Below are 71,618 nucleotides of genomic sequence, written 5' to 3'. Positions count from 1 at the left end.
TGATGGAGGAAATTGAGCTTACTGTTCAAACAAATCTGTCTGCTCGAAGCAGGTATTTGCGCGATTAAGGCTCCAATGGGCTCCATAAAGCCACTTAGTGCAAGAGCAAATATGGCCAGGCGGGGGGCTCCCCCCCACCGAAAGTGTGTGCAGGATCCTGACTGGGGAGGACCCTAATAAGGTGTATGCAGGGCCCATCCAGGGACCCCACCCGCCCCCTCTGTTGACACATTGTTCCATTGTCAGACAGAGATGTGACAGCGAAACTAGGGGAGCAAAGTCGTGGGAAAGTTAAATAACTTTTCCTGAGAGGCGGCCGTGCCAGGCTGAACAGACTGCAGGCAGGCATGTGCAAACTGTGCACCTGCACAGGGCCGCCAAACCCCAGGGGCCGCCACGACGAGGATCCGTTCGTGGCACTGGCCGCCCCCTCTCTCTCCATCTCTCAGCACGTGTTGTTGTTTTGGGGGGGGTGTGGGGGGGGCAGTCTCCAGTAGATTAAGGGGGCCCCTCAGCTGAGCTCTCCGGTAGAGAGCTGTCTCTCTCCCTCTCTCTCTAAAGCAGCTGCTGCTGTCTGCAGCCTGCTCCTCGCTCCTTGCTGCTGATCTTTGACTGAAGAGAAACAAAGTATCAACTTCCATTGTTTCTCTTCAGTCAAAGCCACGAGCCAGGCCCGGAAGGAGGAGGGGGTGGGGGCCCTAGGATGGTGAATTCTCCTCAGGGCACTATTCCTTTGAGAAGGGAGGAGGCCAGGGCTGTGAGGGGTAGGGGATGGGGGGGGGGTATGTCAGGGTTTGGGGGCCTACATGGGCTGGGGACCTCTTAATGTGATTGTGGCACCCTTAAAAAAACTGCTTCCCTGCCTCCCCTACAAGTTATCTAAAGACACAATTACAATGCTGAAGCTGGCTCTGTGTTTCCACATCAGCATTTTAAAAGCATGCTTACATTTTCTGGATGATTTCAGCCGGCTCGACTACGCATGTCTAACTTGCGAAAGTGAAAGCGATTTGCACACCCCTCTTGAGTGGGCCTCGGTAAATGTGGAGAGCTGGCATGCTGGCATGTGGCGAAGACGCAGTGTTTTGCTATGTGCTTGTGCACAGGTTGGCCCATGGTGAATTATAATTATTAGAAAGAACGCTCCAGATGCAGAAGCACTTCCTCAGCCACCAAGTTTGGGACAAGGAACGAGACAGTGAGTAAGTTTATTTTTATTGTTGAAAGGTGAAACAGAGGTCTCGGTGGAATGGGATAACGGGCCTGCAAGTAAGGGAAGATTATCTGTTCTCTGTTCAGCCTGTAGGTCCTTTCTCCAACATACGTGCCTGTGTAATATAGTTTGTAATCACTGTGACATTTTTAGGAACTTTTATACATAATAGAAACTATGTTTTCCGACAAGTCATGGTTCTTTTAAACAAAATACAATTTTAATTGCTTTCTTTATCGTAGTCCGTTTCACGCTCACCCTAACATCTGTTTAAGTCCTCCGAGTCATTTGTTATTCTCTCGGTGTACCAAGTCAACCTTCCCTCTGAGTTCGGTAAGCTGAGTTACAGTGACAATCGTTATGCACAGCACATAGAGGTGTCAAAATGGCATTTGTACAAACATTAATTTTATTGTGAGAGAAAAGCATCCTCATTAAAACATGAATGCATGTGAGGGTGATGTGCTCTCTGCCCACCCTTGTTTGGCCGATATATTGTTGGTAGTTCTTGGTATTTAGTGTGTATCCTTGGCTTGGGATGGTGGCACTTTCCTTGTATAGCCAGAGTACATATGGATACTGGATGAAAACTGCAAACTGATAGTAGAGCACCTGCCATGCATTTACTAAAAATAAAAAGCTTGTCTATTAGGTCAAAATTATTTTGTTTGAAGAAAGTGATCAGCTTACATTTTGGAGTCCAGGCGGAGGGGGAGAAGGGTGCAAGGCAGAGGGGAGAAGGGTGCAAGGCAGAGGGGAGAAGGGCGGAAGGCAGAGAGGAGAAGGGCGCAAGGCAGAGAGGAGAAGGGCGCAAGGCAGAGAGGAGAAGGGTGCACGGCAGAGAGGAGAAGGGTGCAAGGCAGAGGGGAGAAAGGTGGAAGGCAGAGAGGAGAAGGATGCAAGGTAGAGAAGGGTGCAAAGTAGAGAAGGGAGCAAGGCGGAGGGGAGAAGGGTGCAAGGCAGAGGGGAGAAGGGTGCAAGGCAGAGAGTAGAAAGGGTGCACGGTAGAGAAGGGTGCAAGGCAGAGGGGAGAAGGTTGCAAGGCAGAGGGTAGAAGGTTGCAAGGCAGAGAGGAGAAGGGTGCAAGGCAGAGGGGAGTAGGATGCAAGGCAGAGAGGAGAAGGGTGCAAGGCGGAGGGGAGAAGGGTGCAAGGCAGAGGGGAGAAGGGTGCAAGGCAGAGAGGAGAAGGGTGCAAGGCAGAGGGGAGAAGGCGCAAGGCAGAGGGGAGAAGGGTGCAAGGCAGAGAGGAGAAGGGTGCAAGGCAGAGGGGAGAAGGGTGCAAGGAAGAGGGGAGAATGGTGCAACGGGGAGGGGGAGAAGGGTGCAAGGCGGAGGGGAGAAGGGTGCAAGGTGGAGGGGAGAAGGGTGCAAGGCAGAGGGGAGAAGGGTGCAAGGCACAGAGGAGAAGGGTGCAAGGCAGAGGGGAGAAGGGTGTAAGGCAGAGAGGAGAAGGGTGCAAGGCAGAGGGGAGAAGGGTGCAAGGCAGAGAGGAGAAGGGTGCAAGGCAGAGGGGAGAAGGGTGCAAGGCAGAGGGGAGAAGGGTGCAAGGCAGAGAGGAGAAGGGTGCAAGGTGGAGAGGAGAAGGGTGCCACAGGGAGGGGAGAAGGGTGCAAGGCAGAGAGGAGAAGGGTGCAAGGCAGAAAGGAGAAGGGTGCACGGTAGAGAAGGCTGCAAGGCAGAGAGGAGAAGGGTGCAAGGCAGAGGGGAGAAGGGTGCAAGGCAGAGGGGAGAAGGGTGCAAGGCAGAGAGGAGAAGGGTGCAAGGCAGAGGGGAGAAGGGTGCAAGGCAGAGGGGAGAAGGGTGCAAGGCAGATGGGAGAAGGGTGCAAGGCAGAGGGGAGAAGGGTGCAAGGCAGAGAGGAGAAGGGTGCAAGGCAGAGGGGAGAAGGGTGCAAGGCAGAGGGGAGAATGGTGCAAGGTAGAAAAGGGTGCAAGGCGGAGGTGGAGAAGGGTGCAAGGGGGAGGGGGAGAAGGGTGCAAGGGGAGGGCGAGAAGGGTGCTGCAAGGCAGAGGGGAGAAGGGTGCAAGGCAGAGGGGAGAAGGGTGCAAGGCAGAGAGGAAAAGGGTGCAAGGCAGAGGGGAGAAGGGTGCAAGGCAGAGGGGAGAATGGTGCAAGGTAGAAAAGGGTGCAAGGCGGAGGTGGAGAAGGGTGCAAGGGGGAGGGGGAGAAGGGTGCAAGGGGGAGGGCGAGAAGGGTGCTGCAAGGCAGAGGGGAGAAGGGTGCAAGGGGGATGGAGATGAAGTTAAAAATGTGCACCCTCCCCCCCCCCCCCGGAAACATTTCTGCGGATGCCCATGGAACGCACACTACTTTGTTAGAGAGAGTGGGAGAGAGTGGAGAGAGAGAGAGTGGAGAGAGAGAGTGGAGAGAGAGAGTGGAGAGAGAGAGTGGAGAGAGAGTGTGGAGAGAGAGAGTAGAGAGCGAGAGTAGAGAGCGAGAGTAGAGAGCGAGAGTAGAGAGAGAGAGTGGAGAGAGAGTGAGGGTGGAGAGAGAGGGTGGAGAGAGAGAGTGGAGAAAGAGTGGAGTGAGGCAGTGGAGAGAGAGTATAGAGAGAGTGGAGAGAGAGAGTAGCGAGAGAGTAGAGAGAGAGAGTCAGTGGAGAGAGAGTGGAGAGAGAGTAGAGAGAGTGGAGAGAAAGACAGTGGAGAGAGAGTAAAGAGAGAGTGGAGAGAGAGAGTGGAGAGAGAGAATGGAGAGAGAGTAGAGAGAGAGAGTGGAGGGAGAGAGGGTGGAGAGAGAGAGTGGAGAGAGAGCGTGGAGAGAGAGTAGAGAGAGAGATTGGAGAGAGAGTAGAGAGAGAGAGAGTGGAGAGGGAGTGGAGCTAGACAGTGGAGAGAGAGAGAGTGGAGAGAGGATGGAGACAGTGGAGAGAGTGAGCAAGAGAGTGGAGAGAGAGAGAGTGGAGGGAGACAGTGGAGAGAGAGTGGAGAGAGAGTGGAGAGAAAGACAGTGGAGAGAGAGTAGAGAGAGTGGAGAGAGAGTAGAGAGATAGAGAGTGGAGGGAGAGAGAGTGGAGGGAGAGAGAGTGGAGGGAGAGAGAGTGGAGGGAGAGAGAGAGTGGAGAGAGAGAGTGGAGAGAGAGTAGAGAGAGAGAGTGGAGAAAGAGTAGAGAGAGAGAGTGGAGAGAAAGTGGAGCTAGACAGTGGATAGAGAGTGGAGAGAGAGAGAGAAAGTGGTGAGAGAGACAGTGAAGAGAGAGAGAGTGGAGAGAGAGAGAGAGAGGAGGGAGTGGGTCTAGACAGTGGAGAGAGAGAGAGAAAGTGGAGAGAGAGACAGTGGAGAGAGAGAGTGGAGAGTGGAGAGAGAGAGTGGAGAGAGAGAGTGGAGAGAGAGAGTGGAGAGAGAGAGTGGAGAGAGAGAGTGGAGAGAGAGAGCGGAGAGAGAGAGAGAGAGTGGAGAGAGAGAGAGAGAAGAGAGAGAGAGAGGAGAGAGAGAGAGTGGAGAGAGAGGAGATAGAGAGTGGAGAGAGAGTGGAGAGACAGTGGAGAGAGAGTGGAGGGAGACAGTGGAGGAGACAGTGGAGAGAGAGATAGAAGAGAGAGAGTGGAGAGAGAGAGTGGGGAGTGGAGAGAGAGAGAAGAGAGAGAGAGGAGAGAGAGTGGAGAGAGAGTGGAGGGAGGGAGTGGAGGGAGACAGTGGAGGAGACAGTGCAGAGAGAGAGTGTGGAGAGAGTGGAGAGAGAGTGGAGAGGGAGTGGAGAGAGAGTAGAAAGAGGGTGGAGAGAGTAGATAGAGGGTGGAAAGAGAGTGAGACAGAGAGTGAGAGAGAGTGAGAGAGTGGAGTGAGAGAGTGGAGAGAGAGAGGGAGAGAGAGAGCGGAGAGAAAGAGAGAGTTGAGAGAAAGTAGAGAGAGAGTGAAGGGAGAGAGGGTGGAGAGAGTGGAGAGAGAGAGTGGGGAGAGAGTGGGGGAGAGTGGAGAGAGAGTAGAGAGAGTGGAGGGAGACAGTGGAGGGAGATAGTGGAGAGAGAGTGGAGAGAGAGTAGAGAGAGAGAAAGTGGAGAGAGAGACAGTGGAGAGAGAGTGGAGAGACAGTGGAGATGGAGTGGACAGAGTTGAGAGAGAGAATGGAGAGAGAGAGCGTTGAGAGAGAGAGAGATTGACTGACTGACTGACTCAGAGACTGAATACTGACTGACTGAGTGACTGACTGGCTAGGAAACTGACAGAGAGAGAGAGCAAGATTGGCTGACTAAGAGAGTGACTGACTGACTAACAGAGAGAGAGAGACTGATTGAGAGTGAGACTGACTGGCAGAGAGAGAGACTGACTAGGGTAGAGAGATACTGACTGACTGAGGTAGAGAGATACTGACTGACAGAGAGAGAGACAGAGAGAGAGGCAGAGACTGACTGACTGAGAGAGATAGACTGATTGACTGCGAGAGAGACTGAATGACTGAGAGAGACTGACTGACTGAGAGAGACTGACAGAGAGAGAGAGAGACTGACTGAGAGGGGGACTGACAGGGAGAGAGAGAGAGAGACTGACTGAGGTAGAGAGAGAATGACTGACTGAGAGAGACTGACTGACTGGGAGAGAGAGAGACTGACTGGGAGAGAGCGAGACTGGCTGACAGAGAGAGAGACTAAGAGAGAGAGAGAGAGACTGGGAGACTTACTGGCTGAGAGAGAGACTGTCAGAGAGAGATAGACTGACAGAGAGAGAGACTGACTGAGAGAGAGATTGACTGACAGAGACTGACAGAGAGAGAGAGACTGACTGACAGAGAGATCAGAAACTAAAGAGGGCCCATGGAGCTTTGTTTACTTTTCTGTTGTCTCCATTTCTTGCTCTTTCCATAACACCTCAAGCAGTAAATAAGAGGCTGTCGAAAGTCCATATCTCGTTACCTTATCTCGTTACCTATGTCCGCTGTATACCGTTATGTTTTCAACACTAGAGAAACATTTGCCTGGTGAATTCTGAATTTCTTTTTCACGAAGGCTGATCAGCCTCAGATGTGCAATCTAATGAGGTAAAAAATGGAGTTATTCCACTTCTTGTAAAAACTGCTGCACTCCTCAGGGATCGTATTTCATTTCGACCGCGGGATCACGGAAGGAAGAAGGGGAACACCTCGGACTCTTTGGGACCTTACAGATGGCAAGCCAATTGGACTTCCGGTCGGGCCCTTCTGAAAACTTCGTTGAACTCAAAGCGGCAAAAAAGCAGAACTATTATTTGAGAGTGTAGACACTTGATTCACCTGTTCTGCTCGGCGCGTTGAAAATGCGTGTATCTGACAGGAGTGTAGATATTTTGATTACGAAAATAAATATTGCGTTATTTTACCTACCATGATGCCATTAAAACTCACAGGACGACAGCGCAGATTACATTACTCTGTGCATATTTTCGAATAAATGTACCAGCATGTTTGCTACCCGATGGTATTTGAGAAGAGAAAGAAATATTTATTTTGACCAGAATGGTTTTAAACAGCTTTTTTTTCATTGAAAGGAAATACAAATAACATTTAAAAAAGGTTCTCCTTGTGCAAATTCCCCCGATAGAAACCTAACTATTATCATCTACACAGATCTAAGATCCATAAAATGCAGGGGAAATAATAGGGTTTTAAGCAATGAGTACTAAACAGCCTGGAGGAAACTCCGGTTTATTAAAAAAAAAAAGCCAGAGCGCCCCCAGCACTGCTTGTGTAGCAAAATGAAAGCGAATAGCACTATTGATTAAGCGCATTACTGGGGAGAAAAGCAATGTCCAGAAAGAGCTCGGGGCACGTCTCGGAAGCGCGCGCACACCAAGATGAATATTTGGGATACGGAGAGACGTCCGGCTCTGACCCTCGGCTCTGACCCCCGTTTATTCCGTGAGATGTTTGCTTTCCAGATGCCTTTTTCTCCGGCTTCTCCTGCGTGCTCTCCCTCCGTTCCTCCTCTCGTCTTCGTCCCTCCGCGCCACTAATCTCAGACAGCAGTCAGGCCCTTCAGTTTATGGTTGCGTTCATTTCATCATATTGTGGCAGGCGTGACGGAAAGTGTCACTGAACTACGTTTTACAGCAACTATCCGCATTTAAAATATACCCCCTTTTGCTAATAACATGCTTGTTGCCTTTCAGTTTAGAACTCGGCAGCAACTTGCAAAGGGTGTGGATAGTGAGTACAGCCTACTCTCCATGCACATTCCCACAAATTCCGTATACCAGCAAATTTCTATTAACTTGCAAAGGGTGTGGATAGTGAGTACAGCCTACTCTCCATGCACATTCCCACAAATTCCGTATTTCTCACCCACTACAGTCTTTAAACCTAGCCTAATCAGGGATTGAAAGTAGGTACTGCCAGCTGGACACAGCCAACGGGAGCTACTATACACAAAATAAAAATGTATTTTACCTTTAACAAATATTCTCTAGGCTTCCCATCTTCTATGCATTTACAAGCTTCAATTATTCCCCGTTATCAGGCTAAGACCCCCAGTACTCTGTTTCATTGCAGCAGTAATGGTAAAATCCCACTTCCTGATGGGCCACCATCAGTGCTTAATTTGTAAAAGATTGAGTGCCGGTGCCCAAAGGTCTGCTCGGAAGCCCGCAGCCGCTGCTGCTTTAAACAGCTGTTTGCACACTTTGTCTGGACTCCTGAGCACTCTGTTTACTGGCAGTGCACCACCCAAAATCAGGTTCACCTGTAGCAAAGTGCCTGTCTCTGAAGTGCTTGAGGTTTGCAGGCCTGCAGTGTGCGCTGCACTGTGCAGCAGGAAGCAAGCCAGGCTCAAAGCTTTGAAGACTTCTAAGAGCATTATGGCGTCATCCAACCACATGCAGCCAGCGCTTATTTTGTAAAAGAATCAGTGCGGGCTCCCAAAGCTCTGCTCGGATGTCTGTGGCCTGCGCTATTAAATGTGGTACACCAATCACCAAGGCTTCGTAGTGTTAAATCCAGCTCATGCCTCTCTAATCCACCACGTGGCACTCCCGCCCCCTGTATCTTAGTCAGTATTTGTAAAGTGCAACTCTTGCAGGTTCCTGCTTTATCCCTTTGCAATGTTTTTCTTTCTTTCTTTCTCTTCCTCCTTCTTTCCTTTTTGTGTATTTTCCCCTCTCTTGCTCTCAGTAAATGTCTGATGCAAGAAAATAAGTGCCGGTCTGCAAAAATGAGAGCCTGTGGGCCCCACCGTCAACCACTGGTTCAAATTAAGCATTGCATGCAGCAGAAACATAAATGACAAAATACATAAATGGTGCCCTGCAACCAGTAATTGAACGGCTTCTCCCCAGAACCGCAGAAGTGAATCGACTTCAATGGGGAACACCCACTCCTTAGCTCCAAGCAGTCAGTTTAACCTTAAAAGGAACCTTGTTAGACAAATACCGACATCTTTTAAAGAATCTCATCATTCATGAAGAGGGGCAAGAGATTAAGCTATTGCCATTGTAAATAACAATGCCATTTATTTATGTTTACAAAAAACATAAATAAAAATAATGTCAAGAGCAATGCCAATAGCTCTAACTTTAACAAAGGCAAAACCATTGCATTGTAAATGCTTGTTTTCCTTTATTTTCTCTCCCGGCCTTGTAAATATGCCCCCTCCCCCATGCACTAAATTGCACTTTTCTTTTGATCCACATACTTGTTATCCTATGAGAGTGGAGGCAGATGTGGCAGGACATTAATCTTCCACTTACTGGCACTGGTTGTCTTGGTGTGGAACTGCGGTTGTGTGTGCCCACTGTATCTAGGGAAATCACAACAGGCTTGATCACGAATATCGAAAAACCACCGGCTCGAATTAAGCACTGCCGGGCAGACACCACGGCTAGTCTCTGTGCATATCACTTATTGTACTCCATGTAAACCGCACTTGTGCGCCAAGCATGCAGGAAACCTTCTTGTTTTTAACCTAACAAAGCCAGACTTTGATGTGACGTCACCAAACTAAAGACTAATCCAGTGGGGTGTCTGAAACCTGTATCCCAAGAGACCCGGTTGCAGAATGTATTTATTGTTGTTGCTTTTTACAGGTTTCTAGCATCTCAAGGTGGTCTGGAAGGTTCAGCCCCGCCTGCGCGTAGCCGTAGATGCAGTTTTTGATCCCAATAATAAAATCAGATGTCCTCTTTCGGAGGGCGCAGCTGGAGCGCTGAGGTCATCAGAGGTATATTTCTACCGCAAACACGCTCTGTTCCTCTTGCGCTTGCAGTGAAACGGAGCCCCTCTCCAGACACGTTTCTCAGCAGCGCTCCTCTGTCTCAGATGAATGCAGAGGAACATTCGGCGCACAGCTGTTGTTTTCATTCCCTCGCTGGTGTGGGTTTAACAGGCGCCATGGTGGGATGGGCGCACAGACCGAGTCTGCGCAGGCGCAGGACGGAGCTGTGCGCTCTTTCAAACAATTCAAAATTTGCAAACATTCGTGACAAGAATTTTCAATTCTATTAAGGACTAGGAGGCGAGGATTATGCTAGTCTCATTTCTTTATTGAAATGCTCAGCAGCCAAGTAAAAAACCACATTACCCAGAAACACTTGGGTAATAACCATAGAGTCTTGTAGTATAAATAGGTGTACAGACAATCCCACTTCCTCTTTCTTTGGTGAGGAGAATCCAGGAAACAGTAAACAATCCAAAAGTCAATGCAACAGCAAAGATCAGTCCATGGAAGGCAACGAAGGGAGACATCCCAAACAGCCGAAGGCAGAAAACAGAAAACTTCTTCAGAGAAGATAACAGGCACTCCTACAAGGAACCGGAGGCGCATCACTTGGGATCAGAACCTGAAAAGAGACACAAAGCCGTAATATCTATCCCAACAAAATCAGGAATATCCCGAAGTAAGGGTGGGAAAAAGAAGACAATGCAATATATACTGTTGTAACAGAATAATGCAAAACAATTGTCAGTAACATAATGTACAATCTATGGGTGGGATAATCCTCGCCTCCTAGTCCTTAATAGAATTGAAAATTCTTGTCACGAATGTTTTCAAATTTTGAATTCTATTGCAGGACAGGAGGCTCCGATTATGCTTGTTCAAAGCTCATCCAACACCACAGATGCAACCGTAGGTACAGGTTTAAAGTAAAAAGTCTTAAACACTGAATCTGATGACCAATCAGCAGCTTTCATAAGATCCCCCAAGGTGACTCCCAATGAAAAGGCCTTAGAGGCCATGGCTCCACGAGCTGAATGAGCCCCGAAAACAGAAACATCAATCCCTGCCTCTCCCATAAGCCACCGTACCCAGCGAGCCAATGTAGCTGGAGTAACGGGACGGAAAGGCTTCAGCAATGCAATCAACAGTTGACCATGCATATCAGAACGAATAAGAGAAGTACTCACCTCATAAGCTTTCAGGCATTGGACCACACAAAGGTTGGGACGAGCTGGAAAAGAAGGGTAAGAGACAATCTCAGTATCAGTCTTGGTACGCCGGGAAAGGCGAAATGTAACCCCTTCAGGAGTAAAACTCCGACCAGCAAGATCCAATGCGTGAACGTCAGAAATCCGCTTGCAAGAAAGCAAACATAGCAACATGGTAAGCTTGGCCGAAAGTTGTTTGCGTGAAAGCAAGGAATTGACCGGCCAGGCTTCTAAAAATCGCAAAACAACCGAAACGTCCCATAAGGCCACACATTTGGGACGCGGAGGAACAGCCATACGAACGCCCTTAAGGACCTTGGACACTAAAGGATGCTCCCCTACAGGTTTACCATCAATCGGAAAATGGCCTGCCGAAATAGCAGAGCGGAAATTATTGATAGTACGGTACGCCAAACCAGAAGCCGAATACAAGGAGGCCAAAAAATTGACAATTAAAGAAACATCCGCTGATGTTGGATCAACTTGCCGTTGAGCACACCAATCACTCCAACGTTTCCAGGAACCCCTGTAACGCTTGTGGGTATTTGGTGCCCAGGCGTTGCTGAGGAGTCTGGTAGCGTCCGATGAAAGGCCTGACACAGCCCACCGTTCCCCGAAATCCGCCACGCCAGGAGAAGGAGAGAGCCTGACTGAACCAGGGGATGCGGATTCTGAAGCGGATCTAACAGGAGATTCCGCTTCTGAGGCAGAAGAAATGGCAATGCGCAAGTCATTTCCAGGAGAACAGGGAACCAAGGTTGAGCCCGCCACAGAGGAGTGATCAGAATCAGCTCCGCCTGAAAACGCGTCACATAGGCCAGAACCCTGGGGATCATCATAAACGGGGGAAATGCATAACACAGGGAGGTCGGCCACGGTTGAAGGAAGGCATCCGTTGCCAGAGCCTCCGGGTCCGGCCTCCAGCTGAAGAACCAGGGAAGTTGGGCATTGAGCCGGGACCCAAAGAGGTCGATCTGACAAGGGCCCCAAATCCGTAGAAGTTGCCGAAACACACGCGGATGGGGTCTCCAGTCGCTGAAATCCCTCAGGTACCTGGAGTTCCAATCCGCCACCACATTGCGACAACCCGGAAGGTACTCCGCAATAACTGTGATCCCGTTGTGTAGACAGTAATGCCAAAACTCCTTGGCGATCTCCGCCAATAACCTCGAACGAGTCCCCCCGAGCTTGTTGATATAACGGACTGCTGATACATTGTCCATTCGGAGAAGTATACAGCAGCGGGACTGAAGTGGAGACAGACACTTGATCGCGAACGATCCCGCTAGCAACTCCAAACAATTGATGTGGAGATAGCGCTCTTGGGGTGACCATCGTCCCCCTGTCGTGACTGAACCGCAGCGGGCTCACCAGCCCCATTGACTGGCATCCGACTCGATCACAATCTCCGGAGAAGATCCGAAGAGGGCTCTGCCGTTCCAGGCCTCCATGTGATTCAACCACCACGTCATCTCCGACTTCGCCTCCTCCGACAGAGGGACGCGGTCGGAATAGCGAAGGCCCCTCTGAAGATGCTGAATCTTCAAACGCTGCAACGCACGGTAATGCAGCGGAGCCGGAAATATCGCCTGCAGAGAAGACGCTAAAAGACCGACAACTCGAGCTAATGATCTCAACGACACCGTCGGACTCGAGACAACAGACTTCAATTCCCGTTTGATGTAACGAACTTTCTGACGAGGTAGCAGAAGTTGACAAGAGAGGGAATTGATTTGAAACCCCAAGAAATCTATCACCTGTGTAGACTGCAGTACAGATTTGGGAACATTCACCAAAAACCCCAGAGACTGGAGCAGGTCTACGGTCCACGTCAGGTGAGTCATAAGCTTTATCGGACAATCCGCTAACAGGAGGATGTCGTCCAAATAGATGATCAAGCGAACTCCGCGACTGCGGAGAGATTCCACGACCGGACGTAACAGTTTCGTGAAGCACCACGGTGCTGACGAAAGGCCGAATGGAAGAACCTGATATTGATACCATATCCCCAGCCACTGGAATTGAAGAAAACGGCAATGGGGCGGAAAAATCGGAACCGAGAGGTATGCATCCTTGAGGTCTAGACGGACCATCCAATCCCGTTCCCTCAGGAGATCCCTCAACAGATGGATTCCCTCCATCTTGAAGTGGCGGTAAACCACCCCCGCATTGAAGTCCTTCAGGTTGAGGACCAACCTCGATCCCCCTCCCTTCTTCTCCACAAGGAAGATTGAGCTGGCAAAGCCCTGAGGATGGCGCACCGTCGGCACAATCGCCCCCTTGGCCTCCAGAGACCTGAGTTCCTCTGTGATGAACTCTCGACTTTGGCTTGAGAAATGGAGAGGAAAGGGAAGACGGGACTGACGAACAGGATGATAAAACTCTAGCTTGAAGCCCTGAACTGTCTCCAGCACCCATGCATCGCTGGAGATTGATCGCCAGTTCTCTAGGAAAAGGCGAATCCTGCCCCGCAGAACAACACTGCATGCAGGAAGAATGCTCACCTGAAGTGGCGGAATCGTGGTAGCCGCCGGCGGATCCACCAGCACGTCCTTTTTTGAACTGGCCACGTCCTTTTCTTGAGGGATAGAAGTTCGAACGTGGGGTATATCCCGAATCCTGCTGACCTCCCCGCTGGGACTGGTACCCCTTCTGGGAGGGCTGCTGCTGACCACGGCCGGAGGAACGCCCCCTACTTCTTCCGGCCCTGTTGAAAACCGGACGAAGGGTCCGGCGGAGAGACGCTTGAGCCTTATCCAGGCCGCTGAAGGTATTTACAAAGTTGGTCAGCTCCTTCAAAAATGGTTGTCCAAAAAGAAGACACTGAGCCGCAGGACCCGACTCGGAAGTGGCCAATTCTTGCAGTTTAGGGTCCAATTTTAGCAAAATGGACCGGCGCCTCTCAGCAGAGAGCGCACAGTTGGCATTACCCAACTGGCAAATGGCGCGTTGAGCCCAATTAATTAGCTCATCCGGATCCACCATCCGGTTAGTACTCTTTGCCAGAAAACCAAGGTCCAACATTTTGGTGAGGGGCCCCAGGAGATCCAAAACCTTGTCCTGGCAAGCCCGCCAGGACCTATCCAGACCCTTTTTGGGGTCTTTCGCAAATTTGCGGAGGTACGTCGGCATAGTGGGATCCACCTCAGGGGTCTCCGCCAGATGATCAGCTAAGTCTGGTCGCGGGCACTCAGACCAGAGACGGGCACGTACCTCCTTCTCAAAGGGCTGACGTATGTGTTGCTGGACGTACTCCGTCACAGCCTGGGAAGGAAGCCAAGCCGTGGACTGGGGGTGGACAATGTCCGCCGGCTCAAACGTAAGGACAGGTGGATGCGACGACGCATCAACAAAATGCTCCTTGCATTTCTTTTTCTTGGGAGGGGGAGGAGCGGAATCCGAGGAAGAGGAGGACTGCAGTTCATCGCTCTCATCTTCCTCAACAACAGCGGCAGGTTTTGCAGAGGACAAGGACAGCGCCAATTTCTTGAAGACTGAAGAATGTGGATTAGCAGGTGAAGATGAAGACTTCTTAGCCGCAGGGACCCAACCCTGCTGTTCAGCATATTTAGTCAAGTGTCTTATTCATTGAGTGTTGGACTCCACGGTCCAAAGCCTCCACCAGATGTTGCTCCATGGAGTCTGGAGCCTCCTCATCGTACTCTTCCTCCTCCTCATAGAAATAGTCACTCATGATTCACAAGTAGTGTGAAAATATATGCCCACAAATGAGGAATGTAAGGTATAAATAAGCCAAAGGCTCAAGTAAAGGGGGGTGAAAAAACCCTCACAGTAAGCCAAAACTGTAGAGACTGCAGGTCAAAATATGTAGAGAGTGGAGGGAGGGCTTACTGACACCAAAACGTCACCCTAGGCAAAGCCTATGCCAAATTTTACAACCAGAGTCTTGTTCCAGAGACTGGCGTCGACAGGGTCAATCCTGGAGGCTTGTGGGCGTTAACGCCGCAGGGGACGTCCTTCAGAAGAGCTCCGGTGAAGAAACAACACGGAGCGCCGGAAATAGCAAAACGCGCATGCGCGTTGAACCGGCCGCCTACCAGGAAGGAGAGCAGCTCGCGCGAACAGCGCGAGGCTGCCCTGACCCCAAAATCCACTCCACAGCAACCAGAGAACCCAGGCACAAAGCGCCCGATCTCAGGGTAGAGATGCCTCGCACCCAGCCGCGCCGCCACCGAAACGGAACCCGAACGGAATGGCGAAGGCAAGCGCAAGCAGCGCGATAAGCGCGGAAACAAAGCGGCAAGAAATATTAAACATAAGCCGCGCAAGCAATACAAAGTGCAAGGCAAACAACAATAGTAAGGTAAGAAGCACTTAACTGGCTGCGGAGCAGCAAAGAAAGAGGAAGTGGGATTGTCTGTACACCTATTTATACTACAAGACTCTATGGTTATTACCCAAGTGTTTCTGGGTAATGTGGTTTTTTACTTGGCTGCTGAGCATTTCAATAAAGAAATGAGACTAGCATAATCGGAGCCTCCTGTCCTGCAATAGAATTAAGTTACTTCTGTTAACTCAGCAGAGGGGTAGCGCAGCACTCAAATCAAATGACAGGTTTTCGAATACCTTGCGCCAGCAAAGAGTCATGCAAAGTAACGCCTCCTTGAAGCAGGCGCTAATCTGGAGAAATGTTTTTATTTCTCAAACAATCTCGTGGAATTTATGTGCACATCTTCATAGAGCACACATCCAATGTGTGAAATGGATTACGCTTTGGAGTGGAAGATTATGCTTCCAGTACAAATCCTTTACTAGACATCACACACTCAAAAGCAAAGGTTGTGCGTGATGCTTGGCAGCCTGTTAGTGCACCAGGCACAGGGGGTGACAGCAGCAGCAGAGCATTTTGAATAAAAATGGCTTGACATGGCTCCCCTTGTGCAGTGCTAGAACTTTCTTGTTGCACTGTGTTGCGCTAAACATTAATAAACTTGCCATGCAGAGCCAGTCTTGACTGTTGAACAGACGCACCTCCCCAGTCTGCATCTATCATTCTATCTTCTCAAGTAATTTTTCTGGAGAACAACTCTCATTCATTGTACTACTGAATGTAATCTAATTTTTTATACAGGTCAACATCTGCCTATATGACATATTGGCCAAAGCCAGAAATTACGCCACGTCTGTTGTTAGAGGATGGTGACATCTTGCTACCTGGATTCGATCTTTAAACTCTCTGGGATCAGTTCTCTAAACCTTTACTCTGCACAAATGGGTTTGCCACTGGTGGTGATGTGATTTTTATTTTAAAAATGTGGGTCATTTACAAAAAATATTTTTGGATGCGCATTTGAACCTAAACTGTGCATGTGATGTGTCCCAGTGGTACACCTCCATTTCCTCAGTACCATTACATGGATCATTTAATCAACTGTGAGAATGACCCGTACTTGCCATTACCTTAAAGTAACTTTAACTCCCAAATTGTTTAGAACTAGAATTAGTATTGTAAATTGGCCAAGGTACAGCAATGGTACGTCATGGCCAGGTAAAGGCCATGGTCTGATATAGTGGAAGTCATTAAAAAGGAGTGTGAGGTTGTGGCATACACTTGTGTCCTACTAGAAGCAAATCTCTGATTTAAAAGTGTACAGTCTACCTATGCAGCTCCAAGATCTGATTTTCTGTGTTCTGTCTACTGATCGACTGAAGATCAAGCAGACATCTCACCGGTGTCAATCTTGTCCTCTGAGTGATAGCAGAGCTCAAGGTCAGCATGATCACTATTGCACAATACTTTTTTTGTACCTTGTAAAGGGTTAGCAATAAATATTTTAAAATATTGATGATGGATCTTCAAAGTGCCAGCTTCATGTCTTTGGGCATCACCGGGCTGAAGATAGGGGCATACTCTAGACTTCAGCAGACCATTATCCTTGCGCGTTTTCTGCTGTGAAGGAGCATAAATGCACCGGATTTACTGCACGACCATTAAGGGACCACTGACACTCTGGACAGCTATACCCTCAAAATTTGGTTACTACGCATTTGCACACGTTGGCCACATTTTGCATATTTACCCCCATGATCTCTTTGGCATTGGCATTTTTAGGTCTCAGCTACTAGACAGTGCACGCACTGTAGCTTACAGTGGCCTTACAGCCCACCCATTACTTACAATTGGTAGGCTTCATTGTCACTTTCATTTGCTTGCTTCTTATTTGTTAGCATGTGTGGGCTTTTCTTATGTTTGTACAATTCCCCTGAGCATGGGCGTAGTATTTGTGTCTTTCAACTGTTTCTTTTTAGGCACTGCTTTTTACTATTTGTTTACTTTCTCACGAGACTGTGTGTATTTTTCAGCATCTCCGTCGTGTACTTCTCCCTTTGCACCGTGCTCGCTCATGTTGCTATTTTGCTGCCTCTGTTTACCTCCACTGCCATCCTCCTTGATGCCCTTGTGTGATTATACCATGCTTTGCGTTTTCACCCATGTACGTCTCCTTCCAGCTTCAAGTTGAGCTTGCTGGTCCATTTGCACCCCCACCTTCCTCTGTCTCCATTTTCTTCCTTCACCCACACCCTCCGTATTCCCTCGTATCGCTTTTTCGTTTTTAGCTTTCTGTTTCCAACAAGGGTAGGCAAACAAACATTTTTTTCAAAACACATGTCATTTCGGACGCTTGCGCATGCTTGGTGCGTACACCTAGTCAATGATGTGACCAGCCATGTTATAGGATTTGTTTTCCTTTTTTGATCTCGCCTACAACTGTGCATGTGCTCTCACTCACGAGAGAAAGTGTTTTCTACTAGGGGCTTGGAGCGCACCCAATGCTTACACTTTGTGGGCGTCATAGTCTCTCTGATTTGCTGCCTGCCATCATCCCCTTTGGTATTGCCTTCCAATTGGACAGCACGTGCAGGATTCACTTCCTCTTCTTTCTTTTGGAGAACAGACCAAGTACTGATTGCTCCATTGTGTACTATTTTTCATACATTCATTGTTGTTGCTTCTTCACCCCCATTCCTCACGCCTCTCGTGTCCGTTTTGCTTCTCCCAGGGCGCAACTTCTAAAAAAAAAAGTGGGGGGACGCTGACGTCACAACAGCAAGTGACATTACAAAAGGTGGCGTGCACCATCAGACTCATTGCCTCCCCTCGCTCACCCCTTAGATGCGATTGCATCAGAGAAGCCAGCACATGAGCAGCATTCTGAATGAGCTCTGATCTCGACCCAGAGAGGCCAAAGAGTGAATGTGTGGCTCCATTTGCTCCAGTAATTGAGCTCCTGGTAAAATAAGTGGGGGGACGCCGTCCACTCACGTGGTACCCCGACTCGAGCCCTGGCTTCTCCCCCCACATACCCCCTCCCTGCTGTCCTTGTTGCTTGTTGCTTCCCACCCCATTCCCTCCCGTTGTCCGTGTTGCCTCTTCCCTCGCATGCCCCACCCTCCAATTATCCGTGCTGTCTCCTTCTCGTTGTCTGAGTTGCCCCCGACCCACCCAGTATTAATTATTTACAAAATTAAAAGCCATTATTTGTAATATCAATACATCTAAGTCACGTAAATACAACACACATTGCATTACAAATGCTATAGGTGTCACATTTGCGAAAGTTAAAACTATTGACATTGTAACTGACAAAGCTATTAATTTAGCTATTTTCAAAACCAACACATAAATAAAACAAGCACTGGCATTGCCAATAGGTCTCGCAGTAGGAAAGTTGGAGCTATTGGTTTTGTAAATGACAAAGCCCTTTATGTTTTTAAAATGAAAACAAAAATAAAAGGCATTGTTATTTGCAATTGTAATAGCTCCAACTTTCCTACTGCGAGACCTATTGGCAACGCCAGTGCTTGTTTTTAATTAGCTTCAAGTACAGCAACACTAAAAAGTCTTAGTGTGTACAATACCTATAAGCAGTGGTCTTCAAACTGTTTAATGCTGTCCCTGTGAAAAAAATCATTAGGCCCTCCCTCTCAATTTTTTTTTACAATTATTCTATTAAACTGGCAATGTTTAAATTTGTCTAGACTTATTTAAACATTGCAGTTAAGTTCTGTAACAGTTTAAAAAATGCAATCAAATACATGATTGCCAAACATACTCTTCTAGTCAGACAGGCCAAATTCAGCAGGGAGGGGCGCATCCTTGGACAAACACTGCTTGGTACTAACCACATTAGGACCCATTGTCATATGGACACCTGCCTAGTGAACAATATGTTGTAGCATGCAACTTCTTCAATAAATCCAATCCCATCAAAATTTCTTCGCAATTGGATGTCAGTAAAAATGGTGAATCAACAGTAAAAGGACCAATAGTCAGTGCAAGAGGTTTGGATATGGGGCTCACAACCAGCACACCAGAAAAGCCTGCTGAAATATTATTATGGCCAGACAGGGCTGCCCCGGGGACCAGTGAATGAGAAACAGAGCAGTTCATTGTGCCTGTTGCCACCAATAATTCCTTAGCTGAGCCCTGCAAGTCAGCAGTAAGATATGGTCCGCACTGATCCACAGGTATCTGAACTGGTCTCTCGCGCTGTCCTAACTGTGGGACAACTCCATCACTTCGTCCAAATCATAGTCCTCATGATAATACTGTCACCCTCGAGGGTCATCAAAATAGTTCTGATCAGACGACCCTGCAATGTCTCATCTTCCTGAACCCAGTCATCACCACCTGCCCCACAACCCCGTCCACGAGAATCCTGTCCCCCAGGGGCCGCAACTTTCTGCAACAACGCCAGGTACTCACTACAACAGTGCCCCTCCTCCTTGCAATATGCACACTGATTCGCCCATAAGGTGCAGCATTTCAGCTAGTGCTGGGCAACTGTCGGGCCAGACCAGTGCCACGTCCTCTTCCATTCCCCCAAGATGCATGCTGCATCAACACCTTCGTCGTTAACTCTTTATTTTTATTTTCCACCTTCTCCTCCTTCTTGTTCTCTCTATGCTCATAATATTGTGCCATACTCAATATCACTGAGGGGGAGGAGGTAGTCCAAGTGCTCTCCGATGCCTGTAACCGAGTCTCGATCACGAGAAGCAGGTTCGTAACAAATCTGTTAACGAACAATCGGACACCTCCTTCCATTGACAAATCCTGTCCACTGAAATCCAAGAATACACCTTCAAACCGAGTAAAAAAGCTGATACACTTTCATCTTTGTTATGACGACATGCTGTTAACTTGTCTAAAACTACTCTTCTTGGTGGAATTAGAGAGTGCATGTAAGTAATAATTCAGCCTGGTAAAGCTAGTATCTCTGCCTTAGGTTTCTCACCAGGCTACCTCTCCTTATCCCATGCTCTGATCTCATCCCAGGTGCCACCCAATTCCACAACGTGATCTTGTGTATGCACCTGCCGCCAAATATCAACTGATACCAACAAACCAAAGAGCATGTCAATGTCTGCCAGCATCATTACTGTCGACAATGCAGCCTCTGTCAATTCTTTATAATATGCAGTAGAATTTTTCCTAGGGTAGGGTAACTGACTCTTGAGAGACAAAACCTCACTTTTCTTCCATGGGGTATAAATACAGTGCTCCTGGAAACAGCCTTCAACTCGATGCCGCATAACAACATCTTGTGCATCCCTTACCTCTGGTATTTCGGGTGATACAAGGGGTGGACTCATCGGAAACAGGAGTATCTTTGGACTTTTCTGAATCAACCTACCTTGATAACCGAGTAACACCGCAACATTGCCAATAACCTGATCAGGTGCCATGTTAGCTGCATATACATTGTCCCTAATATCATAAACAAGGCTACCGGTTTTCCGTTTACACTGATTTTTACATATAAATAGAGACAGAAAACATTTTGTTTTGTCTGTATTTATATATAGAAACGGGAAAATACTGACAAAACAAATGCTCCTGCTGCCTCTGTGCTCCTCTATAAAATCTGTGTCAGAGGGGCACAGGGGCTGCAAAAGAAATCTGAAACTACTGCCGCTCTGGAGAGGGTGAACAAGTGCAGCTGGGAACGCTGTGTCTGCAGAGACCCTCAGCACTCCTCATTGTGGTGCTCATGCAAGGTAAATTGTTGGAGCAGCCGATGTCCATTAAGAGGTGTGAAATCACCACAGGACATCGCTGCAGCCCCAGTAACCTTTTGTTGTCTGAGATGGGGAAGGAGTTTGGCGACAGAAGTATAACAGCATGCGTTAGCGCCACGTTACTGAGATTGGCCAGAGGCAGGCTATGTAGTGGGTTGTGGGCTGCTTTGACTCCCTGTGTTGTTGAGATGCCAGTGAAATGGGACAGCCTTGGCACGGTCTCTCCTTCCAGGTCCTTTTTTTGATGAGCTTGCTGTCTTTATCCTTGTAAAAAGTAAATGAGGAAAGAGGACCATGGTAAAATGTGCCCAATGCCATGAGCAGTGTTGTTGCCCTGGTAGACAAATTATGCCTTCACACAGTGCAAGATTACACCGTTGTAGAAAAAGATTAATATACCACGCATAAAAGTAAACAAATTATGATCTCTGTACACACAAAAAAAACGGCATGACCATGTGTCTTAAATGCTTTACATGTTGTTATTGATGAAATGTTTCCTAAAGACAATGGACATTATTCTTGCTTTGTCAATATTAGCAAGCAGTAGTTCTATGAAGGTACGAAGCTGTGGTATTTGCCATTCATAGCCAGCATCTCCTGTATCTTATCCTTTATCCCTGTTTCTGACTGAGATATTACTATTAAGTGTCTTGACTAGGAAGGAAAGACACCTGGGATTGTCAACTATATTCCAGGGGTTGAACATACCCTTCAAAAAACTGACAGTTTGCCAGGCTGCTTATTCTTTCTCACCATGGACTCAACCGACAAAGTATGCATGTCACTTAAAATAAATGTTGAAAAATACTAGCTGCAGCGTCTTTTTTAGCTTGCAACAAAAATAAATGTGGATAAAAACAGATAAAATGACCAAAAAATAAATATGGATAAATACAGACGGAAATGTTAAAAATAAATACCATCAAACAGGGAGTCCTAATCATAAATTATCTGAGGAGCAACTCCACCAAAACACTGTTCCCATAACCCAATCAGGGTAGCAGACATATGTTTGAGAGCATGTTGTTGCACAAATGGCTCATAATCTTTTAGCACACTCCATACATCCTCCATGCAGTAAATGGGTTACGAGCCCACTGGGCGGCTTGATTGGCTACCATTTTCTTCTCCTTCTCTCCCACATCAGATCATATCAATACCCGTCCCAATCGTTCCTTAGCAGCTCCCAAGTCCCCACTTCCAAATGCACGCACTGGCATTCCAATACTCAAGGATGTAGGGGTATTGGAAAAAGGGGAGGCAGTAGCAACGGAAGGATCCAGTACTAAAGTTATCAGATGCTGTGAAGTAGATGCGTGAGAAGGGGAAAGAGATGCCAAGGCAACAGGCGTAGCAGGAAGACTGGTAGCCGTAGTAACCGCAGGGAGAGAAGCTGAAAGAGGGGTCGAAGAGGCAATGACCAAAGCAGCCTGGTCGCTAGCAGAAGAAGCAGGAGCAACAGAGACAGGAGGAGCACATGGCTGGGGTTGAGGAATAGCAGATTATATTCTCTGTGGTGCGTATGGAGGCAGCGGTCGAGTCTCCAACAATTCCTCCACGAACGGATCATCTTCCTCCCTAGAGACATAGGACTTGTCACATTGTAATCGAAACTTCCTATCCGCGCACTCTATTCCTTTTTAGGTTTTGCCTGGGGCACGGAGCTTTAGCTACGCCCCCAGGAGAAATCTTTAGTTTTCAGTATGGGTGCCTTGAATACGCCCTCTGTTCCATTGGCTAGCTCCATAAATGGAGGCTAGCCATTGGAACAGAGATCTGTCCGTCAAGGCCGGACCAGATTCGGGGGCGTTCCCGAGATTTTTTCCCTCTCCACCCTTTTTGCCTCGTCATCGGGCGGTGGGCGTGTTTATTTTTTTCTTCTTTCTGCAGCATCCTTCCTCACACCAGCTGGACGGCTCTCCATGTGAGGACGCAGACCTGACCGGCTCTCTACTCCGAGCCGACACAATGGAAGGTGATTTGTTGCCAGTTTTTCTCGTGCAGCTCACAGGGCTCTCGGTACGAGGCCGTGCTGTCCCCCTTGTTTACGTAGAGACCTTGCCGTTATCGTTTATTTTCACCTCGAGGGAGCCCACCCCTCGGTGAATTCACTCCCCGCCTGCAGAGGCTGAGACGGGCCGCCGCGCTGCCCGCGACGACCCGGAAGCTGAGGGGGCGACCCGGAAGTCCCGCCCCCCCAGCGCGGACAAGGAGAAGCAGCTGCACCCACCGGCAGGGCTCCATGGTGGAAGAGGAGCCCCGTCGCCGCCCGTGAGAGCACCCAGCCTCAAGAAGCGGGACCGGGTGAGGAAGAGCTGCAGCGTCCAAGTACCGGTGAGTGCGGCCGCAGAGAAGGGAGGGGCGCCGCCGAAAGGGGGCCTGCACACTGTCCCGCACTGCCTGGCTCCTGCAGCACTCTCAGCCACAAGAGGACCCCGCATCCGGCTCGATCCCTCCAGCGCCATCCAACCCCCACAAGGCGCTACACCCCCAGCACTCCGTGCATCGTCGGCACATCCTGGAGCCTCCAGTGACCCCCTCTTGCCCTGCACATCTCCCCCCCCCTTGCAGCCCACCCCAGACCCGCAGCCCTCTGCCCTCACCTCACACTCTGGAGCCGCCACTCTTCTCCTGACAAAAATTCCCCGGACAGAAAGATGCCAGAGACACACGGACATAGAATTAAATAAATAAATACACACAGACACATCGGTGAGAAAGGTTGCTTTTATTTAAAGTTACAATTTGTGTCTCCCTGTTTCCAGCTTGTGCCTCCGTTTTCGTGTCTCCCTGTTGCCTGCTTGTGCCTCCGTTTTCGTGTCTCCCTGTTGCCTGCTTGTGCCTCCGTTTTCGTGCCGTGACTCTGTTGCCTGCTTGGGCCCCTGTTGCCTGCTTGTGCCTCCATTTTCGTGCCTGTGAGACTGAGTGCAGGCTGTGAGTGCAGGCTGTGAGTGCAGGCTGTGAGTGTAGGCTGTGAGTGCAGACTGACGGACTGTGCGTACCTGTGTATGTGTGCAGCTATGTGTACAAGAGCTAAGTGATGCTGTGTATGTGTGTGTGATGCTATATGTGTATTATGCTATGTGTATGTGTGGGTCTGTAGCTGTGTATGTGTGCAGATGTGTCCAGGAGCTGAGTGATGCTGTCTGTGTGTAATGCTATGTATGTGTGATGCTATGTATGTATAATACTGTGTGTGTGTGTGTGTGTAACTGTGCATGTCTGTAGCTGTGTGTGTATGTAGCTGTGTATACAAAGCCTGTCAATGTGTGTAGAGGAGGAGCTCTGTGTGTGTGTATAGCTCTGTGTACATATACCTATGTGTGTATAAGTGCAAATGCAATAGGTCTCACATTTCGTAACCATAAAGCTATTTACTAGTAAACGACAAAGCCATTTGTTTATCTGTTTTACAAAAAAAAACATAGGTGAAAATGTTGACATTTACAATGCCAATAGCTCTAATTTTGTCAAAGGCAAAACCATTGCATTGTAAATGCTTGTTCTATTTTCTGTCTATCATACTCTACAGCTTTCTTAGTCACTTTCTGCGTCTTCCTCTTCTGAGCCTCTTTTTCTGCCCTCAACCGCCTCCTCAGCCTTTTTCTGCCAAGTTTGGAGTGAATCAAACATTGACTGCCTACTTCTTTTTGCGAATAGCTTATCCTGCAAGAAATTCAATTTGTGTTAATCAAAAGTGCCAGTCAACGGTCACTGCAACTCGACATTGTCCCTTGTATATTTGTGCCATAATGTACTAAACATAACAGGGCCAATGCCATGCTTCACGTACATTTTGAAATTTAGCCTGCCTTCCGGAGGCGCAAGCTGACTCTCTTCCAATCAAGCATCAGTAGAACGAGAAAGACATCCCACACAACACAACTTGCTCAGACAAAGCATTCTCTCAAACAGACACACATTCACTATGTATACCGGACAAATATTTGCAAATACCGTCACCAAAGTTGGGCTGCAGACCCCATAAAATGTAATTCACAAATGGTACCATGTTCAAAAGGAACTCAAACAAAGTCAAGCGATTGTCCAAAAACGACCCGTAGACCTTGTCCAATTCAAACCAATGTAAACCAATGTTGCGCCACAATCACAAAGAACAAAAGCAAACACCCACGGTGCACACAGGTCAAACGAATGTATTCTCCGCTGCCGACTCTTTTGGCCAAATGGTTAGATCCAAGGGTTTCCCCTTTCAGGACCCCAGCCGTGATGAGCACTAGGCGAGGCACCGCCCGTTCAGACAGGCGGGCAGCTGTGATTACTAAGCTCTCTCGTGCAGGGATCCCCGGTCCGCCCATCCGACCCGATGTAGCCCCGTTCTCCTCACCTGTCCGCGGGCAAAGATGGGTCACTCGCTCGATGGGGTTCCTGTTCAGACCCAACTGAAGGAAGTGACCCGATTTGGGTCACCAGGGTCACTCGCGACCATCGCTCAGCCTTCCAAACAAATGAAGAGTTGGTCAGACAGTAGAGGATACAAACCAAGTTATTTATTAGTATTTCGCTCGAGCGGAGTCTGGTCTGACTAGCCTCCTAAGATGCTACTGAGGGGACTGACTCCCCCCAACATTACATCAACTGTTCTACATTTCCAATACTCAGCAAACCTCCCCCCAAACTGGAAATTTCCAGTTGGAGCAGGTTAACAAAGGAAACACAGAAGATGAGCTACATTCCTGGGATCGGGTACATGCTAACTTGGCCTCAAGGTTATTCTGCCCATGCCCATCACTGTAAGCATGAGAACAAGCCTATCTAACAGGAAAGGTATGCAAAGGCACGTTTTATGTATTCATTAGGACAACAAAGCTCAGCCTTGAAGAAAATAAAAAAAAAATGTGAAGCTGCTTTCTGCTGAGGCAGGCAAAGTGAGGCAGATGTTAGTTTCGATCATCACACAAAATGGCGACTAGATGCAAAATGGTGCTGCAAATGCTAACTTAAGCATAATGCTTATAGGAGGCGTCAACTGTAAGTACTTTCCAGTCCAACAGCAGTTCCCTTGTGGCATAATTCATTTGCATGCTCCTGGGCTGGGGAAGATGCTACATTTATGATGGCATTCAATGCGTTGGCCACTCTAATGACAAAGTAACTAGACAACTTTTTGACGATGACGAACTTAAGGTTTGCAGGGTGAATGTTCTCACAAAAGTCTATGCTTTGGTATGCTATGTTAAACATTAGCCTTAATGGGAGGAGAAAAATGATTTTAAGATGGGTAACAACATATGTGCCAAACGTTTGGGGAAAGGTACATTTAGAAAAAAATAAAGGAAATGCTCCAATAACTCAGAATAATTTTGAGGTCGTTTTAAGCGAGACAATGCTCATATAAAATCATTTTGGTTACAATATAAATAGAGGGCGTTTTCATGTATGAGTAGAATTTTACACAAAGCTCGAAATTTGGTTTCTACCTGATTTGGGTGAAATTAAGGTGGCAGATGTTTATAGCCATATTTCCAGTAAACTGTATTGCCGTCGCCCATCTAATTGCACCCGCGCCTCTGTCAACAAATTACTGTAAACAGACATTCAACAGTGACTAATCATAAGCACCTGGGCAGAAAAAGTAGCTCTAGATTCTATGTCAGGGAGCGGAGGCGAGGATTTTGCTAGTCCTTTCTCCATTTTATTGGACAGCAAGTTAGAAGTAAAGAAAAAACATTACATCCAGGGCTACCCAAACCAACATGGCAGCGGTAGCCCTGGTAACCCAACATCCAATCAGAGTCCACTAGTTCGTATATATGGAATCCCATCCGTTAGTCCTCCCTCTTTCTCCATTGCTGCCTCGGCAAGATAAGTCACGCTCCTCATATCTTTGTCGTGGCAGTTTTGTGTGATTGTTAGACAGCTTTATTCTTTAGCGACTGTTTGAATTTGACTCTGCCTGTTTGTAGGCTGTGTTTGTATAACGCGGTAGGCTTTCAGCCCGAGCGTTCATTTCTTCGCGCGTGCGCGATCTGGGTGTCGGCTTTTGACGCCGATCAGCTGTTCTCCTCAGCGCTCTTCGCGCTCGAGTGGAAACGCGCTGAGGCACTGCGCTTCTGTTTGTTTTCAGCCTCTTCCTTCACACGGACGCCGTTTTGACGGCAAGAAGTAATTTTCTGACTGGAATTTTTTAAGAAATTATTTATTTTCTGTCAGAATTTTGATTTCAGGTCTTTCTATTGTATTTACCTGCCTGGTACCTGTGTGAAGGGACTTCCCCTTGTAATTAGTTGGGGTGTTTGTGTATGGGTACCAGTTTCTCTGCTAATATGCAGTCCGGTCCTTCAACAGTTGAAGTAGTGGCTCCTAATGTTCAGCCACAACTGACCCCTTTACACCCTCCTGCAGAGGTTGACAGGCTTCTCTCTTCGGCGATAGCCCAAGCGCTGGCACCTCTGCAGGACAGTGTAAATAGACTGTCAGCCCATGTGTTTAAAAATGATAATGGTGTTTTTGGGGACAGTGGGGCAGGGCCCAGTGGTGTTCCGTGTGCTCTACCACGTACGGCCAGGAAGCGTGACGCGGGGCACCTGGAGGGCTTCAGTAAGTTATCTGAAGTGTTCCGTAAGAGTGCGCGCACGCTTAGAAGCGCACCCTACCGGGGGGAAGACTCACCCGGTGAGACTGGTGGTTTTGCCACCCAGGACCTTGACCCGGAGGAAGGGTTCCCCATTGAGGGAGATGATGAGGAGGACGAATACGTTGATGAGGATGAGGATGCTTCCTCAGTGGATTTTTCTGACGTGAGCAGGTACTGGCGCCCTAAGCCCAGTGCTCCTAGCCTTACGGAGGGTGATCTTGCTCCTCCTAACATGTTTGACCCATCAACTATTGTAAGACCTAGGTCATCGGAGTGGTTTCCTGAGCAGTCTACTGCTGATTATGTCGCAGCTAAGCTTCGACAGCCTTTGCCTCAGGATGTCCGTCTCCGTCTGCGCTCGGAGTGCCCCCGCCCTTCCCTTCCCTTTCGAGTGGCATGCACCCCTGAGATTGACCCCAAGTTGTGTACCTTCTTTGCAAAATATGTGAAGGATCCCAAAAAGGGTATTGATAGGTCATGGAAGGCCTGTCAGGATAAACTCCTAGATATTGTAGGCCCTCTCACAAAAATTATTGAAGCGGCCCAGCGTTCTAAGGAGTCGGGTTTACCGATGTCTGTTGATGACGTTGCTGGTTGGTCGCAGCGGGCAATGTGCCTTCTAGGCAATGCCAATTGCGCTCTTTCTGCAGAACGGCGGCGGTCTTTACTGCTTAAGATTGACCCGAAATTAGGGGAGTTGTCGTCTTCGGAGGCAGGTCCTGTTGCACAGGGTGCTTTGTTTGGTGACCCCTTTGTTAAGGAGTTGGGGAAGTTTGTGGCAACCTTTTCGGCTCTGGACAAGGCTCAGGCTTCGATGAAAAAATTCTTCCCCAGAAAGGTTTTTGGCGGGGCCGGGAGAGGTAGGGGTCGCTCTTCCGGCCGTCAGGTCCAGCAAGGCCCCAATAGAGGCCAGTACAAGCGAAATAACGGCTGGAATGATGGACGACAGGGTACCTTTTACCCTTCCAGAGGAGGCAGAGGCCAAGGCAAAGGACGTGGTGGTTTCCAGTCCAACTCCAGAGGATTTAATGGTAAGATTTCGGCTCATATCTCTGGTTCAAATGGGGGGAAGGTTAGCGTTGTTCCCCCAAGCCTGGGCGTCATTAACTTCAGATCCTTGGGTACTGGAGACGGTTCAGGGGTTTCACATCGAGTTTTACGGTTCCCCTGTCCAGCTTTCTCGTCCTCGTCCTCTAGTTTTTTCTGTCTCAGACCAAGAACTTGTCGACTTAGAGGTTCGGGCGATGTTACAAAAAGGCGCCATCATCCCCTCGGCGCTTCACCCAAACGGTTTCCTCAGCAACATCTTCCTGGTGGAAAAGAAAGGCAAGGGGTTCAGACCAGTAATCAACCTCCGCTCATTCAACGAGTGGTTGGTTTACAGACACTTCAAGATGGAGGGCATCCATCTTCTGAGGGACCTTTTGTTACAGAACGATTGGCTGGTTCGCTTGGACCTGAAAGATGCTTATCTTTCGGTTCCAATCTTCCCTCCTCATCGTCGATTCCTTCAGTTTCTGTGGAGGAATCAGGTTTACGAATTTCTTACGCTTCCCTTTGGTCTTTCCTCAGCACCTTGGTGCTTTACCAAGCTTCTACGCCCGGTGGTAGAACATCTCCGGACCTTAGGGATTCGTCTGATTGTTTACCTGGACGACATTCTTTTAATGTGTCAGTCCAGAGATCTCCTTCTTCATCAGCTTCAGGTCACTATAACTCTCCTTCAATCTCTGGGTTTCATCATCAATGCCCAGAAGTCGGACCTCTTTCCCCGACAGGAAATGACTTTCCTTGGCTTTCTGATCATAACTACGGATGCGACTCTTCACCTTCCTTCCGAAAAGATCTCCAAGATCAAGAAGGAGATTCGCAAGGTTCTCCGGCGGGATCGGGTATCCCTCCGCCAACTAGCCAGGATTGTGGGCTTACTCTCCTCATCGATCCAGGCCATTTTTCCAGGCCCTCTTCATTACAGGGCTCTTCAGAGACTGAAGGCTTTTCACCTCCGCAAGGGTCTTACTTATTCGGAACTGATCTCCTTGAATCTGGAAGCCCGTTCGGAACTCCTATGGTGGTTAGAGCACATGGATGCCTGGAATGGGAAGGCGATTTTCGGCTCCCGTCCGGATCTGGTGATCGAGTCAGACGCCAGTCGCCAGGGCTGGGGTGCCCGTTGCGGTCCCCTCTCAGTGGGCGGCAGATGGACGGAGGAGGAACTTCATCTCCATATCAACTGCCTGGAGCTCCTTGCGGGCTCGTTCGCGATCCGCTCCTTCACCTCGACCAAAGTTTCGTGTTGTGTACTTCTTCGGATGGACAACACAACGGCGGTCAGATACATCAATCGGTTGGGAGGCACGCACTCCAAGGTTCTAGCGGACCTTGCGAAAGATTTTTGGAACTATTGCCTTCTTCGCCAGATCTCTGTCACAGCGGAGTATCTCCCAGGCGATCTGAACACGGTTGCGGACTGGCAATCCAGGAATTTCCGGGATGCCAGCGACTGGAGACTGGATCCTCCAGTATTTCAGAGAATTTCGGACCTTTGGGGTCTTCCAATAATGGATTTATTTGCGTCCAGATGGAACGCCAGGCTTCCCCGCTTCTACAGCTGGAAACCGGATCCGGGGGCGGAAGCAGTGGATGCCTTCCTACAGGACTGGTCCCTGTTTCCAGCTTATGCGTTTCCCCCCTTCCTTTTCATTCAAAGGGTGGCGGCTCAGGTCCGCAGGCAGAAATCTTCTCTGATTCTGATCACGCCAATCTGGAGAGCTCAATGCTGGTTCCCTTCTCTTTTGGAACTTTCTTGGGACAAGCCTCTTCGGCTTCCGTCGTTCGACCACATTCTGACGGATCCATTGGGTCACCCGCATCCGCTGGTTCTCCAGGGCCATCTACGTCTCATGGCATGGAGGATTTCAGGGGACGTTGGTCTTGCGACTCGCTTTCGAGAGACGCTGAGCTCCTCATTCGAGGAGCCTGGGCTCCTAACACCACTAAGCGGTATAGATCAGCATGGAACAGATGGGTTCGTTGGTGTGTGGGAAAACACCTGGATCCCGTGGGCTCCTCTGTCACCGACGTGATTAACTTCCTCGCTGATCTTTTCAAAAAGAAATTGGCGTATAGCACCATTAATTCTTTCAGGTCGGCAATTTCGGCTGGGCATGCCCTGGTTGATGGCTCGCCAGTTGGTGAACACCCTTGGGTTTGCAAGCTCCTTAAAGGTATTCGGCTTTCGCGCCCCCCAGAACCTCGTTATTCAGGTTTGTGGGATGTTAATGTCGTTTTGAATTTTCTCAAATCCTGGCAGGATAATCAATACCTTTCCCGCAAGGAGCTTTCGGCCAAATTAGCGATTCTCCTCTGCTTGATATCATGTAAGCGTGCTTCAGATGTTCGGGCACTGGACGTGTCGGCCAGGGGTTTTTACCCCAGAAGGGGTTACATTTACTGTTTCAAGGAGAACTAAATGTAATACCAGGTCAGTATCCTACCCGGCTTTCCCAGATTCGCCAAAGCTCTGTGTTGTTCGTTGCCTTAAGACATATGAGGATGTTACTCTTGAGCTCCGCCCTCCGGACGAAAGACAATTACTTATAGCGGTTAAGAAACCATTCAAGGCAGTTTCATCTCCCACCATTGCCAGATGGGTCAGGTGGATAATGTCTGAAGCTGGAATTAGCGTCACTGACTTTGGGGCTCATTCCACTAGAGGTGCAATGGCTTCCAAGGCTATTCAGGTAGGTGGACGCCTGGAGGATATCATGAATGCAGCGGATTGGTCATCAGATTCGACCTTCAAAAAGTTCTACTTTAAGCCAATCCATGAGGCTGCTTCGTTGGTGGTGAGTAGGCTTTGAACAAGCAAAATCCTCGCCTCCGCTCCCTGACATAGAATGAGAAATTTCCTAGTTACCACAAAGGAAAGTTTCAATTCTATTAAGGAGGCGGAGGCGAGGATTTTCCCACCCAGGCTTATCGAGCCTGCCCTCCCGTAACTGGACTATGATTTGTAACTTCGTCTAAGGGAGTATACCTTTTTCTGAGTTTAAATGTTTTTCATTGATAAGCTGTGCAATGTTAATTAAGTATTATTTGCATTTAGTTTGATTACTCCATTGCAATGTTCTTGAATTCTTCAACATTGTACTGGACGAGATATTATTATATTGTTCTCTTCCCTAGGCTCCGATCAAAAGACGGACTAGTGGTTGGACGACTTCTTCCCTGCGGCAGCTTCCACGAAAGAGGAAGGACTAACGGATGGGATTCCATATATACGAACTAGTGGACTCTGATTGGATGTTGGGTTACCAGGGCTACCGCTGCCATGTTGGTTTGGGTAGCCCTGGATGTAATGTTTTTTCTTTACTTCTAACTTGCTGTCCAATAAAATGGAGAAAGGACTAGCAAAATCCTCGCCTCCGCCTCCTTAATAGAATTGAAACTTTCCTTTGTGGTAACTAGGAAATTTCTCATTACTCAAGTCATGTATAACAAGTGAGCGTTTCTTTGTCCTGTGTGATCGGGGTCGTTAATGACTCTTGAAAAAGCTGCTGAGCCCTGGCTGTCCTTAGTCTGTTTTCTATGAAAACACACGTGTGGTGTTGTTTTGCGTACCAAGCCTCGGTTTGGATACTCTTTCGTCTAGTTCAGGAAGTATGCAGAATCTTCTTGCCTTTCTATGAAGGCTCTATGGTTGTCGTCAGGTCCAGTCTGCAAAGTAGCCGGTGGAAATGGCCTTGCTTCGTGTGCTCTGCTTGCACGGCTACCGGCAAAACGAACGCACCTTCAGGGAGCGGGCGGGGGCGCTGCGCAAGGTGCTGCGGAACCGGGCCGAGTTGATCGGTGTCAGCGCCCCGCTGCGGGTATCTGACAATGGTGAGATTACAACGCTCGTGGCAACTTTAGCTAACACTCTTGACCGCTTTGAGAACAGATAACAGGGAGATAAGTTAATTTACATTCAAATAGGGTTGAGCTTTAAGGTGTAGCGTTCTAAAATAGCACCACATTCGGCTTTATCACTTTCCTATCACACACAAATCCGGAAACGGGAGGAAGTCGATTTAAAGTTTTTGCTGCACGCATTTGATCCAGGAAAGAACGATTGTTCGGAAATAGTTTATTTGAGCTGCCCAAATGATCTCATTTTATCATTTGCCTCTGGTGGGCTGTTAGAAAAAGTGTCCAGTGTGAGCCAAGAGCATTCAATTCATGTTTCTGAGTTCTCAAGTTTTCTAGGGTCATTCGTAAGCAGCCCAACAATTCCACGTCTAAGTTTGCATTTTGGAACTTGTAGTTTTGATTCCATAATTTTACTAAAGTAGCACAAACATCACAAAATGCAAAGTTATCATTTACGCCTGTACGTGTGAAACTTGGGAGCTTTCTGCATAGTACCTGAATTCAAACGCTAAATGTGTCTAAGGCAGAGGTCTTCAAGCGTTGTTATTTAATTTCACGGGAAGTGTGGGGGGGGAGGGGGAGAATGATAATTACGTTTGCATACTTATTTAAAAAAATGATAAATACTGCAAGCAAATTAAATAATTCATTAACACACTTTCTAGCAAATCCAGATAAATCTGATTTGCAGTAGGGCTTTCAACTTCGCTCACTGGATAGTTGGAGGATAAAACAAAGTAAGCCATTCCAGTGAGGATTCTTCTTGATTTAGTACAAATCCTGTATGTCATTGAAAAATATCAAAGGAGCCAAAATGTGTAAGGGACCGAAGAAAGCATCAAATATATTTTTCAAAAGAAGATGCTAATGTTTGCCTTTTTATTCAGTCACGTTATCACGCCTTGCAGTTAATTGGTCCCATGTAATTTGTGACACATCTAGCCAGTTTTTACTTTTTAGTGAAATACACTTGCAAGCTGTTTTCTTTAAATCCAAAAATGCAGTGTGTTGTTGGCTATAATACATGAATTGCCCCAAGATGTTTAGTTAGAAATGGGTCCATAAGGCATCACTTACATATTTACCAATTAGAGTATTGCTTCTACGCTCAATTACCTCCATTAAAGGTTGGTTTAAACAGGACTGCCAACCTCAGCGGTGCAACTAGACTCAAGCTTCTTGGGGGCTAACACTTAAAGTAGGTCTTCAGAGGTACATTCAAATTACTTGCCTGTGGGGTCTCCTGCTCTCCTGGCACAATACCATGACGTGTGGTGTCATTATTCTCATTGTTGTTCATTCAATAATGCATTATTAAGTTCACTGGCAAGTATTGTTGGTCTCCGCATAAGAAGACTTAATAATATTTACGGTGGCTTCAGGGGTCTTCCTCAAGGAATTTTAGGAAGATTCATATTGTTATGTGACACATTCAGCCACTATCCCTGGTAAGTTGAGGAGTTTTGGGTCCTACTCCACTGAGCCACTGGAGGAAGTATTCCATCAACAAAGCCAGTGAGGGCTCTGCCGACAGAATACTCATGGTCTGTCCCTCCCTAAATAAGATGGGCAGATCAAACATTTGGTAAGGGTACTCCATCATGTTTGCGACAGACTACCTTGCCACCAATCTTTAAATCAGGCCCTTAGTACAAGTATCAACTTTACAGTCAAGGAGAAGATCACTTCTTGACTAGGGGTTGTAACACACAAAATGTTGAGTTTCTCTTATTCTTAATTGTATCCCTGACTTTTACCAGCCACCAAATATGATTTTTCTTTGATATGCCTAGGCACTTCCAAGGCCTGAAATGAAGCCCACATTGGAAAGATGTTGACTGTACAGGCACTCAGGAAACACAGAAAGTGAGCATGAAGTGTGATTATCCAAGGTGCCACCACAACACAATCAATACATGTAATATACCCAAAAGGTTTGGTATCTGTAAATTATTAAATAGTAATACACTTTATAAAAACTATTTGGCAACATTGCTTGTACTCCGCTTCAATTTATGTCAGTGGAAATTTATGGGCGGTATAATAAGAGTACTTCAGTGGAATTCTTGTGTGAAGTTAGGTGGACTTATGCATTCCTTGCATGTATCTATGTTTGCCCCTATGGTAAAAATTTGAGACTCCAACAGTTCCGAATAGCCTTTCATTCTTCTGAGGTCATTGAAACGAATACCAGTGAGGGGGGGGGGGGGTGTGTAACAACAAATATCTGTTGTTCTTATTTTGTGAATGGGTCGTGGCATATGACTCAGAAAATGTTCAGTACTAGCCTAACAGAGGGAAGATTGGTAAATGTATGAAACTGGCTACTAGAAAGAGTAATGGGGTTAAGTCTAATCAGAAATAGAATCTGAAAAGGTTCTGGACAACCAGGAGTACTTATAGTGAAGAAAAAGAATGAGTTGCAGGTGTTTTAGTTTCTGTTGTCTTGCAGCTGCAGGGAAGTGAGAGGAACAGATAAAGACGAAAATCCTAAAAAGAAACTTATTTGAATGGCAAAGGTAGAGAACTGGCTCTCCTTTGCATAAAACAAGCATTGCAAGATAATAAATACCTGCTCCTGGCATTTTTTTTCATTTCAAGAAGTACCATTCATGTTTGTTGAACCCTTGGTCTTCTGTAACCTTGGTCACCTTTTTCATTATCATCCTTTCGCGTGACTTGTTATCTTTTACTTCTCTAGTCTCCCCTCCTTTTCTCTCATTCCCCCCTCTGCTAAGTCTCTTCTCGTTTTTTCCATTTCTTATCCCTTTCTCTGTGTACATTTTCTTTCCATCCCTTCTCTTTATATTCATCTCTCTTTTCTATCTTTCGCCTTTGTTGTATATTTGTGCTTCTCTAAACATGGCCACCTGTGGTCAATAGGCCTTCCTTTGTGTTCTCACCTCCCAGAATACTTGTGAGTTGTTCTAACTTGTACTAGAGTGTTCCACTCTTGTCAGTTGACGGGCTGGTCAGCTGGCGAGGTGTGCGCTAAGCTGTGCTCTTGAATAAACCTACTTGTAACTTAAATGGAAGTGTCCTTAACTACTTACAACAATTTGGCGACGATTTGGCTGACCAGACTAGAAAGGGAACGTCCCCTGCACAGCCTCGAGCAACACCTCACACCAAGAACCTGCAGCGGTCCTCCATCTGCTGCCAGCAACGTGAGCAAAATAAATAAGAAACCCATGAAAAAAGAGGGAATTAGAAAAACGAAATGAGAAAAATAGAGGAAGAAAACAATCGCAAGTATCCCTGCCGCCACTCGCCTGAACCGTGAGTCAGTTACTTGTCTAGGTGCATCTCTCCGTGCATGCGCCACTTCTACACATACGCAGGTCATTGCTAGGAAGTGGAGAAGTGTGGCTCAATGGTTAGAGCGGCATACCCTGATGCAGAGGTCTGGCCCGGGACCAGGGTTCAATTCCTGCCTCGGCGGGTCTTGGGCTCAATTTCCTCGGACCTGATAATTCTCGCCTCAGTGCCTATTCTAATCATGGGTCCCACTCAGCAACTCTGGGCAATAGCTTGCTTAATCTCCACAACGGCGCCAACAGCGCTAGGATGCCTGGCTGCACCTTGGGGGTGCCCAGGAGTGGGCGTCTCACAGGGAAAAGCCAGGAAGGGTTCCACTGCGGTATGCGTACAAGCTCTAATAAAAGAGAGAGGGACCCCAAGACCAAAGGGATAGGGTTCCACAATTGACACAAGTCAAGAAATTAATTCCCTTTGGGCTAATTCGCCCAAAGGGAATTCATTTCTTGACTTGTATGCGTACAAGCGCCAGAGAGACCCCATGTGGGGTGATTCGGGCTCTATACAAGTACTACAACATTAACATTACTAAGAAGCGTTTTGTCGATGACACTAAGCGCTGTGTTGACTGTTAAAATATATTAATCGGGTGCAAAGATCGGCCCCGGTGTGAAGTGGTTAAACACTCTGAGGACTTGCACCTTAAATATGTTGATCGGGGGCAAGGATCGGGCCCCGGTGTTGTCTGATGGTGTTTGGCAGGGATGAAATACACCGAATATTTATACTTTGGAAATGTCGAGTGAGGGCAATGATTGACAGATGCTTCTGACGCTAGCAAAACATCTTACAACACTTTTATTATTCTGGCAGCAAACGTTTTCCGAAGTAAAGATGTTCTGATGTCGAGTGAATCACAACTTGATTCAATGTGTTTTTTCAGCATTTTATCGAAGTGTGTGCAGCAAGTAGCGTTTTCACTGTTTTTATCAAAGTGTGCCATATATGTGCACACTTTGCACATATTGTGTCCTCAGTGATGGATTAACTGTTACAGTTTAAAAAAAAAAGTCTTGCACGAGATGGACAATACACACGCCGGTTTACCTTCCCATGTAGACCTTCAGCGTCATTGTCTTCAGCGTCATCGTGCCTCTTCTGTGACGAGTCCTCACTCCATCCGTGTCGGTACTCCTGTGTGGCAATTATTGGTGCATGTCCTTGGTGAGAACCACCCGGTTATACGTTGATATGCGGGGCTCCATTTTTCTTTTTTTTTCTTTTTACCTGATTAACCCAGGCACACACAGTTTACAGGACCAGGTATTGACAATAATGTTAATTGAAAGTTCCAGATTGCTGCACAGGGATTGGCAGTGGGTCTGAGAGATGTGTAGCTATGTTTAGAACAGTTTTCTTCCTGCCGACGTCTGTCAACCACATTATTTCTATGGTCAATAGTGTTAGTTAAAAGCTGATGATTTCCTGGAATATCGCTCAGTGAATATCGGCAGTGGGTCTGACTGCCCATAATACAAAGAGCTAGAAAAAGGGCAGAAAATCAAGAACAGGAGCTAAAGTCCAGAGTGAGCCCAGAACCGGGACAGTGATCCTAAAAACCAGAGTGAGCCCGGAACCGGGACAGCGATGATATGGCCGCAGAAGGAACAAAAGAAGACAATACAGATGCAGTAGACATAAAAGAAAGTGTTAGAATCACAGGAGCGGAAAAAAGAAGATACAAACACAAGTAAAAAAAAAAAGAGCAGCTGGCAGCCCACAACAGGGACAAAGGTCCCAGAACCAGGTGGGGACAAAGGTCCCAGTACCAAGCGGGGGCAAAGGTCCCAGACCACCATGGAGAGCCGAGACCGAGAGCTCACAACGGGGACAAAGGACCCAGAGCCAGGAGGGGGCAAAGGTCGCAGAACCACGATGGAGAACCACGACAGACAACCCACAGCGGAGACAAAAGTTCCAGAACCTGAAACGGGACAGATAGTCCAAAACTAGGACAGAGAGTCCAGACTCGGAGAAACAAAACCAAAGCCAGGACAGAGAGCCCAGAATGGGGACAAAGGTCCTACAGCTAGAACCCGGTCAGAGAGCCCACAGAACTAATACAAGGAGCCCAAAAAAAAATAAAAAGAAATGGGTCAGAGAGTTCACAACTAACAAAAAAAAAGGCCCATAACCAAAGAAAGAGGGCCATAACCGGAGAAAGAAGTCTAGAACCGGAGAAAGAGAATTCAAACCGGGACAACTAGTCCAAAACTAGAACAGAGAAAGATCTGGCTTCAAGAATGCCTTCGGGAACATTAACTCCAGATATTTGCAATCTAAAGCATAGAGGCATCTGTTGAGCAGTTAATCTTCAACTTGGAGCGGAAAGCGTTGGCAGACGGAGACAGATTGAAGAAAGTAAACTTTCTCTTCCTGTTTTTGCTGGACTAGGACAGAATGGAGAAAGTAGACTGTCTCTTCTTGTTTTTGTCAGTCCAAGGGGAGTAGGTGGTGGTGATGCCTGTCGGTTGTTTTGGTGATGTTCCTCGTTTCACCCTTCACCCTTGTCTCCGAAACCCTCCTTTTGCCTTCGCAAACTAAAAAGTTCAAGCTGTCGTAGACCTCCTACCTGCCTTAATGATTATTGTCGTTGTCTCCCATACATTAGGCTTCATTTTGGGTTTTTTCTTTCTTTATTTTTCTCTGGAAAGCAGGAAGATGTGTTGTATATTTGTGCTTCTCTCAACATGGCCACTTGCGGTCATTAGGCCTTTCTTTGTGTTCTCACCTCCTCAGCCTCACAGAATACCTGTGAGTGTTCTAACTTGTACTAGAGTGTTCCACTCTTGTCAGTTGATGGTCTGGTCAGCTAGCGAGGTGTGCGCTAAGCTGTGCTCTTGAATAAACCTACTTGTAACTTAAATGGAAGTGTCCTGAACTACTTACAACAGCCTTCTTACCCGACTAGTCCCCTTTCTCTTTTTTCTTTTTCCCCAGAAGGGGTGGGGTAGGGGTGGCTAAAGCTCTCTCAGCTCAATGGGTGTTGCGCCCCTGGCCAACATCCTATTGGCAGTCCTGTAACACTAAAAGTGTTAACAATATAAACCTTTATTAGAAATTACATGATCGGGTTCTTTGGAGGCTCCACTTTCATATCTACTCCCAGGCTGAACTTGACTGCCAAGAATTACTGATTGCCAATTACCGAGTGACTCCCTTCCACTTTCTTCTTTCAATTAAACCACCCTGGAGTTTTTCTGCAAGTTTGTCTGTGTTATCAAGATGTATGTAATAGGCTTTTGCTGGAGCTTGCCACACAGCTCCTGCTGTCAATTTAGGCACCCACATGTTTCAAAATCTCTGCTCTAAGGTGACCAAGTGTGTACACCTTAACTGAATAAGTCTCCATGGAGAGGGAAGTAGGGTTTTGGTCTGTGTGGCTGTCCCGCTCCATGCTGTAAAGATACTGTTTCCAGTTATGTGATATCTGATTGATTTTAGGACCTGTAGTCTTGGCTGATTTTAAACTAATACGCTTGGTGATAGTAATTTACAGTGAGGATGGAATCTGATGTTTGAGGATGATCTGAGATGAACCACCCAAATTAGATCTACACTGGGTGTCCTTTTCTTTTTCTCCTTTATATAATAAACAGGATTTCTAAACATCTAGACGAGTTTGGAAAGGACACCAAGTCAACAACTTCAAATCATTTATAGTGACCTGTGGTCCCACTAGTACGAGACCAAAATCTTCTCTCGAGAAGGTGAAAGATTTAAATTACCTAGGTATTTTTTTTTTAGCTTCGCTTTCAAATGGAATTTACTTTTAACTGCAAGGACACAACAACTTAGTAGGAGTATATAGGCAATTTTTAGATTTGCCCTCAGATTGGGACAGAAACCCATTAGAGAGATGATTAATTTGTATAAACCTAAGTGTATTTCTGTCAGGCTTAAAGGAACGGGTTTTTGGGGGCATACAAGTATGAGAGTCCTCCAAAGGGTAGAAAACAGTTTTGTTTGGAGGTGGCTTGCAGTTCCCTTGGGGACCGCCACTCTGATTTGTCATGATGAATTAGGTCTCCCTTTTTTTGAGGTTCAGATGGGTCTTGCCCCTGCTTTTGCTTCCGGTTAAGATCTGGAGTTATCCAGAGGCATTCTTGGTTAGACCCTGTGTTGCTGATTGTTTATCTATGGATGGAATTTCCCAGATTCCTTTGGATGCATACCTGAAGAACTTCTTTGAGATAATAGGTTTAAAAGAGATTTTTGATCATTCTCAGGTGATAACTTAAAAAAGTAAAATGGAATCTAAACAACGTTTCTGTTGTAGTTACATCCATAAACAGGAGCCTTGTTCCAGTAGAAAGTATTTATTTATAAGACAGGTTAAAAGCTACAACCGTCTTGCCAGGCACAGCCGAGATCTCCATCTACCGAAACCCCATCGTAGAATACAATGACATCATAATGGATTGCCTGCCTAAGTACATTAAGTACGTTATCCTCCTCCCTTACCCATTACAACGACCTGTTTCAATGTAGGAATTAAGTTAGAGACTGTGCAAAATAAACAAATAACAATAAAATAGCATAGGTAAATAACATGCAGAATAATAGCAAAAACAAACCTAGCTAAGGCACCTAGAAAGATTTCACAGATACCTAAGTAAGCAGAGAACCTGCAAGTAAACAAAATGCCGTTATTCACAAACATATTCATTTAAGTAGGCAGGAGGCCTTCTTGCTCTCACCTCCCTCTCAGCCTGTGGCATAGTATTGGAATCATCTCCTCTCCTTGCAACAAGTTCATCATGACCCTGCAAAGGTCCTCCATATTGCTGACCAGTTGCATCCTCTTGTGATTTGAAAAATCTTTGTTACTCTTTAACAACCAAGGTGAATAAGTGTCACCCACACCATGCTTTACCTGCTCATGTTCACCTTTCTTCTGGTATAGAGCAACACGCCTTAGATTCCAAGTCTGTCCGTTATCTACTTGACCCAATTACCTCCCACTCTCCTCACCGTGAATGGCTCCCTGACTCTACTCAAAAATCCTCTACCATCTCCAGGCTTCACCTTCACCAATTCTCCTACATCAATCAGGCGTTTCTCCAGACTGTCCATTCTCAAAACATCCTTCAAACCTTTAATTATTCTCTCATACATCCAAGTTGGCAACAATTTGCTTCAAGCTGTCCTACCACTCATCATCTCAAATGGGCTTCTGCCTGTGTTGCTATTCGGAGTCGTGATTGAAGCCCAAAGCATGTCTTTGACAGCATCCTGCACAGGCAAACCTGAATTATACGCCAATTGCAGAGTGCCCTTCACCATCCTGTTTATCCGTTCTACCAAACCATTTCCCTGAGGGTTGTATAGTGAGCAACAAATGTGTTTCACTCAGAGGGTGTCTAGAAAACCCTTCAACTGCAGAGAAGTCAATTATGTACCATTATCTGTTAAAAGTACTGGAGGAATTCTCTCCCTTCTGAAAGTTTCGCCAAACATCAGAATAGTATCAGAGGTTGTAATCCCTTTCATGAACACAACTTCCACCCATTTTGATTTTGCGTCAACCAAAACCGCTGCAAATTTCTCCTGCTCTTGTAAGAAATTGAAGGGTCCTATGAAAACAAGACCTCATTTGCCCCAAATGTCCTTTGCTTCAGCCGCACGCTGTTTCTCTTGCAAGGTGCCCAACCCCACTCTCAAACGTTTTTCAGACTCCTTGCATGCCACACACCGCTCTACCCACTCTTTGACCTGACTGTCCATAAGCGGCCGCAAATACCTCTCTCTCAACCTTTTGATTGTCAGTTTGTCCCATGTGCTAAGTCTATTAGACGTATGCAAAGAGAAAAAGGTGGCACAAACTTTTAATTTCTCATAATAAGATTATTCTCTATAACCGACAACTCGTCAACCATTTTAAGAAAAGGCCTTGCACTCACCATGAGATTACTCTCTCTCCTCACCTCCCCTCTGATTAACTTAATCACCTGTGTAAGCGTGTCATCTTGCTTCATAGCTTCCACCCAATCCTTCTTGAGAATGGTCTTGCCTAATTCCTCTATATCATCATCAACACCTGCCACCACTTCCTCTGTAATAAACTCACAGACATCTGCAGCACAATCCGGCAATCGCGAAAGGCAATCTACCACTCTATTCTTCCATCCCGGCACAAACTGCATATTTCAATCAAACTCTTGCAGCCTGACTGCCAACCGTGCCAGATGTCCTGAGCAATTCTTGATACCCACTGGTTCCAAAACCCTCAGAAGAGGTTTGTGATCAGTGCGTAGGGTAAACGTCCTTCCCCACAAAAACATTCTGAAATAGTTTGTGGCCCAAGCAGAAGCCAATGCCTTGCGCTTTATAACAGAGTAATTTTGTTCTACTACCGTCAATGAGCGAGAGGCAAAAGCAACTGTCTTTTCTTCTTTGCCAGGCAATTGTGCTAGAATTGCACCCACTCCAACAGTGCTTGCATCAACCGTAAGAAGTGTTTTGGCACAACTCTGATAAGGTGACAGAACACCAGCATGTGCAATATCATTTTTCACCGTCCTTAACCCACTTTCTTGGTGCATCCCCCAAACAAATTTCTGACCCTTCCTGAGCAGCTCCCTCCTAGGTTCTGTTTTGTGTGCAAATTCGTCTACAAATTTGGAATAGTATTCCACTAGACCCATAAACGATCTAAGGGTGTTTCTATTATGTGGTGTCTCCGAGCTAACAGTGGCACTGAGAAGGCTTACCTTTGGTTTCACTCCTTCCCTTGTTACCTTGTACCCCAAATACTCTACTTCCTCCATCAAAAATGTACATTCTCTTTCCACAGTGTAAGACCTGCCTTACCAATGCGTGTTAGGACTTCACCAAGTATTCGATTGCGATCCTCCTCATTACCCCCCAAACAAAAGAATATCATCCTGAAATACAATTGTCTTTTCTAGACCAGAGAGTATAATAGACATCAAATGCTGAAACACACTGGCAGCGGAACATAAGCTGAACGGTAGTCTCCAGAATTGATCGGTACCCTCATTTGTGATAAAAGCTGTGAGATGTTTCGATTGTTCAGAGAGTCTTCTCTGATGGTATGCACTCCGTAAATCAAGTTTAGAAAATTGTATACCACAAGACAGCATGTGGATCAGCTCATTGCTGTTTGGTAAGAGGAAACTATCCATGATGACATTTTCATTTACACTGCGCAAGTCCAAACAAAACCTGAGTGAACCGGCAGCCTTCTTCGTGATGACTACTAGAGACAACCATTCCGTTACTTCCACAGGTTCTATAACCCTGTCATCCAGAAGCTGTTGCAGTATTTCCTGCACCTTTGATCTTGCTGCTATGGGCGCCCTCCTGGAAACATGCTTAACAGGAGCAGAGTGCTTCCTGAGTTTGATTAAGTGCTCATAGTTAACAGCTTCACCCAACCTGTTTTCAAAAATGTTCTCATGAAAGTCTAAAAATCTTTTCAGACTCGGATCACTGAACACCATCACTTGTTCTTCTGCACGTGATTCACCATTATATTCAAGTCATATTAATGTGTCCAGCCCAATGACGGGGGGAGGGCAATCCTCGAGAGAAGCCGGCCACCAGTCATTGGACCAGACATCCTGACAGCTCCCGAAGATCAACACCTCCGTCTTCTCCTCCTTCAGTTTCAGGAAGTTCTGAATCATCCACTGAGACACCACCTCCATGCAGTTCCTGAAGTTCGAAGCCGAGTCCTTAACAGGCTGCGAAAGAGAGACCATTATTTGGGTGTCATCCGCGTATGAAAGTACTTCCAGCCTGAACAATCTAACTATCCTGGCAAGTGGGGTCACATAGATATTAAATAAGGTAGGGCTCAATGAGGAGCCCTGAGGGACCCCACAATGTACAGGCTTCGGGGTGGAAAGAAACTGGCCCAGCTTCACTCTCTGTTCTCTTTCAGTAAGAAAGGAAGACTGGAGGCTCAGGGCAGGGCCTCCAACCCCAATCTCCCTAGGGCGAGAGATCAAAATAGAGGGAGATAGGGTGTCAAAGGCCGCCGTCGGGTCTAAAAGGACCAGAAGGGTGGTGTGGCCTTTATCGACTTGACAGCGGATGCTGTTAACCAGGGCAGTCTCAGTACTATGGGAGCTCCTGAAACCGTGTCCTGAAGAAAGGAGCTGAGATGTCGATTAAGATGGAATTCCAACATCTTAGCCAGGGCAGGGAGGAGTGAAATGGGGCGGAAGTTTTTCAAGACCCCTGGGTATAGAGTGTACTTCTTAAGTAGGGGTTTAATAACCACCAATTTCCAGGAGGATGGAAATACTTGCTATGCAGCAAACTGGAAGAGATTTGCCATTTACTGCACTAACAATCATATCAAGCCACTGGATGCGTCCATCCAGAATATCATTTGCTATTTACTCCATTTGCAAAGATGTAATTTAGCATATTCATCCATACATCTACATTTAGCAGCACTTGCCGCTTACTTACAAAACAGATGATTTAGAGGAGTGGGTAACCCAATAAACCCTTGCGGGATCGGGCAGGCAATTTGTTTAAAGAAAAGTTCCAGCAAGGGATTTCTTTTATCGAACACAAATTTTTGAAGAAGCAATATGGAACAGTCTATATTACTCAAGACTATTGGACCGAAATAATCAGCCACTATTGTGACAATTATTTTTAAACTTAAGACCTTGAAGAGGCTACCACACTAGCCTAGAAAATTTCACCAAATATAATGGTAGGTCTATTCAACAAATGAAATTAGAACAAGAAAAAGAAGAAGCAACACAAGGAATTATTTGTAAGAAACTCGTTATTTATCTCTTCAAATCAGATTTCAAATTATAAAAGGGTTCATGTTGAGAAGGAATGCACAAAGCTCTTAGGTATAAGGAAACAGTAAAATCAATCCATCAATACATAAGAGAGAGTCTAGTCTGTAAAAAAGCAAGGGAATAACTTATTTTAGAAATAAACAGAAAGTTTGATGCAGATGTAGACATAGACTTTGGTGTCGACGTTTCGGTCTCACACGTTTAATCCAAAGACCATCATCAGGACGATAGACTTTTAAATGCAGTATGAATGACCCCTAAAAGGTAATTAAATCATGAAATATATATGACCCTTTATACCATCTGGGTCAACATTTCATCAAACAATGCATTAAATACCTACTGCTGTGCTAGCCATTAAATAAATAAATAATTTTTAGAAATGATAAAGATGATATACAACATTATGAAAGGTTTAGTGTCACAAAAATATACATTATCTGTTTCAGCACAGTTGGACCTTTAAACAAGAATCAACGTACATATTTGGATCAATACGTGGATCATAAAATAAGGGATAATTTGCGGAATCCCTAAGGTAAAAACTATCCCAAACATGCATTAACAATAATACAGCCAGTATCCATTAGAATAAATGAATAAGATCTTTTTTGCTCCCAATAGGGTACAAGTGGTACTGTACATTCAAAAAATATCCTCTGGGCCTTCTCCATTTGTATCATGAGTAAGTTGTTTGATTGTTCAATACCAAGAACTTTAGTTTTTTATCTTAAATTGCATTGTGTTAGCCACCAGTCTCTGTCACCACACTGACTAGTCTGTGAAGCTATAAGTTTTACATATGTTTTTGTAATGTAAATAGAGTGAAAGGATATTAGCAACACTTGAATAAGTATATGTTATTAATTTCATGATTTAATTACCTTTTAGGGGTCATTCATACTGCATTTAAAAGTCTATCGTCCTGATGATGGTCTTTGGATTAAACGTGTGAGACCGAAACGTCGACACCAAAGTCTATGTCTACATCTGCATCAAACTTTCTGTTTATTTCTAAAAGAAGTTATTCCCTTGCTTTTTTACAGACTAGACTCTCTCTTATGTATTGATGGATTGATTTTACTGTTTCCTTATAACTAAAAGCTTTGTGCATTCCTTCTCAACATGAACCCTTTTATAATTTGAAATCTGATTTGAAGAGATAAATAACGAGTCTCTTACAAATAATTCCTTGTGTTGCTTCTTCTTTTTCTTGTTCTAATTTCATTTGTTGAATAGACCTACCATTATATTTGGTGAAATTTTCTAGGCTAGTGTGGTAGCCTCTTCAAGGTCTTAAGTTTAAAAATAATTGTCACAATAGTGGCTGATTGTTTCGATCCAATAGTCTTGAGTAATATAGACTGTTCCATATTGCTTCTTCAAAAATTTGTGTTCGATAAAAGAAATCCCTTGCTGGAACTTTTCTTTAAACATACTTACAAAACAGACAACACTTGTCACTTTTTAGAGTCCCAGCAATTAAAACCTTTATGGAGGGCCCCAATAGAATCATCCCTCCTAGATTACCACCTTCTCTGGTGTGGATTCTCAACATTGTACTTACTAGGCTCAGTTCCTCACATGGAAAGTAGCTTTCCTTATCGCAATCACCTCTCTTTGAAGAGTAAGTGAGATCCAAGCTTTAACCATACAAGAACCCTTCTTACTAACACACCGTAACAAGGTAGTTCTCAGAACAAATCCAAAATTCCTTCCTAAAGTCATCTCTACGTTTCATCTTAACCAATCGGTAGAGTTACCGGTGTTTTTTCAAAACCCAGATTCTGTAGCTGAAAGAGTTCTTCACACGCTAGACGTCAAAAGAGCTCTACTTTATTACATTGACAGGACTAAATCCTTTAGAAGAACAAAACAATTGTTTGTAGCTTTCTCCCCACCGCATAAAGGGAATCCCATCTCTAAAGCTGTGCTACTAAAAAGCCAAACGCACATTGACAATTCCCCCTAGGGTGCATTCAACACGCAAACTAGGGTCTTCTATGGCATTCTTAGGGAACATTCCCCTAGAAGACATTTGTAAAGCAGCAACATGGTCCACAACACACACCTTCACTAAACACTATTGTGTTGACGTGCAGGCCAAGCAACAGGCTTCTGTGGGCCAAGCTGTTCTTAAAACACTCTTTCAAACTACTGCAACCAATACAGGTGACCACCGCTAGGGGAGATACTGCTGTACAGTCTATGCAAAGTGTGTGATCTGCAGCTCATGTGCCTTGAACGGAAAATGATACTTACCAGTATGCATCTGTTCTTAGCATGTAGAGCTGCAGATCCACACACGCCCACCCACCTCCCCGGGACCTGTATCTGTTCCAGTACTATCTTACTTGGATATACACACATGAACATCTTTAATTTTCTTCTAACTCCATCATTTCCCATCATGGCGATAAACAATCTGAGGATGGAGTCGATGCCCATGCGCACTATCGTCCAAGGGAGGAGTCACCTATCTTGTGACTACAAAGACTTCTTCCAAGACAGCAACAAGGTGCAACCGTCCGAGCCCATTACCAGATGGCGATCTAATGCAAAGTGTGTGGATCTGCACCTCTACATGCCAAGAACAGATGCATACTGGTAAGTAGCATTTTCCTTTAGTAGCTACATGTAGACTAGAGTGTGTGAAACTCTCAAATTTGCTGGAGCAGAATTATGCAAAATAATGCAAAATGCATCTTGCACTCCAAATTACCCGAACAGTCTGTTCATCTAAAAATTAAACTTGAAAATGTGATTTCAAGTTGATTTCCTGTTATTCGCACTCAAAACGCTGCCACTTCTGTTTGGATTTGTAGTTTTGCCCTAAAAAATTATCTGAACGTTTCACTCGGGTAAAAAAACGACCTGTCAGATTTTTTTTAATGTCTAAGAAGTGTAAGCATGTGCGGATGTGAACTGTGTTGGTTCAGATGACCTAGATGTAGATTGTGTTTAATGTTGTTGTGATATGGTATAGTCATGTCGCAGTGTTCTTGACCAGGCAAACTCGGTGAAAGTGGTCTGGAAGATTTGGTGAAAGAAACACCTGAGCGAGCTGGTAGCACTTGAGTGTGAATGTGCGGAGATGAATGCTAAGTGTGTGTAGATGGTTATTATCCGTGATGGTCAGGGGCTTGCAGTCTTCATGGTGCAGCATACAAAATGCAGCAACTAGAATGACTGTAAGATTTTTGGGACTTGCATATTCAAGAAGTGCGTGTTGGAGGCTGGAAGTTTACATGTGCGAGAACGTAAAGCTCTGTGTGAAGTGTCTGTATAGGTGAATGTATGTGATTTCTTGGGGGCAAATCTAGCTTCCAACCACAACAACACTGCACATGAGGAGGGGTATGGGTGATAATAGAAAATTGAGTACAGGGTAAGGAATATAGAAGTGTAATTATATTTATTATTATTATTATTATTATTATTATTATTATAATTCTATTACTATTATTATTATTATTAAGGGGAAAACAAGGCAAAAGCGAGGTGTGCATGAATTGGGTGGGCAGTATCAGGAAGGGGGAAAATACAAGGGAGGGAGGTGTCCATTCAAGGTGAGTAGTGTAACCAAGTGATCATATTGTCACAATATTATTTGAAGAGCCAGGTTTTCAGCTTGTTTCAGAAGGTGAGAACTTATGCATGCTGCCTGAGATGGGATGAGCTTGCTTTTCAGACTCTCTTACTGTAGCAGGAGCGCAACAGTTGTCTGGTCGTCTCCTTCCTGCACTGCAAGGTGACCTGTGATGCACCATGTTTTGAATGTGGATAGTGGGAACTATTGGACTTCCTTGAAATTACTTTTGAGTGTCATACTTTTAAAGCGAGTTGCCTGTAGCGTAGATTATGCTGCCCAGGGTAGCCAGGAGGAGGGTTGTCATGTGTGGCTCAAATATAGTCTTACATGGTACAAGACCAGTAATAAAGCAGCATTTTGGATCCTGCAGAAAGGCCTTCATTTTGTTCAGCAACAGTAGTTGACAACAGGCCAGTCTTGTATTGCCTTTGATGTTTGGTGCATGTAAAAACTCAGTAATTAAGTACTGTTGTGAAGCAAGCTCATCAATATTAGTTTAGAAGAGCCAGCTGAGTCTTCTTATTTAACAGAGTTGGTCTTTATGAAACTCAGCTAACTGTAAATCCTGAACGTCCATCCCTGAGTTGTAGCAAGGAAGTCCATTAGTCGGTCAGAGTTGTTCACTGTGACACATACAAATAGACCTACATGTTATTTGCATATTGATGAATAATCATGTCCTCAATAGTCAGCCGAGCTAGATATAGAGGTTGAAAATCACTAGCAAGAGGACTAAGCCTTGTGGAATGGAATAGGCTGCTGGATAGGTTTTAACCTGAACTTTATGTGAGTATTTTTTTATTTTTTTTATTTATAAAGTTTTACATATTGCAAACTTGATCCCGAAGGATATCAGAGCGCTTTACAATTTGAGGGAAAGGAAGTGTAGTAAGGGTTCAAAAGGAAATGATATTCAAGCAAATCCAAGTTGAGGTAAAGAGGTGTTTATTGGAGCATCCACCTTCTTGAAGATCAGCAATGCAACTGCTTACAACTGATCTTTCAAGATGTAACATAATAAACCCTATTTTAAATATATACAAACCAAGCAAAGAACATTGTACAGAAAACATTCTACACATAATGAATTATGAGAATTCCTAAGAGAATTCTCACTTAGTAAACATTCTGTTACACACAATACTACAGGAAGGTAACAGTTCAGTACATGAGTAAAATGGGGAATCTACATAGGCATTGAATCAAATAGTGCTCGCATAACAGACCGTTTACACACCTGGGGTAAGCGAAGAATGGGCTAGTCGATGAAACATAAGGACATAAGGGGAGCAAATACAAAAATAATATACAAGATTAACAACCAATACTGTAGTATGTCCGATGTTATTAGAGCCGACAGTCGCCCCTCTTGTTAAGGTAAGAACTTATTCATGTGGAATCTTTTTGCTTCCAGTTCGAAAGCAACCTTGGAAGAGATTCTACGAATTTCCGGTGGAAGAGAGTTCCAAATGTATGGTGTAGAGCCAGAGAAGGCTCGTTTTCTTGTTCAGCACTCCTCGGCGGTCTACCCACTCCGGATAGACTATGTGGTGTAAACTAATTTTCATGGAAAAAAATATCCAATCATGGAAGTCCACAATTTGTCTATTCTTGCTTAAGAAGTAGAAGGTAGCCTTTGTCAGGGGTGGGCAGACAATGTTGAGGGTTGCACTCCGTGTTTCACTGTAAAGGTTCTCCACTATTTAAGACTTTCTGAGGATTGTAAGTTTGGATTCTCACCATCATCTCTACATTTATTTGAAAATTGAAGCTTATTTTTACTTATCTGTGTATAGTAATCAACATCAATTTTCTTTTATGTACTTATTTTTTAAAACCGCTTTTGACAAGCAAGGAGAACATGCTGTAAACAATGGTTAGTATAGGATGTGGCTACCCAGGTTAGCAGACTTCCGAATATATGCTGAAGAAAACAAGAAAGTTACCTTCAATTATCTTGTGTTGGGTCATGGGGGGCAGTCGTTTACCTTTCGTATGGAGTACATACGGAGGTGGCGGACTTAGGGTAAGCAAATCACTGCCGCTTAACCTTGAGGAATCTTTGACTACAGGCCCTTTTGTCCCTCTTTCATGGGGCATTATTAACCCGAGTTAGGGGTACTAAATTGACCTCAACAAGTGATAAATCCAGAAGGAGTACCGCACAGCTAAAAAATTTAATCCATGAGAGTTGTAATATGAGGGATCTCAGTCCTGAGGGTGACCACAGACCTCCTTGGGGCCGTAAGGGTGACTGCAACATGTCGACTTAAGGAAAAAGGGAGCTGTCACAACACTTACTATCCCTAATAGTGTGTTACTAAGCATCCCGCAGGAAGAAGCCCAGAATAAATTATAGAGGGTGGGTTTTATGGAAAGGGATTTTTACCCTTGCGTGAGCTCATCACTACAACTTAAGTGCTCTCTCTCATAGCGATCAGCTTCCCCCCACCCCCTTCCCCCCCTCCCCCCCCCTAAACAGACTGTTGGTGGCTGAGACAACCATATAGTGTGAAGCATTATGTGACTAGGTTGATGTGTGCGACTTGGTCTTAATTTTTTATGAAAGACCTGTGTGTATGTGAGTGAAATCCTTACTTCGGATAACCACCTCTCCCCCAAGAATCTACACAAGATAACAAGATATGGAAGTGCAACGCTCAATGGCCTCCCCAAATATTCCTTAGCCCCGCTTAGGGCCTCCCTGAATGCCGTGGCCAGTCTGATTACCAACACTAAAAGAAATGAGCACATCTCCCCAGCCTTAAGATCTCTAAAGTGGCTACCCTACGAAGCTAGAATACAATTAAAGATTGCCGTTCTTACACACAAAGCCCTTCCCCACAAATCATCCAGATATCTGACACATAAACTTGAATTTTCGGGGGGTGGCAATCCTTCCAGAAGTGCTATCTCATTGCTACTCAAACCGCAGACATTTTGTAAAAAGAAAACGAGGCTCAGAGCGTTCATGGGCGTAGCACCCAAGGTCTGGAACTCTCTCCCACCGAAAATTCGCAGAATCCCCTACACAGTGGCGTACAAACAGGAAGTAAAAACAATCCTAATGAACAAGTTCCTGCCTTAATTTGCCCATGGCTCGTCTGTTTTCGAAGTGTCCGTTTTTATTTATTTATTATTATCAATTATTAATGTCTTTGATTCATTGCCTTACCTATTATGTACGTTGTGCCTTACAGTTTTGTATGAAATTTTTTTTTCTGCTCATATTTATTTACAATCGTACTACCTTAACATGTTAGCCTCCCTTACTACAACGTTCCCCTACTTTGTTTCCCCTTCCTATTAATGGGAAGTGCTCTGACACCCTTCGGGGTCTTGTTTGCGCTATACGAAACTTAAAAAAAATAAAACATAAAATTGTGGTTAGGATGGTGTCTTTCAATGAGATTGCCGTTAGTGGAGGGAATTAGCCAGGTCACCACTGGGGAAGGTACTGAAAGAACTAAGTTTAGTTTGTGGGATCGTCTCAGTTGTGTCAGGTGCATCTGTGATGTTTGTGCCATAGATCTGTATTGACGTTTTTAAAAAAGTTGATTGCTGTACACTTCTCGAAATATTCAAGTGGTGGATCACATATGGATTCACATATTACTTAACAATCTTGAATGATACCCTGTCCTTTCAGTTGCTTTGTTGATTGTGCTTGTGTATTAAATAGTCTTGATCACCGTAATGAGCTTCCTGCGGGTAGTTCAAAAACGTTTTCAGTGTCATCCAATCTTGCAGCTGAGGTTGTGTTTCCTTCTTCTTCTATCTAAATAATTGAGCTCCGAGTTTAGCCATGGTGCGTCAAGCATAATGTTCAGGTCATGGAATTGGTGCTTAGCATCATTATATGTCAACAGATGCATGGTTTGTTTGAAATCTAGGAGTGCAAACTTAACATCAGTGTTGGGGTTGGAGGTAGCTCAAAAGTACTTTGGGTTCTTGTGGAACATGGCATAGCAAATGACATCCAGGGTTTTCCTTCGTTTATGTTGGTAGCTGTTCGTAATGTCCAGCAGATCAGAAAAGACATTCTTAATGTTCTTGGTTGATGCTTTGCCGCAGGGTATTTGAGTTGCTGAGGAAGATGTTCCTTGCATAATTAGTTGAGACCAAGTAATGAATTTGGACTTCTCAAAATTGAAAGCCAAGTTGGATCTAGTGGTCAGTAGATTGTGGTATGCAGTACATTGTTTATAGCCGGAAGTGGCAATTGAGGAGCTCAAATGATGGCTCGTAGTGTGGAATGCAGGATTGTGATAATCAGTGGGGAAAAAACTGAACCTTTGCCTGTTCTGTTTAACAGTTCATGTCATGGATGCTGTAGGCTGGTAGACCAAGGTATCAAAGACATTATTGACAGTATCAGTGAACCAAGATTCTAACAAAATCGATTTGAGATAACATGAAATCTGTTAAATCTGCTGCTTGAATGATTGCCGATTAAACATTATTTGCTTTATGATGTGAAGTGTGGGATTTTTTGAAGGTTACATGGGCTGCTTTCACATGGATACGAGGGGTTGTATGTGAGGAAAGTAGTGGAGATGGTGTCTGAAAAGGTGGGCAAAATGCAAATGGTGCCATGCATATGTGTTCTATCATTACACCTCAAGTGTGCTGCAACATATAGAGTCAGAAGAGCCTTTCAAGAGTTAGAAAGTGATTGGAAGTGCTCCAAGTTAACATTGAATTTGAGTGCATATTGCGAAGCAGAAAATGATTTGCATGCATTGGTGGTGGGTCATACACAGCCTCATAGTTGCGTAAGTTCCCAAATCTATTGCTGAAACCTAGGGCACAGGCTCCTTCTAGAGGAATGTGTCAAACCAATGATTGATGATAGAGTTCCATGTCTGTAGTAAGATAGAATTTAGGGTCTACTTAACGTTTATGTAGGCATGGTACCGAAATGTGAGATTTAAGTGCGGGATTGTGAGTCCTGCTGACATTGGTGGCAGATAAGTTGGACATTGATCTGTTGTTTAATGTTAGTTCTGAAAATAATAAGTAATGTTGCACTGTCTAGAGATAGTAGTTCAGTATAGGTGAAAAGGTAAGTCTTGATGACCCTGTGGATGGTAAGATGTACATGAATATTCCTGATATGATCTGGAGTAAATGTCAAGACTAGGTTTCCATGGAGTTTCCAGACCAAGTTTAGCATGATCTTCGAGCTAAGGCCACATCTGGACCAATATTACCAAAGTAGTTTCCCTCCTAAGAAATGTAGGGCCTCAGGGGCTTAAAGGAAACTCTCCTGGCATCAGAAAGCTTCCAATGGAAACAGTGTAGGGTTAAAGTGTTGTTTTTCTGAGATTGAAGGTAGAGTCTTATCATGAATGCTCAGTTTTGGATTCTCTGGAGACTCTTTAGGAGGTAGTTAGGAGTGCAGAGAAAGACTAGTGGTGTAGCACTAACTTAGGAGCTTTAAAGCAGGAGTGGCTTGATTTGGTGAAGACAACTGAGAGGTAGTAAAAACTGTGTGACCTTCCTTAGGTGATGTGCAGAAGGCTTGTTAAACCATTTTACTTAAAATCCTAGATTACAGTCAATTCAACCGCAATTCCAAAGCTTTTTTCTGACTCTTGGTCAAGCTCAACGGCCCATAAGAGGACGTTAGAACCATAAAGAAGGTCACACAGGTCAATATTTTGGTCTTACAATCAGCATAGTACTCTCATTGATCTTTAAATAGTTTGATGTCATACAGTCATATGTGATGTTGAGACATAATCCCAGCATGGGGAGTCTTGTTGAGATTAGTTACACAATAAGTTGGGTGTTAGCCTCCTGGGTAATCGTGTAAGCCAAATGTTTAAATCAACCACCTAAGGTCCCTCTAGTTGCCTGAATTTTTATAATCAAAAGATGGCTCCCACAGATAGGCTTAATGTTCAAGACTTCAGGATTACTTGTGTAGTTTTTATGATGCAAGTATGGCATGACATGGTTTTCCACATTAGTGAGGTAAATGTGGAGATGAGAAACTACAAGAGCACTAGGGATCCAGATTTTTGACATAGGGTAGTACCTTGACAAAGTCAGAATGTGAAAGCTGATGGAAGCACTGAGGTGCATCCTCGATGTCTTGGGACTGAAGGAGAATAAGCAAGGTTCCATCTGTTCCAACTCAAGCTGCTTTGTGCAGTAGGTCTTGATGTTAATGTCTTTTCAGAGTGTTTGGCCAGGGTGTCAGAGGAGTGGAAGTGGCTAGATTCACAGAGTTGTTTTGATAGAATTTTTGAAAGACTCATTTGTAGAGCAATTGATGTAAACAAGACAGCACTGTAATAATGTGTACTCCTGGAATTCCTTATTGTCTTATCTGCTGTAAGGTGTTGAATTTAGATTTGCTTGTTGGGTGGTTCTGAATTGGCCTTCCATTTGTGTTCAAGGATGGGACTCTTAAGAATTTAAGCCCATAAGCTCCTTGGTTTACTATTTGACCTGCATGAAAAAGAAGGTTGAGTCAATGGATTTCGACTGGTATTAGAGTTCCATGGCCACTGATATCCCATAGTTTAAGACAGATAGCTAATTTGACTAAGACCTGAAGTTGTGGAGTTATTGAGGAACTCCAAAGGAATTGTGTATCACAGTCTTCCCCTTGGCCAGATAAAGGAACTGGTAATGGTAATACAAGGATGAATTTTTGTAGGAGGCATTCCCTAGAGTTGTGCTTGAAATTTAAGAGGGTCATTGCATCAGAGTAGGTGCAGTCAAATAAATGACTAACCCAGCGACTAGTTGCAAATCTAAGTCGGAGCAATCCAAGGTATTCAAGGAATGGGATGTTTGATTTGTTGGTATCACAATCTGGTATTTCCTATCAGATATTGATTTTACCAAGCATGAATAAAGAAATTTGTTTCAAATCCCCATAAATGGTGAATTACAGAATAATTTATCGCGAGTAGAATTATATGGAGGCGATTTTGAGATGAGAAAGATAGAATAGAGGAACTGCTGGAAGAAGTTGCATCATTTCAGGGTGGATTTGCACCCTGGAGTAGAGATAGTCGGAAAGGTAGTATTGAAAGCATGGTAGATGTTGGAATTAGGGTTGGGGTAAGATTTGTGGACTAATGCGAGCATAGTGGCCCTCTTGTTGGGTTTTCTTTTAGGTCAGTCTCGTACCTTAATACAAGAGCATCATGGAGAATAGGAGCTGGGCCATTCTTGTGCAAAGTTTCATTCACGAACAGCAGATTAGATGTATAATCGAGGAGATCTTGTATGTGGTAATTTATGTTAATTTTTTAACAAATCTGCTTTTGATGAGAATACACATGTTGGGAGGAGATATTATTAAAGGTAGAGGGAAGGAATGAGAAGGAGATGGGATTTAGCTTGAGAGGTTAGAAGGAGTGAGTAGAGTGAGGAAGAGTTTGACTTGGTTTGGATTGAGAAAGTGGTGCAACAGTGTGCCAGTCTGTCGGCGAAAGACAGAGGGAAGCTATATTGAGTGAGTGGTGTACAAAGAAGAGGGGCTGCAATGTGCCCAGACACCGCCATTTAGAGAGGTTAGGCTGTAGGTAGCATGGAGTCTATATCTGAGAAACAGTCTGAAGCTGTTAGGTTATGGAGATGCAAAGTAGAGGACTGTTACTGAGAAGAGTGATTACATTGTTGTTGCTTGTAAAAAGAAGGTGTGCAATTGTTGTGGATTGATTGGATGAAAGAGGTGGTGGAGGAGATTGGCAGACATTTGACAGAAAAGCAGGACTTAGAATTAAAAAAAATGCCCTGCACTCCATTGCCTCTTCAACCTGAAATTGTGTCTTGTCCAGACTGTTTGCTTCCGTCAGCAGGCATTAGAGAGACAATAACACAGACCAGAGCTCAGAGTAAAGGTGGTTGTACAAGAAACAGCCTCGGGGCAGCGTCAGAAGGGTCCAAACACCTAACAATGGATCATTTTTAAAAAGGTTTCTATTGTGTGTTTTTTGTCGTAACCCAGCACTTAATGTTTCATGGACAGCGGCCAGTGACAATGTGTACCCGTACCTTTTTAACCACATGGCTGCTGGGCGTTTCCCCCCCCCCCCTGTGCTGGAAAATGCCATTTTAGTGGCACCATGACGAGCTCAGCTCGTCATCAGCACACGACACCCGTGGGTGATGACGAGCTGAGCTAGTCATCAGCATCGAAAGGGTTAACAGGGCCAGGACACGACTCCTCTGGTCTCAAGGTACAGTATCTAGACCTCAGTTTGGGAATTACTTCTTGTGCAATGGGAATTAAAGGGGAAGCCTCCTGATCCAGTCAGTCACACTTTGGCACTGATATAATTACCTTATTGCTGTATTGCAGAGGTCTTCAAACTTTTTGATGCTGAGACCCACTTGTCAAACTTTTTTAGGAGTAGGGACACCCTCCTGATAAAAATTTCAAGAACCTGGTACTCCTCATCATCGACAACCGTAAACGCCCCTAGTTCCCACACAAAATAATTTTTACAGTGGGGAAATAATATTAAACCGTGTTTGACAAACCAAAGGTCAGTGAGCTTGGTGGCATCGTCAAAGGTGTAGCTAAAATCAAAGAGCCTCATTTATATGGAATTGGGGTCTGGCAGCGCTGCAAGACTTCTTGCTCCGCTGCCCTAAGCCAATGTGGAAGGGCAGGAATGCACCATATTTATGAAATACAATGCATTCCTGTCATTTCCCCTTGCGTTGGCACACAAATTGCTGCCTAGCACCAACATAGGCAGGATTTATTTTGTGCAGGAAGGGCACCTTTCCTCACAAAAATAATCCAGAGAGATGTTTTCCTTTTTCGATGTGAGCTGCAGAATGCAGCACACATGGAAAGAGGTAAAAATGAGGAGAAATGTTTTCACTCGGTAGACGTACGTTTTTGGTGCTGCCCCAGGTTTAAGTGATTTTTTAAAATATGGGGCAGCATCAAAATCCATGGATATATAGTGGGAACACCCATGCAGCACACATGGAACACCTCATTGATGCAGAGATAGGCAAGGCAGCAACTTGCCCTGCTTTGTCTTACTCAATATCGATGAGGCCATGCAAAGCCATGCAGGGTGACTTTCCACCGCCTCATAGGGATGATTGAGACGCTGGGGCCACCAGAGCATAAAAAAATAGTGCTCTGGTAGCGCAAGCCTCTCATAAATAAGGCCCAAAATATTCTGTATGTTTTTAGGTACCTACAATTAAAATAATGGGCAGTGTAAATGAAAAATAAATATAAAAAGTGGTTACTCCGTGAGAAATGCACTGTAGTACATTATGAAACCTCTATTAGCTAATGCACTGTATAGATCTGTGTAACCAGAGAGACACATAATGAACTCTTGGTTGGTGCAGTGGAGAATAGTGATGTGTATTTTAGTGCTACAAGGTCACAGCCTGTGACAGAAAGCACTATGTGTATGTAAGTTATTATTGTATACTTAAATTGCATTACACACAATAAAATATAGACTGATACAAAATGTACAAATCGTTTTACAATAGCAATACCAGGGCATATGTAAAGCAATTTCTTTTTTAAATAACTGTCCCTTCAACACCTCTTTTGGGGTACTATGGGCTGTGTAAGCACAGTCATGATTAAAATCACACTTCACAGCCCAGTTGTTAAATCTTTGCATTACCACCCAAAAAAACAACTCTTGTGATCACAAAGGTTGGAGTGATACACTGGTCCCATCCGAAGCACCCTTTACAGTTTCAGATTTACTAATGGGGCACATTTGCATTTCTTTCAGGCGGCCAGGAGACTCGGTGGAAACATTTTAAACGATCGAAATTAGCTGTCCCAGGATCGCTCTCCTTTTCCAAAACCAAAGCACACATATTTTAGAATCCAGGCAAAGTGCGGCTGGGAATGCGCGACCCCCTTCCCAGGACTCCACGGCCCCCATGGGGGTCGCGCCTCACAGAGTGAAGACGTCTGCTGTATTGTATTGTGTAACATCATCACCTTGTTGCTGTATTTTTGTACTTTAACTGTATGTTCTCACTTTTTAATATGTTTTGTTTATAGCTCCCGCTGCCCACATTTGACCTACACGTATACTCTCATGTATCTCAAATTGTCTTTTGCACACTATTTGTAAAGCGCTCTGATTCCTTTGAGTCTAGCTAGCGCTATATAAAACTCTCAATAAATAAATAAAATAAAATATTACGAGGATTGCTGTGCAGTTCAGGCATTTTACAGATGTGCAGGTCAAGTGTATGTTAGAACTGCAACAGTATATGTGGTATATCTAACTGACATGCCACTGAGAAGTGAAGTAGCACTACAAAGGTGTTGGCATGAGGCGTTGCAGATAGACCGTGTAATGTTTGACCAGAATTTCATTAGTATACTCACAGGTCTTTAGCACTTGCAAGAGACACTAGCCTAAGCCCCTTGCATCTGCTACCACCTACAAGCACTACATGATAATTATCCTCATGGGTTCAGAGGTTTCGGCGAAGTGTCAACAAAAATGGCCAGCATAATAGGGTCCTATATTTCAGGTATTTAAGTGCAATTTTAGGGACATGATACATTTTCCAAGGCTCTCCAGTTAGAATGTGTTTCATCACTGGAATGTAGTTCTGCTTGTTAGAAATATACCCTCTCTAACAGAATTCAAATCCGCACTGAAGACTCGCCTCTTGGAGTTGAAGTCTGCACAGCGTATGTGAACTCTGCTTACTCTCCCTTCTTCAACAAAGTTTTTCTTCTCTGACCAAGTCTATAAACATAAGTTACACCTCGATTAGATTGTCTTTTGAGATGCTGTTTTGTTAGGTTATTTGTCTCCGGTTTCACCTCAGTTGTTAACTCTCCATTGCCATTCTGGAAGTATACCCGCATTGGTCCTTCCATTTAACTTATGCACAGTACTGCTATTACTTGGGTATGAGCATTCCTCTTTAAAATCCTCCTGTTTTGTCCCATTGCTAAATAAGTAAAATATGTAAATAAACATAACAGACATTTGTACAAGGAGATGTTGCTCTCTGCGGGCTGACTGCAAATATCGACTCTCTAAGACATAATTAGCGTATTTCGTAAATTAGAGGCATAATTTGCCCTGCAGAGCTTTTTAGTGTATCAGATTTCGGTGTGACCACCCTGTGTCCTGCAGTCTACCAACAGTCTGATCTGGTTCCCACTGCTGTTGTAATAAAATAACAAACATGCAGATTTTGTAGAACTAGTATACAACACTGTGCGAGTCTGTGCGTGTGAGCACTGGACTCATCATAGCCTGTGATACAGCCACCCATTCAGCTTTCATTTTGCTGAGGGGTAAACTAATTATTTGATTCCTAGATCCAACCATTTATCTATTGTATTTTGTGACCCCATAAAGGTTGTTTTTCCTTTGAATCAAGCTCAATGTCCTAATTTTCTTTAAAATATTGAAGTCTGCATCCAGCAGGTCGTAGGCTGTAATCCATAGTGCCACCTTACAAAGTCTTATATGTTTGGAAAGCTTGATGTATTTGCCTTCCTAAATAAATGGACTGCACTTGATAAGGCCTCTTTGGGATGGCTGCAATCATTGAGTTCTCACCTCTCAGACTCAAGACAGTCATTTAAAAATGTTTTCTTCTTCCTTTCCCTCCTGAACAGGACCACAACTGCAGGCAGGCGAGTCGAGTTCACAGTCTGATGATCCACGAGGTTGGTGGTTCTCAAACCCACATGAGGAGACCTTTGATGCGCTTGAGGATTCAGACTCCTGCCAAGGGCTGGAGGAGTCCCTGAAAATAATTACCAAGGCCTTTGTTGAGCAGGGACCCTTTGATGGCATTTTGGGCTTCAGCCAGGGAGCGGCTCTGGTGGCAATGCTGTGTGCCTTGAAGCAGCAAGGAGATGAGCGCTTTCAGTTTGACTTTGCTATTCTGGTCGCTGGATTCAAAAGCCGATCAACGGTACATCAGGTGTTCTATCAAAAGCCTATTGGGGTTCCCAGTCTCCATGTTTTCGGGGAGACTGACCGTGTGATTCCAGGAGAAATGAGCCAGGAACTAGCATCACAATTTATTGATCCAATGATTCTCACCCACAAGGGAGGTCACTTCATACCAGCCTCTGCACCACAGAAGAAAGTGTATTTGGAATTTTTGGACAAGTTTTCGATATCATTGAGTGGAAATTCTTGACCTTTTAAAGTTCATGCATTCAAGAAATTGTTATCTTTAGGTAATACATATTTAAAGACCAAACTTGTGTTGTCTGTGTCTTTATTACATCCATGCATGGTATTGTAAGGTGAAGGTGGTGTATAATCCCATTTCAGATAGTACACAGTGAGGAGAAGACTGTCCCAGCTGTGCACAGTACTCCTCACGTGCTCCAGAACCTTTAGAAAAAGTCTGATACTTGTGTAACTACTTGAACAGATTTGCTTAAAGTTTATAGAAGGCTCTTGGGGAGCTTGCAAGTCTAAATCAATTGACTACTCGCATATTCTCTACTCCTAGCTCTTAATTCCACTGGATTATTGTTATTTCTTTCTTGCCAGTATCGTAGTCTGAATATGGATAGGCCACACATCCTCCTCCTGCAGAACCCAGAGATTACAGTGTACTAAGCCAGGTTGGATTCCATGAGGGCCATTGAATAGAGTTATTAAAGGGACCTTGACCTTCCTTTTCTCCAGTGCATGTTGTAGAATACGAATAGGCATTTTTCCCTTTCCCAGGGCTCAGTATACTTTTGCTTACAAAGTTTAGCCAGTGGTACGTTAGCTTCCTTGGCCCTTCCGTGGTTGATGTGGTCCAGCTTTCATAGCTTAGCCAATAACATGTTAGGATTTTGAAATAGGATACAATATAACATAATGGTTACCACAACTTTTAAAGAAGTCGTTTTTGATAAAGGAGCATGTCTTCAGTGTAACAGTAGAGGAATGTAGCAGTTAGCACTGAACATTATAGTGACATTTGGTAGAGAGCAGAGGCCAAACTATAACTCCGTGTAAGTCTATGGATTTTGTACTTTAGAGAACTGCACAGAAGACACTCGTATTGTGGGAACCACTGTGTTTCCGATTTCAAGTTTCTATCAATTTAGACTATGCAGGAGCAAAATCCTCTACCCTGGTTTAGAATAAGTCTCTGGGTCAAGGCAGCTTGACCGGCTTCTCGTCTTGCCACTAAGCATTAGGATGAATTCCAGTTTAGTATGGGAAAGAATGAGTAAGTAGGGAGTTTGAGAAGCGTTGCTGGGGTTAAAAAGTCACATCAGCCTCCATTGAGCCACAGGTAGAGGGGCGGGGGGGGGGAGCAATATCCTAAAACTGGCTTATTGGAGTTGCCTTTTTTTGGGTGCAAGATCTTGTTGGGTGTTTCTCAAAATTCGCTCGTCCCTAGAGTTTTCAGGTCTCAGTCAATGGACACTATACAATAGCAAAATGTTCTATCCTGGTCTTTTTTTTTTTTATTAATGCAAATGAAAAACGCAGAATGCGTTGGAGTGATGCAAGCTTTTCTGAAAGGTTGAGTGAGATGACAGTGATGATGATAATCTTTATTGTGTGCCTAATGAAAATAATACAAAACTGATAACATAAAACAATAGTAAACCAGAGATCTATATATGGAATGTATATGGCAAAGCAATGTTTTCAAACATCCACTAATGCCTTAAAGACTAACGTGGGTCATTGGTAACGCATGGTCCCTATCGCAGTTGCTCTGGTGTCCGTTTTTCGAACAACGGCACCGGGAACTACAGGAGGGAGAACGAAACTTTTCAGGTGTACCCGCCTTAATACCTGATTTCTAGCGTAACAGCTTTAAACTCTTCTCCTCCCGGGCAAGGTCTTTCCTATAAAACTTTTTAAGGAATCACCCGACTACGCTTTCTAGCGCAATAATAATACTCGTGGCCACATCACTACTTCCGGTTTTTCTTTCCAAAGGCCCTGAAGATTCGCAGTCTGTTTCCCTGCGATGAAACACGTGTTGGCCAGAACAAGAGGAACAATAAATTTGTTTTCTATAACAAGGATTCTACCTCTTTGAACTTTCTTACTGTTGATTCTGAAACACCATTGATGTGCGCAATTTACTACTGTACCATAACCTGAACTTACCGAGCCTTTATGATATTTTCCTAGAGCAGGGGCACTTGTTGTTTTTGTACAAATTAGTGTGGATTTGCAATCCACCTTTGAGCGGTTACGAGGGATTACCGCCCGCCCCCTTGCCTGGAGTCTTACACTCTGTGACACGATACTGTGCGGTTACTAGGGAGTGCGCCTGTCCTATTCTGGAATACCTCAAACCCTCCCAGTGTATCAATAGCAAAATGTTCTATCCTGGTCTTTTTTTTTTTATTAATGCAAATGAAAAACGCAGAATGCGTTGGAGTGATGCAAGCTTTTCTGAAAGGTTGAGTGAGATGACAGTGATGATGATAATCTTTATTGTGTGCCTAATGAAAATAATACAAAACTGATAACATAAAACAATAGTAAACCAGAGATCTATATATGGAATGTATATGGCAAAGCAATGTTTTCAAACATCCACTAATGCCTTAAAGACTAACGTGGGTCATTGGTAACGCATGGTCCCTATCGCAGTTGCTCTGGTGTACTGGACCTTGATGCGACTGGTTATGATTAACATAGTTCAGTAAAGGAGGGGCTCTAGGGTACACAGTTAACCAATTGATATGTCTACAGGTGAGTCTTCAATTCAGATATCTGGTGAACCAGTGGTTGGGGTCAAAAAGTGATTTCTCCAGTGGGTCTCCCAAGTCTTGGGGCAAAATATAAGGATGGGATTCAAGGTTGCTGGGACAAATGAACAGGAAGCTACAAAACGGGGCTATGAGGTTTCACTTCAGTGTCCGGTGGGGAACTAAGGGTCCTTAGTCTTTTAACTTAAATACCTTTAGGGTGCCCCATACTGCCTCTTATCATCTCAAAGACAGTCTGGTCTGGGATTGACCTTTGGCTGTGATATAGGATTTTCATTTAGGGAAAGGTTTCTGCTTCGGTTAAGGGTGAGCAATGTTGCCAAGCTTGCACACTACTAAAGGGCTTTTAAGGTAGAAGCCTACCAGGCAGCACAGCACTGTCCTTATTTTATGATTACTGACACTAAAAAAAAAAGGGCACATATCCTCAGCCTTAAGATCTCTAAAGTGGCTACCCTACGAAGCTAGAATACAATTAAAGATTGCCGTCCTGACGCACAAAGCCCTTCACCACAAATCACCCGGATATCTGGCACATAAACTTGAATTTTCAGGGGGTAGCAATCCTTCCAGAAGGGCTACCTTATTGCTACACAAACCGCAGGGATTTCTTAAAAAGAAAACGATACACAGAGTGTTCTCGGCGTAGCACCCAAAATCTGGAACTCTCCCACCGGAAATTCGCAGAATCCCCTACACAGTGGTGTTCAAACAGGACTAAAAACAATCCTGATGAACAAGTTCCTGCCTTAATTTGTCCATGGCTTGTCTGTTTTCGAAGTGTCCATTAAAAAAAAAAAATAATAATTTTTACTATCAATTATTAATGTCTTTGATTCATTGCCTTACCTATTATGTAACATTGTGTCTTACAGTTTTTAATTTAAATTATTTTTTTTCTGCTCACATTTATGTACAATCGTACTAGCTTAACATGTTGGCCTCCCTTAACTCAACGTTCCCCTACTTTGTTTCCCCTTCCCATTAATGTGAAGCGCTCTGATACCCTTTGTGGTCTTATTCGCACTATACAAAACTTTTTTAAATTAAATGTAAAACAAATAAAAAATTATATTTTAGGAACAAACATGTGGGGAAGTTTTCCCTTTTCAGCATATTAATTTTAAGAACTAATAAATTGGGGAGAGGGTGTAGCCTTATGGCTAAAGGGGTTGACATAGAAGCTGGGGAACTAGGTTAGAGTCTTGACAACAACGCTCAACATCCTGTGATTCTGGGCAAATCGCTTAATCTCTCCGTGTCTAACAAAAAAATGAGTGTGTCCTTGTGTAAGGAAACCGGTGCTATGTAAAGCTCTCTGATACCCAATATCTTCGGGTCTAGTTCGCGCTATATAAAACTCTTTAAAAAAAAAAAAATAATCAAGAAGTGTTATTTTTAGCAGTGTTGCTTTCGAAGCTTTGAGGTATTATTATTATTATTATTATTATTATTATTATTATTATTATTATTATTATTATTATTTATTTTTATAAAGCGCGTAGTCACCCGGAAGTATCCCAGCGCTGAGGAACCTTAGAGACATGACTGAGGACTGAGTTTACGGGTGGGACAAAAGGGCTAGGGGAAAAGATGTGTCTTTAGTCGTTTCCTAAAACGGAGGTATTGGGGTTCAAGACGAAGATCTCGCGGGAGGGAGTTCCAAAGACGGGCCGCATGGACCGAGAACAGTCGTCCTCCTGACCGTGCTTTCCTAAACCTTGGGGCATTGATAAGGTTTTCTGCATTAGAGCGAAGGGATCTTGGGGCTCTGTAAGGGGTAATGAAGTTTCGGAGAATTGGAGGGCCCTGGTTGTTCAGGGTTTTGTGCACCAAGCACAGGGCTTTAAATTTAATTCTCTCCCTTATGGGGAGCCAATGCAGGAGTTTGAGGGCAGGCTTGGCCGATGATCTGGCCGGGGTGTTGGTAATGATCCGGGCAGCGGTATTCTGGATCCTCTGCAATTTAGTCAATGTTGCTTCCGGTGCACCCAAATAGATCGCATTACTATAGTCCAGTCTAGATATGATAAGACCCTGGACTAAAAGTTTTTGCGATTTCGGAGGGAGAAGGGGCAGGACCTTCCTCAGGGATTTTAGCAGACCGAAACAGGTCCCTACGACCTTTTTTGCTTGTGGGGCGAAGGAGAGTTCTGAGTCGATCCAGACGCCCAGACTTTTCACCTCTGTCTTTGGGTCTGGGGGAGGACCTAGACATGTTGGCCACATGTCCAAAGGAAGAGAGGTTCCTTTTGGGCCGAGTACAAGGACCTCGGTTTTTGCCCCGTTTAATTTTAGCGCTGATGTATTCATCCAGTGATGGACCTGCGTGAGGCAGTTAAGAAGATCGGCTTCCTGATGTTGAGGGTGGGACAAAGACACCACTAATTGAGTGTCATCAGCATAGTTGATGACACTCACTCCGAAAGGGGTGATGACTTCCTCCAATGTGGACATATATATGTTAAATAATGTAGGGCTCAGGGAGGAGCCCTGAGGCACACCACATTGGAGGGGCATTTCGGAGGAACGGGCGTCTTTCTCCCAGATCTGATAAGATCGTTGTGTCAAGAAGGATGAGAGCCAGGATATGGCTGTGCCTCCTAGACCAACTTTTGCCAGCCTTTCGATGAGGAGCTGGTGGTCCACGGTGTCGAACGCTGCACTAAGGTCGAGGAGGATCACTGCCACTGATCCTCCACCATCTAGCAGCGTTCTAGCTTCCTCTACCGCCGCCAGGAGGGCGATGTCCGTGCCCTGTCCTGGTCGAAAGCCCGTCTGAGAGTTTTTTAGCTTGTTGTTAGCTTCTAGATACTCGGAGAGTTTCTTATTGACGAGTTTTTCCGCAATTTTACTTACTCCTGGGAGTAAGGAAATGGGCCGATAATTCGCCAGGTTATCAGGGTCCAGAGTGGGTTTCTTTAATAAGGCCTTTACCACTGCCTTCTTCCAACTCTGGGGCACAACTCCCTGTTGAAGTGATGTATTAATTAACTGAGTGAGGGCGGGGATGATGGAAGGGGCTACCTCTTTAAGAATCCGAAGAGGAGCAGGATCTCTGGGGGAACCACTTTTCATAGAGTTAAGCGTTGTTCGCACTTCATCTGAGGTGAACTGGCCCCATGTGGATAGGCCGGTGGGAGAGGTCGAATGTGGAGAAACGGTTTCTTCCCTCGGGTGCAAGGGAGGAATTGAATCCAGGATTAATCGGATTTTGTCCTGAAAAAAGTTAGCCAGTTGTTGGCATTTCTCTTGATCGGCCATAGGGTCAGAGGGGGGTCCATGATCTTGTACTGGTGGTTTTGAAAGTTCTTTCAGGATAGCGAATGATTCCTTCCCGGAGCCACCTGCTCTCTCTATTCTCTCCTGGAAGAACACGCTTTTGGTAATCCGGATAGCGGTTTTATAATTGAGGAGAGAGATGGAGTAAATTTTTTTGTTCGCTCCTGTTTTCTCACGTCTCCATGAGCGTTCGGTCTTTTTACATTCTTGCCGTAAGGTTTTAAGCTCTGGAGTATACCACGGAGCAGGGGATATCTTTTTTGGTTGCTTAAAAGTGGTAATTTTAGGAAGCAGAGTGTCCAGAGACGACGTAATCCAGTCACTGAATTGTTTATCGGCCAGATTTGGGTCCGAGGAAAGCTTAGGGGTGGACTCGGTCAGAGAACGGGCCCAAATATCCAATGACAATTTATGCCATTGGCGATCAGTAACCTGGGTTTTAGGAATAGAATGATTAGACCTGGGAGTTTCCCAGAAAAAGGGGACCAGGAAATGGTCAGTCCATGGGAGGGTCACCGGAGGATCGGTGGTCATCGTTGGAATATTGGAAAAGATGGGATCCAATAGATGGCCCTTCTCGTGGGTGGGCTCGTTGTTCATCAGACCTACCTCTAAGGCTGTAAGGTCATGTCTAATGTCCACGGCCACACGATCCGTTGGGTCAAGGAAGTGGAGATTAAGGTCACCTAATAACAGGAAGTTGGAGGTGGAGGAGGCTAGTTGAGAAATGGCTTCAACTAAAGAGTTGGGGAAATTGCCAGGGGCCCCAGGGGGGCGATAAGTCAGAAGCCCCGCTACAGTGAGGGCTGGAGTGATTTGGATGGAAAACTGGCCGCACTCGCAATCCTCAATATCAGCGTTCGTCATCCTACAGACGTATCGTTGCCTGTGGATTATGGCTATCCCGCCTCCCCTCCCTTTAGGTCTATTTAACGTTTGGCAGAGATAGCCTGTGGGGAGAGCTGCGACGACATCCGGATCAGTGCAATCCGAGAGCCATGTCTCTGTAAGGAACATTAGGTCGTAATCGTGATCATGGATTAGGAGGTTTATTTCGGTGGCGTGTTTCGGAAGGGAACGGCAATTGAGAAGCCCGGCTTTCAAAGCCGGAGTAGTGCTTTTAGGGAGAGGGACCGGATTGCAGTGTGGACAGGTCGAAAAGATCTTACCTTCCGTAACCGTGTGGTAACAGGGCAAGGTGGTTTTAGGACGCAGGGCTCGTAATGTGTCAGCTGTATACATCACTCGCTCCTGAGGGACACCTGGCAGAGTGACGGGGCCAAGGGCCGTCCGGGTCCGGACGGGCCCAGACGGGCTTGCCTTTGGCGCGCCTTCGGCGCGCTGACGGCGCGCCCGCTGCGCCCGTCCGCTGCGCGTCCGGTAATTGCACATTGTTTTATAGGTAACACCCTTTCTCCAGTATTAGGGTGTCTTTCATAGATTCACATGCTTGAATATTCCCCGTCGTCGAAGTGGGAGCCCCACGGTAAATAAAATAGCAAAAAAATCACAATAAAATATGTATGTAAAAACATAACACATAAAAATGCACACTAGAAATAGTTGCAAATACCAGGTCATCATTTCCACGTAGGAATACATGGCAAGAGAGAAAACATTTGGAACATATCCCTGTCATTATGTTAGTCTAAACTACAGCCAATGAGGCTCAAGCACCCCTCCAGAACCTTCTCCTCAGAGGCTCAGGCCCTCAGATTTTCTATTGCACGTCTCTCTGAGCTCTGCTCAGTTTTCTACTTTTCTCTGGTTTTCCAGGACTTTCTACAATGTCTTAAAGTAAGAAGTCTTTGTTTAGTCCTTGTTCTTCTTGTGGGAAGTTGAGTCTTTATTCTGAAGACCCCCACAAGAAATGTATATACTGCCTCTATCCTGACCATGAGGTAGGCAAATGTAAAATCCGCAGGACTTTCTCCACCAAGACCTTAAAGGATAGGGAGGGTCGCCTCCTCCTCTGGTTACAAAGGCTGAAGGACAAGGATTCGGCTCTTTCTGACGCAGAAAGCCTGGTATCAGGTACTTCTAAAGCCGCCTAAAAGCGTAGCAGTGTGCAGGATTTACCTTCTCCCTTCTTGAAGAAGAAGAAACTCTCACTCTTGAAGGCTCCTGCGGTGTCCCCATCTCCTCCTGCTACGTCAACGCCCCCGAGATCTGGCTCTCAGGTGTCTACGGCTTCTTCTAAGCACGTTTCCTCCTTAAAACGTGTAAAATCGTCGACGGGAGCGTAGGCGATCGTCCCGACGACGAGATCTGCCGTCTCCGGCTTGTCGACGACTACAGTGACGACGACAGCGGCTTCTGGTTCATTGACGGTGGCTGCGTCGACGGCGTCTATGTCGACGAAGGTATGCCTCAGTTTTAAAACTGTCTCGTCGACGATTCCTATCGCCTCAACGTCGAAGAAGAGTCTCTAGTCGTCATCGGGATCTACGTCGACGAGAGTTGTCAAGAAGGCCTCCTCCTCGTCGGCCACTCTGTCGACGAATGTTCTGTCGACGGCGGTTTTGTCGACGACAGCCTCGTCTACGACGACCCCGTCGACGGCGGCTCTGTCGGCGGTGGCTCCGTTGACTGTGGCTTCGCCGACGTCTGTTCAGTCCTCGTCGACTGCTTCAACGACTATTTCGTCGACGGTGGTGCCATCATCCATTGCATCCTTGCCTCTGGTGCCGATTCCTTCATCCGGGTCTGGCGTTTCCTCCGCCTACCCTTTGCACCAACGTCGCCAAGTGCCTCTGGAACAGCTTGACATTCCAAGTAACACGCAGCCCCCGTCAGCCCTGTTTGCGACAGGTTCTGAGCAAGACACGGTTTCTGAGGACGAAGAGGATGATCATTTCCGGGCAGCACGTGGCCCTTCTGAACTAGTCATAAAGTGCCAGGACTATGGGGATGATCATGAGGATTCGTGTTCTCAGGAGGAAGAGCTGTCCACTCAGATTCCAACTGCATCAATTCCTCTTTCCCTCATTTCCATTCAGTATATGCTAGAGGATTACAACAGGCGTTTTCCGCCATCTCGTCATGGTTCGCCTCTGCCTACGGCACCTGCGCCTGTACCACCTTCTACCGCTGTTCTGATGCCGTAACTGGCACCTGCGCCTGCACCACCTCCTACCGCTGTTCTGCAGCCGCAACCGGCACTGCCGCCTGCTCCTACTAAGACCTCTATTCAGGTCCATGCCACAGTGTATGAAGACGATGATAGTAATCTTCGCTCGGACAGAGAGGATGGTGAGCTGCAGGACGACGATACTGATGGTGATGGCGATATGCAAGACTGGGACGATAACCAGATTTAAACGCCGTCCCCACCTCCTGCAACTCAGGGGAATTCCCCTCCTGTTGACATTGCAGGTTTTCACCAACTCATGGATCAGGTGGCACTCCACTTTAAACTTCCTAAGGTTCAAAGGGAAGAGGACTGCTTCTTGTATGACTTTAAGAGTCAACCTTTCAAGCAAGTTCGAACTGTCCCAATCATCGACTTCATCTGGAATAAAGTGTAAGTTGATGCAGACGCCAAATTCCATCCCTGCACAACTACCTTGATTGGAGAAAAAGTATAAGGTTCCCCAGGGTTCTCCAGCTTGCCTGGTGGCGCAGCCTAAACCGGATTCGTTAGTCACCCAGGCTGCCCAGCGCCGTTCCAGAAACCCATCTTCCCTGATTACGGCTCCTCCGGATCGTGAAGGTCGTTGCCTAGATGCCGTCGGGCGAAAGTTCTCAACTATGGCTTCCACTACTGTAAGGGCCGCTAATGCTTTGTCCATACTGGGACATTACGATCGTCAGATGTGGTCTCACATGTCCAGCTTGGTTGCCCTCATTCCGGAGTCCTCCAGGGCTGAGGCTCTTCAAATTCTCCAGGATGGGGAAAGAGCATCGGAAGAGACTGCTCTGTGGATATTGCCTGCACTGGCTTCCGTCAACTTGCAGGGACGGCTGTTCTACAGCACCAGGGTTGGCTTCGGTCTACTTCTCTTCGCCAGGATGTCCAGGCAAAAATTCTTGACATGCCTTATGACGGTGAGTCACTCTTCGGTCAGCATGTCGATGAGGCGCTGCAGACGATGAAGAAAGATACCGAAACGGCTCGCTCCTTGGGCACTTTACAGTTTCGCAAGCAGCCCTTTCGTGGTGCGCGCGGACGTGGCATCACCTTTTCTTTTGGTGGAGGATCAAATCAATACCGCTCCTATGGCCAGGGAAATCAACGGTATTCCAACCAGCAGCAGCAGTCCTCACGCCAGCAAACTTCCAAATCGTATCGTGGAAAATCTTCCTATAGAGGTGCCACTTCCAAAAGGCAATGACTTTCCTTTACCGCGCAAAGTTGGAGGTCGAATCTCCCTGTTCTTTTCTCAATGGTCCTCAATCACCTCGGACCGTTGGGTATTGGACATTGTATCAAAGGGCCATGCCTTGTAGTTCGTAAAATTTCCTCCTCACACTCCTCCAACTGGTCCGCCTCCTGCGCACCTCAAAGAACTTTTCCAGCAGATTCACATCATGATTCAGAAGGGTGCCATCAAAGTGGTTCCCAAGTCTCAGAGGGTAATGGGATTTTATTCCCGGTTTTTCCTCATCCTCAAGAAGACAGGCGACTAGCGTCCAATTCTCGATTTACAGGCACTGAACAAATACCTGAAGTGCCAGTCCTTCCGCATGCTCACGCTGATGGAGATCTTACGTTTTCTCTGCAAGGACGACTTCATAACCACCATCGACCTCCAGGACGCTTATTTCCATGTGCCAATTCTTCCTCGTCACCGGAAGTACTTGCGCTTCCGGGTGGGGCGGAGAGACTTTCAATTCAGGGTGCTGCCTTTCAGCCTGCACTCCGCCCCTCGTGTCTTCACAAAGGTTTTGGCCCCAGTTGTGGCTTACCTACGTCTTCAGGGCGACCAAATCTTTCCCTACCTGGACGACTGTCTCATCAAGTCGCAGTCTCACAGCCAGCTGTCTCGAGACACTAAACTCTGTCAGGACTTGTTTCGCTCCCTCTGCCTGTCCATCAATGCCGAGAAGTCTCCGGTCAACCCAGCTCATTGCAGGACTTTTCTAGGTGCCACTCTGGATACATCACTAGCCAAAGCGTTCGTGTCTCACGAACGTCAGCTGCGGATTCTACGCCTGGTAACCCTCCTTTGTTCAAAAGAGTCCGTTTCCGTTCGTATATTGAAGTCTTTTCTGGGAATGGCGTCCTCGTGCATCTCTCTGATACCAAACTGCAGGCTCAGGATTCGCCCAATTCAGGAAGAATTGGACGGTCAGTGGCGTCAAGTCACCGGCTCCTTCAACAATCTCGTTCGTGTGACCGCCCGGATGAGGTCGGCTCTCCAGTGGTGGGCACAGCCGTCCAATGTGGCTGCCGGACCTCATTCCTCACCACAACTCCGGAACTCACTCTGACCACGGAGGCCTCCTTGGAAGGTTGGGGCGCACACCTTCAGGGGCTGTCTATCAAAGGCAAATGGACTCTGTCTCAACGCTCCTGGCACATCAACAGGTTGGAGTTGATGGCCATATTTCTGGCTCTCAAATCGTTCCATCTTCTGATCCAGGGGGAAATGGTGCTCATCCAAACAGACAATACCACCAGTATTCACTATGTGAACAAGCAGGGCGGCACCAAATCTCCTCTCCTGTCTCGGCTGGCACAAACTATCTGGGACTGGGCGCTTCGGCACCACATTACCCTGACAGCAGTTCATCCACCAGGCATCTCGAACATCCTAGCGGATGCCCTCACCAGGTCCGCATCCTCGACGCACGAGTGGGAGCTACATCAGCCGACTCTGGACTCCATCTTTC

At 45.6% G+C, this 71,618-nt stretch overlaps 2 protein-coding genes across 2 annotated transcripts; both read left to right on the top strand.

Moving 5' to 3' along the window:
* The first annotated feature begins 26,772 nt into the window (after positions 1 to 26,772).
* LOC147730387 (uncharacterized) lies at positions 26,773 to 31,605 on the top strand. The gene is made up of 2 exons (XM_086958551.1): positions 26,773 to 28,218; positions 31,376 to 31,605. The coding sequence occupies exons 1-2, from the start codon at positions 26,853 to 26,855 to the stop codon at positions 31,396 to 31,398; spliced, it is 1,389 nt and encodes a 462-aa protein (XP_086814677.1). The 5' UTR covers positions 26,773 to 26,852; the 3' UTR covers positions 31,399 to 31,605.
* Positions 31,606 to 31,837: 232 nt separating this feature from the next.
* On the top strand, positions 31,838 to 60,016 carry OVCA2 (OVCA2 serine hydrolase domain containing). The gene is made up of 2 exons (XM_086955190.1): positions 31,838 to 32,071; positions 59,421 to 60,016. Exons 1-2 carry the CDS (start codon positions 31,927 to 31,929, stop codon positions 59,951 to 59,953), a joined length of 678 nt encoding a protein of 225 aa, XP_086811316.1. The 5' UTR covers positions 31,838 to 31,926; the 3' UTR covers positions 59,954 to 60,016.
* The last annotated feature ends 11,602 nt before the right edge of the window (positions 60,017 to 71,618 follow it).

The sequence above is a fragment of the Lissotriton vulgaris genome, chromosome 2_1 (assembly GCF_964263255.1).
Source record: "Lissotriton vulgaris chromosome 2_1, aLisVul1.2, whole genome shotgun sequence".
NCBI classification, from domain to species: Eukaryota; Metazoa; Chordata; class Amphibia; order Caudata; family Salamandridae; genus Lissotriton; species Lissotriton vulgaris.
Note: the sequence above shows the minus strand (reverse complement) of the source record. Positions and strands in the feature narration are given on the sequence as shown.

What these genes read in the sequence shown, in the direction of transcription:
- LOC147730387 (XM_086958551.1), top strand. Translation starts at nt 26,853, where the DNA reads ATGGGTACCAGTTTCTCTGCTAATATGCAGTCCGGTCCTTCAACAGTT. An exon ending in CAACTCCAGAGGATTTAATG is followed by an intron (nt 28,219 to 31,375) that starts GTAAGATTTCGG and finishes TCTCTTCCCTAG; the next exon opens with GCTCCGATCAAAAGACGGAC.
- OVCA2 (XM_086955190.1), top strand. Translation starts at nt 31,927, where the DNA reads ATGGCCTTGCTTCGTGTGCTCTGCTTGCACGGCTACCGGCAAAACGAA. An exon ending in GCTGCGGGTATCTGACAATG is followed by an intron (nt 32,072 to 59,420) that starts GTGAGATTACAA and finishes CCTCCTGAACAG; the next exon opens with GACCACAACTGCAGGCAGGC.